This window comes from Thalia democratica, chromosome 6 (assembly GCF_965202585.1).
Source record: "Thalia democratica chromosome 6, ktThaDemo2.hap1.1, whole genome shotgun sequence".
In the NCBI taxonomy this organism is placed as follows: domain Eukaryota; kingdom Metazoa; phylum Chordata; class Thaliacea; order Salpida; family Salpidae; genus Thalia; species Thalia democratica.
Genome location: NC_139170.1, coordinates 4,981,173 through 5,035,119, shown reverse-complemented (window position 1 = coordinate 5,035,119; position 53,947 = coordinate 4,981,173). Strand labels below are relative to the sequence as shown.

At 26.3% G+C, this 53,947-nt stretch overlaps 2 protein-coding genes across 3 annotated transcripts; both read left to right on the top strand.

Annotated features, from left to right (window-relative positions):
• Positions 1 to 23,860: 23,860 nt before the first annotated feature.
• Positions 23,861 to 26,376, top strand: LOC145838238 (uncharacterized). Its single transcript, XM_082945799.1, has one exon. It carries the CDS (start codon positions 23,861 to 23,863, stop codon positions 26,237 to 26,239), a length of 2,379 nt encoding a protein of 792 aa, XP_082801925.1. The 3' UTR covers positions 26,240 to 26,376.
• Positions 26,377 to 26,831: 455 nt separating this feature from the next.
• On the top strand, positions 26,832 to 35,388 carry LOC145838319 (uncharacterized). Of its 2 annotated transcripts, XM_082945886.1 has the most exons (8): positions 26,832 to 26,904; positions 28,961 to 29,095; positions 29,625 to 29,663; positions 31,882 to 31,967; positions 33,396 to 33,479; positions 34,026 to 34,056; positions 34,515 to 34,581; positions 34,891 to 35,388. In XM_082945886.1, the coding sequence occupies exons 1-8, from the start codon at positions 26,853 to 26,855 to the stop codon at positions 34,913 to 34,915; spliced, it is 519 nt and encodes a 172-aa protein (XP_082802012.1). In that variant the 5' UTR covers positions 26,832 to 26,852; the 3' UTR covers positions 34,916 to 35,388. The 2 variants fall into 2 exon arrangements, with proteins under 2 accessions (XP_082802012.1, XP_082802013.1); XM_082945887.1 differs by lacking the exon at positions 29,625 to 29,663.
• Positions 35,389 to 53,947: the final 18,559 nt, after the last annotated feature.

Below are 53,947 nucleotides of genomic sequence, written 5' to 3'. Positions count from 1 at the left end.
ATACTAAACTTTAAAAAATATATTAGTTAATAATAAAATAAATTTTTCAATTACTTTCTTTTTTATTGATTTAATTTAAACTGCTCAAAAAATGTTATAAAATGTATAGTGTGACATGACAGAAAAGACTTTCTCCACACCAGTCCACTGAACATAGTTGTGACTGTGAGCAGTCACATTTTTCTTACTTTCTAAAAATAATTATAAGAACCCCTAGTTATTATTTCATTGGCTGCTAAGTTGTAGGTTTAATGAAGAAAGTATAAGAAAAGTAATAAGAAAATAAATAAAGTTTAGTGAAGAAAGAATGCTTAATATAATGCTTGAGATTTCCTTTACTAGTAAAATTCCCTCAGATACACAGTAACAAAAACTAATTAAATTTTATTTTAACCAGAGCGAAAAATAAACAGTACACATATAAAACAAGATAAATTAGAGAACTACTTTTTACGTAATAAATTATTATACGACAAATACTTTATTTTTAAAACTTTATTATGTCAAAAATCCAAAAAGACAAAATGCAAAACTAATATTGGTGGTAATATTTAACTAATAGTTTATACAAGTTGAAGTGAAGCAATTAGTCTTAAGTTAATTTATACAAAACAAAAAGGGATATGTCTTAAAATACTTTTTTTAATGACAGTAACTAATATATAATAAAAAAAAAAGTAATAATAATAAAATATAACACAAAATTGATGTTAGGTATTAAAACTTTAGCAAATTTTTTGGACATAAATAAGTGTTTTTAAAGTATAGCTGAGTAGAATATTTTATTTTATTTTAAACATTAATTTTCAAGTAAAATAATAAATCAAACTAAAAAAACACTTTTGTTAATAAGTTATTAAACTAGTGATGTACATTAAGAAACTTTATTTTTGAGTCCTATCAACAATATAATATCAATTAAAGGACAAAAATACGCACAAAATATCAATTATCGAGTTGCACACTACTTAGATACCTTCTAACGTCTTGTCTAACTCTATAATATACATTTATACTATATTGCTTATATTAATACATCTCTAAAAAAAATTATTTGAATTAAAAATCACAAACACTTACAAGTTATATACTACATGTTTTTAAGCTACAAAGATTATTGATTAATTTGTTAAACTTATTATGACGTAACATTTCTGCACAACTTAATTTAATTTTCATTTTAAAAAATTTGCCTATTCTAAGAACTTTTTTGAGGTTAGTATATACTTTTATTAAATTTGCAGGTTTTGTAGACAATTTCATATTTTTAAGTTTTTACTTCAAACTTTGTTTTTAAACCATAAAGTTCGTTTATAGTTACTACTCACATAAATACTATACATAATTATACATGCTTTTTTTTAATGCGTGTTAATTTTTTATAGACTCCGTAGATCTGTTCTTAAATTTATTTGAGAGCAGTGAAACGCCGTTAGTCAGAATAAAGTTTTGACACAAAAATATCTGTGGTATATATTCCGATAAGCTTAGCTTATCAGGATCTCCAGGATTTAACGCCTTTTAACGTTACATCTTATATATGTATATATATAATGCACCTAGACAAGACGTTAAAAGGTATCTGTAGTGTGCGACTCAACACCTTAAAGGTTTTTTGTGCACCAGGTCCTAGAACAAAATATTCTAAGCGTTAGTTTTTGTTGTTCCATAAACTATAATACATATACGTGCATATTTTTAAAGTTCTTAGGTTTACTAGATTTAAATAGTACTAAAAAAACATGATGTCAGTTGACTAGATTCAGAGTTTAATAAGTAATTCTAGAAAGAATTAGCAGACGTGTGTGAAAACATCCTATAAAACGTACTTTTTAGATTTTTTTAAGTTATTTTATTAGAAAAGAGTCTTCTTTTTTTTTATTGAAACTTTATACTTAGTATCTAGTTAACATCTATAACAGGGTTTCCCAGAGTGGGCCAAAGGGGAGGGGGTATGAGCTGTAAAGGGGCCACAGAGGTCATGATTTAAAGCGTACACTAAATACTCTGGAGTTGATGATGAAAAACATCAAAAAAAGGTTTTTAGGTGTTTTTAATGGTGGTTTTTGAGAAATCTTGTTCGAGAGGGGCATAGCGTTTTTTATTGCTGTATAGAAGGCCTTTAGAAAAAAAAGGGAAACCCTGATCTACAGGCTGTTCCAAAACTAAATTAATTAAAATATGAGTTTCATTTACCTTTTTTTATTTTAAAACAAAGATAAATATAAATTTTTAAATGAAAAGAGCAAAAACATTTAAAACAGCTACTAATTAAAGTCCAGTAACTTTAGTATTATGAGAATTTTTTCATTTAGTTTAAAGAATCAGTAAATACGACCTTTAACTACTTACAATTTAAATACTTGTACAGCAATTGATTTTTTAAGAAAATAAAAAAATTAAAGAAAACTCATTTCTAATACTCAGTTAAACGCGGTTTGGGCCCACTGTGTGTCAAAAATAAATAAGTAGTTTGAAAAATAAATGTAAAGAACTAAGGTAAAGTTTTTCCTAAGTAAACATTTAAAAGAATCAATTAATTTTAGTTATCAAAAGTAGGATAAAATTATTAATTATATAGAATCAAAAGTGTATTTCATAAAAGCTGTTTGTTTTAAACTTTTTATTTAAGTTAATAAAGCTTGTTAATATTTATTTATGTTGAAACTTTTATGGCAACACTACTTTTTAGTTTCAAATAATAATATATCATAAGCAAAAATATATCTTTAATAAACAAGTATTTGTTACTTAAGTGTCGTTTTATCACTTATAATTGAAAAAAAATATACAAGATACTCTTATCATTCTTAAGGCAACTCTACTTAAGTTTTAGTCAATCTATTTACAATCATTAAAATTTTAAAAAGATACAATATCAATTATATTATAAATAAGACAGTATTTCTAGGAATATCAAAAAGTATGCTTTATAAAAAGTACACACTAAATGTTTAAAAAAGAGTAGGATCAGTTGAAAAAAAAACATGATAAACTAATGAAGTTAAATGAACGAAAACACCATCAATGAATATAAAACACGTTTTTATTCTAATATTATAGTAATTCGAAAATTAATTTGTTAGATTTGTTTTTCATTTCAAATTAAGTAGATAGCAGTTATCATTAGGCCAAAAAGGGTTAAAAATTGTCTCAAAACAGCGGAGTACGTATATAACGTATTTAACTTTTGCCTCGGTTCGAGATTAGTACTTTCATTTGGAATTTTATACTCTAACAAAGGTTTTTGTGGTGTACGACTCGATAACTGAAAGGTTTTTTCTTACACCAGGTCCTTGGACCAAACTTTTTGAACGCTTTTTTTGTCGTTGAATAAACTGTTATACCTAATTAATGTCCCTAGTGTAGTTGAGAAAGAACTAATAAAAATTAATACTTAGACGAAAATTGTTACCACAGTTAAAGTTTTAAAGCTTATTTGTAAAACTACTTTATGTATCAAGCATTGCATTATTTTCACAATACTGCTACGTTTGACCTTCTAATGTATTATAGTTAGTTTTTATTAGTGAAACTGGTGTAATTAACTAGTTTTGTATATACTTTAAAACTTGTCAAAAGATCTTAATTTTTTTTGTACAGATTTAATATACTACATTAGTCGAAAAATTAAGCAATTGAAAGTTAATTAATAATTCGAAAACTAATCAAAATTATTTTTTTTAGAAGCTAACTAACTAGAATTTCAATAAAAAGTTGGATATATGTTTTCGATAGACTTTTATTTCAATAATTTTTTAAACTTTTCTGCAACAGGCAGATATATCAAAAACTTCTATAAAAACAAAAATTCTGTAAGTTAAAAAAATATCATTTCATAAATGATGCATTATTTTGATATTAATTTTTTTTTAGTAGTACTACTTTTTAGTATCTTGATAGACTTAAATTTGTTTTTTCAAATATTTTATCAACATAAACATCAGCGAAAGTCTGCAGAGCAGAAGCCTGGATTTTCGTTTGCCGTGAGACAAGCCCAAGTTTAACAAAAAGTTGATCATGTCAATTCGATCATCAGACCACAAGCTTTCGGTAGACTATGACCGGTTTCGTCTTTATTAGGACTCATCAGTCAGGCACAATCGAAAAATTTACAGTTTTCAATCTACAAACGGTTTATCATGCTTTCACATGAAACAACCATTTGCTGGTAATGATCAGTGGCGTCAGCATTGACTTTTGCCGTGCAACGTTTAAGACATTGCTCACTAGGCAAGACAGCTGGTACGCTTGTATTAAGTACAATCAACAAAAACATCGGCGAAAATCTGCAGAGCAGAAGCCTGGACTTGCGTTTGCCGTGTTACAAGCTTAAGTTTCGATAGACTGAGACCGGTTTTGCTCTTATTAGGACTCATCAGTCACGCAAAACCAAAAAACTTGCAGTCGTCAATCTACAAATGGTTTATTATGCTTTCATATGAAGCATTGGGTCTGATGATCGAACTGGCATGATAAACCATTTGTTAAAATTAAGCTTGTCTCACGGCAAAAAAAGTCCAGGTTTCTGCTCTGCAGATTTTCGCCGATGTTTTTGTTGATTGTACTTAATATAAGCGTACCAGCTGTCTTGCCTAGTGAGCAATGTCTTTAACGTTGCACGGCAAAAGACAATGCTGATGTTACTGATCGTTGCCATTAAATGGTTGCTTCATGTGAAAGCATGATAGACCGTTTGTAGATTAATGACTACAAACTTTTCGGTTGTGACTGAATGATAAGTCCTAATAAAGACGAAACCGGTTTCAGTCTACCGCAAGCTTGTGGTCTGATAATCGAATTGGCATGATCAACCCTTTGTTCAAATATTTTAGTTGCCATTCTTTAAGTTTTAACGCTTAGAAAATTTTGTAGTCCAACCTATATGTTATTTAAAACCTCTATAAAATTAAATTGAGTTAAATTAGCTTTTGACTTTAAAAACAATTATTTTTATATGAGATTAGCCAACAAAAATTACGTTAGTAAGATAATTTAAGCTCGTGTAACTACAAAACAGAAAGTTATAAATTTATCAAGTTTATTTATCTATACTTTATTAACATACGTTACAAAATTTACTTTAAAAAGGAACTATAGTGTTTTTTTGTAGACATACAATGAAAATGAAGCAATCGCGAAAGCTACAGAAAATGCAATGAAAACGTAAGATACAGTGTTGTCTATAGCTTTTTTAGGGTTATCATCATCATCATCATCACTATCATCATCATCATCATCACCATCATCATTTCCTCCGTTTCCACCATTTCCTCCATTTCCATTATTTCCTTCATCTCCATTATTTCCTTCATCTCCACTTTTTCCCTTATCTCCATTAGTTCCAATGTTTTTTTCGGTGTTGCTTTCGCTTGCTGTATCAAGTGTTTTGCTTGAATCTGCTGTTTTTTAATCAAAACATTGAAAATTATAACTGCATTTCAATTTATTAATTAAGGTAGGTGCAAAATGCAGCAATTTTTTTTGTTACTATCATCTTAATTAACCCAAAATTTAAACTAACACGCAAGCATTACATTTTAAAGTATAACTTAGTTAAACTTAATTTCTCTCAAAAAATGGCGACACGCGATAACGTCATAGAAGATCGGAGCGACGTAAACAACATTTAATAATGTTATCTCACACACTTATGTGATTTTACAATTATTAGTTTAACTGGATGATTTTAAACATAAGTCAATAAAAGTTTCCCCACGACGTCACCTCGCACGAACAATGACGTCACCTCGCACAAACAATGACGTCACCTCGCACAAACAAGCTGAACACAACTTAAACTTAAATTATTTCAAAATTTTAACTTAAATTGTTTCAAAATTTAAACTTAAAATGTTTCAAAAATTAAACTTAAATTGTTTCCCAAGTAAAACTTACATTGATTCACAACTTAAACATACATTGGTTCACAACTTCAACTTAGATTATTTCACAAATTAAACTTAGATTATTACACAAATTAAACTTGAATTATTTCACAAATTGAACTTACATTGGTTCACAACTTACACTTAAATTATTTCATAAATTAAACTTACCGTCTCCGCTGTTCGCAGGTTGATCCGTTCCGTTACCGTCTGCTTTTTTCTCACCTGGGTCTTCAGCTTTAAAAAAAAAAATTCTATAAATGGGTAAAAAGATACCAACAACATTTAAGTCAATGCTATGATAATACTATTTTTTTTATAATTTCTTAATTAATTGCTGCATCATTTTGTCAAGTGTTTAATTAGTTTACATGTCGCTTAGAATTCCGGTGATTCAAATCTTTAAAAAAATTCAAGTAGTCATATCTCAAAAAGTAATATATACTTGAAAAAAAAAACGTTTATTGATCTAATTAATAGGTTAGGATATTAAAAAAAAACTTGCAATAACAAATACTCAAATAGAATTTATTAATTTATTTACTTTTTAAACTGATTTCTGCAATATCCTAAGTTTTATTTTAATCTAGCAAAAAATAAAACGTCTGTGGTTAGCTAATAAGGTTAAAACCTTAACTATACATTTTTTCAAATATGTATGACTTTTTAAGATATGGCCTTTAAATATTATTTTTGATATTTGAATTGTCAGAATTTTAGTTTTTCGAATTTGAATAGTTTAATTAGCAGCAAACTCTAGAATTAATTTATAACTAACGAAGAAAAGACTGAGATGCCTTGAAATAATGTAGAACCTAGAACAGTTAGAAAGTTTGAATAGGTAGTAAAAAGTTAAGGCTGATACTTTAAAGGGCCGTTAAATTTTAAAGTCATGCAAAGTAATAACACTTTTTAAAAACGCAGAACAAATATCAAACTGATTTTATTGTTGTTTTCTACTCAAACAATGTTTTTACAAACTCACCATTTTCTTCCTTCGGTTCGCAAGTGAACCGTGGCACCACTATTTTTCCGTCGACTTGAAATGACTTTCTGACGCACTTCTGGCTGACAGCATCACACTTGTTTTCGCAGAGCATGTCTGTAATCATTACTACATTAAATTTCAAAGTTGAGGTTTGTTTGAAGTTTTTATTCAGTTCTCTTTTTTTTAAATCTTCTATACAGAAATTTATAAAGTTGACTGTTTTTGATTGAAATATAAGATTAGTTTTTGTGTGTACAGATGTTTGTATACTTCATGTATTCAAAATTGAAACACTTTTTTATTTACAGTAGAAAATTTAACAGCTTTAAATGTTTATGTTTACAATAAAAAAGTATATACAGGTCGGTAATACATTTAGAAACATAAAACTGACTTAAATATAAAAAAAAAGTTTCGTTTTTTTTTGTTTTATTTTAATGTAATTTTATTGTGTTTAGTGATATTATTAATAGCAAAATATTTTCAATAATATAGTAAAACTTTTTATCCGAAAAAAAAAATTATATAAAGGTTAGACCTGGGTAGTTAAGTGGACCTTTCGGGACCATTATAGAAGTTTAGGGGGCCATAAGCACTAAAAGGACTAAAGGGGGCCATGAGGTCATAGTTTTGAAACTTACACCAGATATTCTGGACTTGTTGATAAAAATCTAAAAAATTTCTCAGGTCTAATTAATGGTATTTTTTGAGAAATCTTGTTGGAGTGGGTCATAGCTTTTTAAATTTCTTTAAAGGAAAAAAAGGGTCTTTAAAAAATAATTAGGTAAACACTGGGTTAGAACATTCTTTTTTATGCTTGTGCTTGTGTTTCTTTTTAAAGCTTTTTTACAGTATAAACAACGTACAGCATTCTATCAATGTTACAAAAATAAAAAAACTATACTAATACACATTTATAAGTTGACTAAAGTTTCGTTAAATAAAATTTTCATAAATAAATGTAAACACCATAACAGCTATGCAAGCTAAGAGAATGTTTTATGTACGTTTCTTCAGACTTTGGTTTGATAGTTACTGTGGTCTATAGTCAAATATTACTCTTACAAAAATAGGTCCGAAGCGTAAGAACCAATCATCTTAAACTAAACTTAGTTTACTATGATTTCGTATTAAAGTTAAAAGCTGTTAAATCAACTTACAAACGGCAATATCATTTTTGACAGGGCTACACACAAAGTCATCAATTTTTTCATCAAACGCATTAGTGTATGTTAGCTTTATACACTGTTCGTTCTGTTGGCATGTCCTGCATTGTTGAAAAGTACCTGTTTAAAATATTTCAATTTATTAATTAAAAAAAGTTGTTTTCAGGTTAGCAATATACTTTATATTTTATAATATAACTTTTTTAAAGTCTTATGAATAATAATAGCTCTTTAACTATTTAAAAAGTTGAAATGGCAATTTAAATTTATTGAGTATATATTTATGAGTTCAAATAAATTTCTAGTTGACCGATCAAAACTGTTAACTTTACATTTTACTTACCTGTTGTATCAGAAACAGCGCAAGTTTTTTCGTTGGTGTCATCAAACCTGAGGCAAAACCTGTCGTAGCCACCGCAACCAGTACACGAGTCGGCGTCCAAATCTACATTTTGTTTTGGAGTGCTTTTAAAAAATGAACCACTTTTTCAAAGATTGTTTAGTTTTGTTATTTTGTTATATTAAGCATCGGTTTTTTCCAAACAATTTTTGTTATCAACTCATCGAAACTTTGTTCAGCAACATAACTGTTTACTAGTCTGACTATTTTTGCGAGCTAAGTAATATTTTAATTAAACATAAGATTTTTATGCCAAGATAAACAGTTATTTAACTTCAAAAAATTTCTTGAAGAGTGTTATATATCTAAATTTAAGTAATTTAAGTAGCTCTTCTTCACTTATAACTTCACTGCAGTTTCAAAACATGTGGCGTTGCTTTTTTTCTCATTTGTCAACGCAAAATTCAATTTATAAACACTACTTTACTGAAACATTTTGAAGCACAAATCTGTGTAACTAACCTACTGTGCAGTTTTGCCCACTGTATCCTGCTGGGCAAGCGCACGTTTTTTCTCCATTTCTGTAAACCGAGCAAGTCCCGCGGAGACAATGGTTTAGTTCACAAGCGCCTGTCGGGTTAAAAAAAACTCAACTAATTGTTTGAACAATGAGTTAGCATTAACAACTATGTAAATAAATTCATATACGTATTAAGCATTATTTGACGATAACAAAATATTTTAACCTTTTGTAATTTCAAGTTGAATTCAAGTTTTTGTTACATTGAATTATACAACTTTTTAAATGCGAAATAGTTTTGTACAATTGAAATAACAGCACTAAACATTTCAGAAGAATTTTAGAAGCTTTTCAAATTTTACTATATATTTGCAAAATACTTTAAATAAATAAAAAACTAAAATGTTTTTGAGTTTTTTTTATAAAACTGTTAAACTGCAAGCTTTTGAAATATAAAATCACAAGAAAACTGTTATTAAGCTCTGAAAAACAACTAAGCTTATTGCTAAATGCTTAAATTAAAAAAAAACATTTATATAGAATTGTTTTAAATAACAAAACGTTTTATTAAAATTTGGTCATTACTATCAAATCAATGTTTAGTTTGAAAGTATATGTAATCAGTTTAAAGTACTTACGAATTACTATTATATGCATATGTATTTGTATTTATTTATGTAATATGTTATCTATAGAATCTGCTAAAACATTAATAAAACCATAAAAAGAACATATAAAACAGTGTTTTTATTCAGTAAACCTAACTTATTGATTATATCTTATTCTTTAAATGTACAATAAACGATTACGATAAAAAACAATGACAGTTAAGTATGTTGTTAATGTCGACCAGACTTTGATACCTGGGTTCAGAGATGAAGAATAATGAAAAAATAAACCAAACTAACCTTTGACGGTTCCAGCGTGTGAGAACTGAATCACGGTAAGGAGTAGAAATAGGAAACAATAAAACTTCATGATATTTATGTACCTTGACTAAAAATGTTATACTGTTCAAAAACAACTGTTTAAATTTCTACTACACTGTTATAAATTTGTCTACTAGTATGCTACAAAACAAATAGAGCAAACAAATCTTTATGATATGAAAAACTTAAACTATTTAAACTAGGGCTAGGCAACGTACGGCCCGCGGGTCAGATCTGGCAGATTAGTGAAGATGACCGACTCGCCAATGTTTAAAAAACTTGAGCGGAATCCGACTCGCAAATAGTAAACTGCGGACTTTAGCTTGTGAAGAATCTGAAATCCCCGCTGAACAAAACTTTGAAACTTACACTAGACACCTAAAACTTGAAATTAAAAGAAAAAAGAAACTTTTAAAGTGCATTTTACGACAAATGATTTGAAGATACACTTAAAATAGCAAAAAAAAACAGCTAATATAGAGTTAGTATTTTGTGGAAACGAATTGAATAACATTGCAATTTTAGTGAATTAAAACATTTAAATAATTCTGGTTGCTAATCTAATTTTTTTCACTTCTAAATAACGTTTAAAAATTTTTAACCCTAACTTATACTGACAAACTAATTTATGGCAAAACTATGAAAACTTTAATTAAAAAAAGTTTTATTTCCAATTTTGGTCTAAGTTATCTAAAGACAAGGGTAAGCAGTACTTTATAAATCTGAAGCTAACTTTACTGGAAAAAATTACATAAAAAACCGTATTTTAATAGAATGCAATAAAATCATTAAAAATATAGCACTATTATTTACATTTAGTTATAGTAAGGTTTTTTTGTGCACCATGTCCTAGGACCAAATATACTGAGCGTATTTTTGTCGTTCAACAAACTATAGTAAGACATCAGTTATGTTGCAAACCTTGATATAAAATTTCAACTTTAAACTTTGTAGCGTTTATTTGAACTTAAGTATTAATTTAAATTCAGCAGTAGTAAATATCATTAAAATTTGATTGAAATATTTATATTAAAAATGAAGTGTTTTTTTTTAGTTAACGTTTTTATCGAAATACAGCGGCTTTTGAAATTATAATCCTTTTACTGTAAAAAATCTGATACCTGGTAAATTTTTTTTTAGATTCATATCTTGTGCATGAAAACTTAAATATAAATTGAATTGAGAAACTTTTGTCGTATAAGCTAGAAAACTAGTTTAAATTTCTTTTGAGTCTTTATTGAAAATTGTAAATATTTAAAACTCAAAACTAAACTCCAATTAGATATAGCTGAACAAAAAATACTGTAACATACTTTTATCCAACTATTAAAAATCTTTATAAAAGTTACTGAATTGTTAAAGCTGATACTCTCATAAACTGCGAAATGTGTAAAAACTAGATTTAAACATTTAGTGTCAAAAAACAACGTAAATTTTATGACATTATTTTAGCAGTACTGGTTTGTAAATAAATTTTCATAATAGAATAATTGTAAAATCATGAAAAACAAATTATAACCAATTATATTGTCATTTTAATGACTTACACTCTTTTGCAAACAACCTTTATTTAGATTACTGAATTAACTGTACGTAGTTTTTTTGAACTAGTATATTATGCAGTTGTAGTAAATTTAAATTTTATTTTAAATTACTAATTACTTAAGACGTCATTTGTATTTATAGTTATTACTATATTTACTTTTCTTTGCATATGTTTTTTATATAAAGCTGTTGGTATTTCTTTCCAAAAAATTTGATAAAAGATATAAAGATTCAACTTTAAACGCTTTGAAAATTGTGCTTGGCGGGTATATTTTTTTAAACCCTTGTTATGAACAGTTGTAACATATTCTACTAAGGTCTAGATTGCAGATTAAAAGATGTTGCCAATTACTGAGTTCAAAAACTTAAAGTAAATTTAGAGATACTACTGATCTAAGTTGAAAAGTGTAATACATACCAGTAGTAGGGGTAAATTAAAACTTTGAAGAAAATTATTTTATTAAAAAATTTTTAATGATATTTAAGCTTCATTAGTATTACATTTTTTAATTAAATAACTAATTTTATTTCAAAACAAATTAGTATTTTTACATCAAAAGTGATGAAAATTCTAATATCAGTTCCTTTTTTTCTAGTTCTCTGCAAAAACTTGATATAAATCAGTCAAAGAATGTTTATTTCAAATTTAGAATCTCTAACCGATTCAACTTTAGAAAAGAGAAATTTTCATAAAATAAAAACTTACAATAAAACTTACGGGGAATCCCTCTGAAATCTCCCTGAAAGTTATCCCTTCATGTTTTTTTATCATATCTTCATAGTTAATAAATTTTTTTTACAAACAAATTTTTTACAAAAGGTTTATCTTAAAGACGTTTCACTATTTCACTCATGGTTTTTTTTAAAACAGTTGCTAGCTTTTAAGGCCAGGGGCGTGTTAAGACTGGTTTCCAGAAGAAGTTAAAAAATAAAAAAAAAGAAAAAAAATCTTAGGTTGTTAACGTTGCTACAGAAAAAACTTTACTTAAATCAATAGATATACATGTGCTTTTTTAGTAAACTTCTAAAAAACTAATTTTGAGTTCACAAAATGAAACATTGAAACAAAACTTGGATAAATGTTTTATTAATTTTTAACTTATTTTAAAACTACAACATCTTTTGTTTAAATCTTTATTTAATTTCAATAAATTTCATCAACAAGGATTAAACTGTTACAATAGAATATTAATTATTTTAGCATTAAACTTTAGTATTTAACTCTAAGTATCTTTAAAAGTGAACGATATATAATAATTCTAACTTAATGAAATTCTAAACAAAATGCTGCAATGTCACTATTAATGTCGCGGTTGAGAAGTTAAATTGACATGGTCAGTTTAAGTAAACTATCTTAATGAAAACTCTAAAAATTAAAATTAAACAAAATATTAATATGAAAATATCTCATTAAAAGACGTGCAATAATCCGCTTTAGTATAAACCAGGCACGTGGCTTGGTACGTTTCTGCAAATCTACAGAAACGTATACTTATATGCGAAAAAACTTGCTTTTATTTCAGCTTAAAAAGACTCTACTTTCTTAGCTTTAAGTATTCATTTAAACTTAGTTATGCACTCCTGAGAGATAATTTCGACATGTATGTATTTTCTAACACTTTTAGTGTCGTAAAGATTAAACGAATTAAATACATCCAAATTGTAACATTTAGCGCGTTAAAGCTTTAATTTGTCAAAAAAATGCATTACAAAATTGATGCTAATGGAAGCTGTAGCTTCAAAAATCAAAATCATACAACTTTATGTTACAAAAATTTGCATAAACTGTTGTTACTATTGACTACGTTAAATGTATGATTTTAATTACAATATAAATGTTATTTGTTATGTAATGAGTTAAATTGTGATTTTCTTATACTTATTTTTATGAATGTTTTCTGGGTTTACACAAGTGGCATGACATAAAGAGTCATATGGGGTGTGGAGCAAAATAAATTGCCTTGTATACAGTTATCACTCATACTTCAACATTCCATTTTTGATGTATTAACATAACTGCATTTTTTCAGATTAAATTCAATAACATTAGAGGTAGTTTAAATTGCTGTGTTCCCGCTAGGATGTTATCACACGTTATTTAAGATGATTTGATTTTTGAAAATTCGTAACTTTTTTGAGTTAGCTACGTCCCTGGTATAAACCAACTTTCAAATGCTGTTTATGCAAAAAAATGCTTAACAAAATTAATCATTTAAAAGTAGCTGAAAGCAGTTAGACTAACATTAAAGTAGAACAGCAGTTTCTGGTTAAAAAGCAGTTTCATATATAAATCATGTCAACACAAAATTAAATTCTTAAAACAAAATTATAAAGCATTGATTGCTAGTACCGCACCAGATATTACAAAACTTAGATATTTATGATTTAGATTTGTGGAAACTAATAAGTATTGTTTCAAAAAAATATACAAACTGATAAATTTTGGTAATTGATGATTTAGACCAGGGTTATTAAACGTAGGCCATGACAAAATTTAAGGGGCCACAAGCGGGCCATGAGGTCATAATTTGAAATATACACTAGAATTTCAAGAGTTGATAATGAAGAAAAAAAAAATGGTCATAATGGTTTTTAATAATAGTTTTTTTTATTGAGTAATCTTGTTGGTGCGGGACATGGCTTTTTAATTTCTCTAAAATGGGCCTTTAAAAAAAAATTGGAAACTCCGATCAGGGTTGCCACTCGTTTTTTAAAAAATTTTTGCAGGTTTTTAAACGTAAACACTTTTGGGACTATTTTTAGTTTAAAGTTAAGTTTAAGGTAAAAAACGGTGTTGAATAATATAAAAACATTGAAATGATACTGTAATGCTGCTTAAAATATGTTTTTTAATAAATGAATTTGATGATGAGAAAACTTTTTTATTTATATGATGGATTTTTTGAGTCTTATCAAAGTTTTACTACTGAACATGTGAAAATTGTTAAAATTCTAGATTTTTCCAGATTTTTTCAAAATTTCTCAAATTCCAGGTTTTTTCAGGTTTTTTTTTTTTGCCTAAATTGTCAAATTCCGGGTTTTTCAAAGTTTTTCCAGGTAAAGTGGCAACCCTGTCTGATTTAGACTAATAGTTCAAAAAGTGTTTAACCTGTAGCTGAACCAAAGATATACTTTAAAAGATACTGTTATTGTAACCTATTTGTATAAATGTTGTGACTTGTGTCAAAAATTTTTAAAGATGTATAAAATATAGCATTTAAAACAGTTAAAAAAGAATGAAACTAAATATAGTAAATGTTTTACAATAATTTTTTTTAAATACTTAAATATTTATTCTTTAGAATATAGTGTTTTAAAACAAGGAAAACTTGTTTTTAAGTATATAATTGAATAAAATCGGAAAAAAATCTTCAGATAAAGTAAAGCCAAGATGATTTAACAAAAGCAAAATCTGATGTTTTGAAAGCAAAATCTGATTGACAGCTATTACAGGTGTTGCTGAAAATTTACATGTATAAATATTGACTGAATTTCATTACTAATTTTATTAACACATTGATTTACATCATTTAACTTTCTATTTATACTTTACTGAACTAATGTTTTAACACATTAGTAGGAACTGATTCCATTTTCTAAAATCTTTTGTTAAAAGTAACTGGATAGAATTGAATAAGCAAAATTTATACTATCCAACTTAGAATAACTTAGACACGCCCCTGTTTAAATCTACAGAAAAATAACTTCAAAACTGATTATTTGATTATGTGCTGTGATTTATATAAATTTTCAAAGAGGTTTAGTTACTTAACATATGTTCTTTAATAAAAAAATTATTTTGATAAACATTAAACTTGTGTGACATGTTAAATAATTCCTGGAGATTCTTAAAAAAAAAAATAAAATATATTTTGTTTCATTAAGTACTAACTAGAAAATAAATTAAATTTAGAAAAAAAAAACTAAAGCCTGTAGCATAACAATAGAATATTTAATATATAAAACTATTTCTGATATTTTTACTACCACAATTGTACTAAATATGAAGTTTAAAGTATCACATTATAAATTAGCTTAGAAATTAAACAAAAAGCTAAATTTGTTAACAAACTTGAAACACCTGCATATAAATATAAATAACTAATAACTATACTAGTTGTTGTGCAAAATGAACATAAATATATTTAAACTATTAAACATATGAAGTCAAATAATATTTTACTATTTTTATAAATACTTAATCTTTCTTTTTTATAACATATAAAATATTTTTAACTATTTGTAAAGTCTGTTTTCTTATATAAACCTGACTGGGCACAGACAAAAAAACATTTTCATCAAAGCTTCAATAAAATGATAAAAAAGCTTGTTTATAAATAAACCTTTTTAGATGCTGTAGAAAACTAAGGTTAAATACAAAATTACTATTTAAACTAGGGTTGTAAAACAAAATGAGTACTTAACCAAAAATTTTTTATCTTAAATTTTATGCCATACTCATATGATTTTTACAAAATTAAGTTAAAAAAGTTTTTATGTTTTTAACTTAATTAAAACAGTTTTTTCCCGTACGTAATAAATATAATAAAAAATACCAGACACTAAAAGTCATTAGATGCTAACGCTACGTTTTTAAACAAAACTTTACTTGCTTACTTGAGCACAGTCAACCAAAATTTCTATAAGATAATCGCCACACAACTACTCGAGCATGAATTTCAAAGCATCAAAAAAATTACTTAAAAATGTTTATATTAAAAACTTGAAATAATTACGAAACGAGACTTTTTTCGAAACAGTTAAAAAACCTCTTTTCTACATTATTTTCTGCTTTGTTCATGTTGTTTAGACTAAACTAAGTATTTTAATTTTATTTTTGTTATTTTATTTTTCTAGTTTCGACTTGTTTTTGTTGTTTCTTCCCGTGTTTTAATAAACTTGAGTAAAAGCTTTAATTTATTGTACAATATGTTCAAATATACTAACTCTTGGCGTTATTTTTTTATTATTTGGTGTGTTGGATAGAATAAATTAAGCTAAATGTCAAATATTATGCATTTTTTATTATCTTTGCAAGTATCGTTTTTTTTTAAGACTTAACGTTTGTAAAAAATAGTAGTACTTTGTTTAAAAAAAGTTTAGTTAAACTAACAAATTTGGCACTTTTTAAATTTTAAACAGTTTTATAAAACTCTGTTATAATAGAATTATTTTATTAGCTACAAAACTAAATTTTATTGTGCTAGAAAATAATTTAAATCTATTAAAAAACTTATTTTTTATACAAATTTTTGTTTTTTACATTTCTATGGTATTAACGTGGAAAAAATTTACCATAGAAATGTAAAACAAAACAAAATTTTGTTTAAAAGGTATTTTTTCTGATAGATTTAAATTGTTTTCTAGCACAATAAAAATGATTTTTGTAGCTAATAAAGTAATTCATAATTAATAGTTGTAAAAAATAAAATTCTGTGTGGCATTTATTCGCATATAAATATTAAAAAAATAATTTAATCTTTTTCTTTTTTTAATTCAAGCTTAGTAAAAATAGATAACAATACTCATATTTTGTACTATTTGGCCTTATTCCGGAACTAGGAATTCTAGAATAAGACCAAATAATACAAAATATTGACAGTTGGAAAAAAAAGTGTTGTACAGCATTTATTCACTAATATTATCTTTTTTTTATTAAATTCGAGCTTAGTAAAAATTAATAACAAAATTAATTTTTTCTAAGGGTCAACTAAAAGTCAAACCCCAATCCAATGGATTTTTTTTAAAATAAAGACAAAGATAATTAATTTAAATAAGTAATTTAAATTAAGGACCGTTATCTAAAATAAAGAAAAAAGTTTTTATCTAGCTATTAAGATAAGGAAAATAATTGGGTCTAAAGTTTGGACATTTTTTTAAAATTCTTGAAAAACGTTACCAAGTCAAGTTCACGCTCGTTTTGTTTCACTAGTACTGTCGTTTATTAAAACATTGTCAAGTGATACACGGCTGAAATTATATACTCACAATTAAAAGTAACAAATTTATCAAGTAAACAAAATTAAACTTTAAACTTAGACTTTTAGGCTATATAAATTTATAAAACATTTCCATAATAAAAAAACAATTCTTCATCATATAAATTTTAAAACTAAGATTTTACCAGCAAATCATAAACGCATACAAGTAAACAAGCTAAAACACAATGTAAAAAAGTGCTCTTATCCTAAAAATCGTAAAATACCAAGTTCTAAAATATTAAATTTTCATAAACTAGTTAATTTTTGCATTTAATCTTTTTATCCATAAACTTTCTTTGTAGTCTAAACTTTAAAATTCAAGCTGTTCTAAAACCACTATCTTATAGGCAATATCCATTCCTATATTTTTAATATCAGTATTATGATTCTCAAAGTAGTGTTTGACAGGTACATTCGTCTCCTTTACCAACCAAGTTAAAATTTCTTTGGAATTTTTTCTGGTTATTTCTATGTGCATTCCATCTTACATAAAAACTATTTTTACTCTGACCTACATAGATTTCTTTGCATATTGAACACCGAGCAGAATATATTCTATAACTTTTACAGTTTAATTTTTGTTTTATGTCTATTGTTCTAATTTCAACTGTTTTTATGTAACTATTCTCATCTACCATGTTTTTTATAATTACTGTATTTTCCGTATAATGCACAATATTTGCATTATTTGCTCTTTTAAATAGGTACGTTGCCTCCCTTTTTGGCTATACAACTAAATGTATTTAGCAATTGACTTATACTTCTTGTTTTAGCGTAAGATGTTTTTGCAAGTAGGAAAAGTTTCTTATCTTCATTCGTGAACTTTAATAAAGTTTTAAACTGAGATGACCAGTATATATTCTTAGAATTTTAGTTTATTTAAACTCTCACTGGAGTTAAGTTTACAACTTTTTCAAACTGGCTTTTGACTATTTTCGGATTGAAATTGGATCATATGCATTTCTTTTCAATTTTCAAATAAACAAATTTCTTTCCTTAAAATCATTTTCGTTTTCATTTAATCTTTTGAGGCGTTTGATTTCTCCTGTTATGATTCCTTTGGAAAGGAATTATTTTATTATCTTTAGATATTATACTGGATTTTATTTAGGATTATGTTTTTCAAATGTGTGTTCTAAAATTTTGATGATCTCATTGACAATTTCTTTGCTTTTTGAAATAAATACAATGTTTTCAATAAATCTATTGTTGAGAAAAACTTTATTTTTATTGTTTACTCTTAACATGATGAAATGCATTGCAATTTCGACTGAATTGTTGTCCCCTGTAATTAAACTTTTATTTTGTTTGAAGTAACATTCTTTAAACTGTATGAAGTTATTGTGTATCGCCATCTTACATTGTTTGACAATACATTTGGTCACACTAGTATTGTAACTAGTGCAAAGTGTTAGGGCTTCTTCTAAAGCATTTTCAATAAGGCTTACTTCAAGTGATGGATACAAACTGACTACATCAACAGTTTAAGTATGCAGCTTGTATCTTGTTTGACAAGTTCTAGGCTTTCAAGTATTTAAAGTAACTTTTAGATCCTTACAATATTCATTTAGTTTAAATTGGCATTATTTTCTAATAAAAGGACATAAAACTAAATTTAACATAGCAGTTATTCTGCTTTGGGAGGTGTTCCCAGCTGCTTATACTATTCTGACAGTAATATCATTGATTACATATTCTTTAGCTACTCTGGTGACGGCTTATGTGTTTTCCGAGCGGATAAATATAACCGCAGTTCGTGTTTGAAAAGAGCTTTGCTTTACTGTCTGTGGCTTTTCTAAGAATACTAAGTTTTATTCTTCTAATTCCTGTGGTTCCATATAGAATACTTTCATCAATGATGTTGTTTCTTCTTTATTCTTATTGATCATTTCACTAACTTTTGGTTCATTTGGTGGAAGTTTTATGTAGTCCTTGTCTAGAGCATCATTTATTATATTTATATTATCATTATAAACTATAATCGTTTTACCGTCTTTATCAGAATAGCTTTTTACTATATCTTTATTGTGTGATTTGAATTTTCTCCAGAGATATTAGTTGGTTTTTATTTAGGTTGTTTCTCCTTTTGTACCTTAGTATCGCATCGTTTTTAAAATTTTTAAATTTATTTTTAATCACATGTATTTAAGATTTAGATTTTCAGATACCTGGTTATTCTCAGGTCTGAAAAACTTTGGGACTAGAAAAACCTATATTTGTTATTATCGCCTTGCGGGAATTCTTTATGGTAGGAAAAAAAAGGTTAGATGACCAAAGTCCGCACTCAACAAACAAAAAAATTCTGCTGTTTTTTTTATTAAAGGTTTAAATAAAAATTCTTATCGAAACTAAAACTATTACTTGCTTAAACTTATATTCTATGTACTTATGTGTAATTTTAAAACCTTTGGTTAATCAAAAATTTAATCTTATAAAAAAATATTGATACTTGTCTTAAATATGTTAAGAATGTTTGGATTAAAGCTTAAATATTGTATTATATTAACATATTAAACTAATTATATGTTCTTTTTTAACTTACGTCTGAGAAAAGAATACTTCAAATTATAGTTGATAGATTTATATTGGTAAATCGGGACCCAATTACTCGAGCTTGGAATTATAAACTAAAATCAAGCAAACGCTTGTTTATGTTAGATAAATCTTATTTTTAAAGAATTCGAACTTGCTATTAAGAGCCTAATAATTTTTATACGCAAAAATACTTTTTATTTAACTTAGAATGATATTTATTTGCTTATAACTAAACGTAAAAAAATACCAAATAAAGTTAGCTTTGTTCAAAATTTACTAGCATACTCATTAGTCACTTCAGAAAAGCATAAGTTTATCGCGTTTATTACCAAAAAAAACTATGAACAAAATGTAATATTATAAGCATAGAAACTTAAAGTACTTTGAAATTTACTAAACTGGCTCTCATTACAAGTTATTTGTGAATAATAAACTTTTTTAGACACGTTATTGTATAACTGAAACTAAAATGCAGTTTGATTTCAATTTGCATAGTAATTTAACTCATAAACGTAAACAATATTAGTAAGAAGTGTTTATTCACAAAAATAAATTTGTACATTCTTAAAAACACTGCAAATTAAAAAAAAATGTTATACAGATATTAACAGATCTACATTTGTACTTATTAAGTGTAGAATGACTTGACTAAATAATAGAACACTTGATTTTTTTGTTAGAATTACAAAAGTACACTTTATACTAACTAAAGAAAACTGATAGAACTCAAGACACATTTTACCAAATTTAGATATTTTGAAAAAAAATTAAGATATATATTATTTTTAATGTCTAACAAAAATAATTAAGTAGATATGTATTCCCTTAATATTTATTTTCTATGTACTAAGGTGTTGATTAAAAAAATGCATGAAATTATTTTAAGTAATTATTTTTAAGTTTCTAAATTTAACAAAATTGCCGCACACTCAGACTAGCTTAAAGTTTTAAAAAACTCAGAATTGTCAAATTTTTTTGATAAATTTAATTTTTTTTGGGTATTCTATTAAATTTCATGCTAGTTTTTTAACTTGTAGTCATATTTTCTAAAAATAAATAACATTATTATTTATAATATCCTTTTGTTAGTAGTTTTGTATATTAAGGTATTTAAGATCTCAATATTCATTATTAGTACTTTTTTCCAGTTTTTTACTCATACATTTTTTTTTCTTATCAGTTAAGGCTGACTCAGGCTAACTTGATGTAACAATTATGCTGTAACTAGTTTTTGATCACCCAGATTAACTATTTTGCTTCAAACAGTGGCAACCCTTGTTTTAATTAAAAATAGAAAACATAAATTTTCTATAAACAACTCTAAAAACATCAAAAAACAGGTAAAAGTTAAAGGTAATAAAGCTTATTTCAGGGTTGCCAAAAAACCTAGAATCCTGGAAAGACCTTGAATTTGACAATTCAGGCTAAAAACCCTGGTAAAACCTGGAATTTGAGAAACTTTGAAAAATCCCAGAAATGCTGGAGTTTTGACCAATTTTTACATAGAAAGTAGTAGAATTTCAATTTTTCACAAAAAATTTATTAAAAAAAACTCAGTTAAAGTATCTTTTTAATGTTTTAATACTATTTAACACAATTTTTTACCTTAAACTTAACCCAAAAACCAGGAGAAAATTTGCTAATAACTATTGGCAACCCTGTTATTTGCTTGAACCTTTATAAAACATCACTTAGTGTAGAAGATAGCATAATACTTGAAAAAAAACGTTTAAACAATAAAATTATCCAATTGATTTTTAGCCTATTTTAAAACACACTTTTATTAGATTCAGATATTTGAACTTGTATTTGGAATACTCAGATGTTTGAATTTTTTAGAGTTTAAATAGACATTGCATTAGATTTCATTTTTATTATAACACAAATTTACTAAACACATATTGATGTTTTAGTTTAAAAATTTAACAATTAATTTGCTTCAAGCAGCATCAAAAATTTTCTAAGTAGAAAATAATTGGTTAATTCAGGGGACAATATAAAAGTTAATGATCTTTTAATGATATTTTTAACCAGTGTTGCCAAACACTTAGGCTACTGAGGATAAATTAGATTGTTTAAAACATAGCCTATATCTTATTTTAAAAAGAACAGGAACCTACACCAATTTAGGCTAGTTTGATATTTTTAAACTCATGCTAGTTTGACTTTTTTACTAAACTTATGACTAACTTAATTTTTTTCTAAAAATGTTTTTTTATAAATTTTTTTATTTTATTTAGACCTTTGTATGTATTAAAGCTTTTAAGTTTTTTTCCCTTGATAAATTTTGAAAATTTTTCATGAAACTCGGGCCAATTTACTTAAGTCTACTTGTTGTAACTCAGGCTAGTTTTTGGTCACTAAAGCTGGTTTTTTGCCACAAAGTTTGACAACCCTGTTAAATTTTCAGTTTTGTAAGTTTTTTACCAATTCTATTTTTAGGCTTTTACATGATAATATTTGGGCCTTAACGCTGGGCATTGTAAAATGCTTACCCGCGTAGGAAAAAATTAAGCTACATAAGTTTAATTTAAACAATTTTAGTATGTTTATTGTTTTATATACTTGAACTTTATTAAAATTTTATCAAAATAGTTATTGATTAAAGTTAATATAACTTTACAACCAAAGCATTTTTCTACTTACTTTTTTGCTTGCAAAGTCTTTTACTTAGCTGAAGTATATTCAAATTGTTAGAGAAAAAAGTCTTTGACATGTATGTAACAGCATTTCTCTTTCTGTCATTCTTTTATAAGTTTCTAATCAAGCTAGCCTATTTAAATGTAATATAATTTTCATCATAAAGTTTTTCAAGTAATTAATAAGTTTACCACACACTCAGGCTATTTAAGATAATTCAGGCTAGTTTGAAGTTTTTTTTTAAATTCTCATGCTATTTTTTCAAATTAACTTTTTTTAATGTGTTTTTATTCAATTTTTTTATAATTTTTGTACTTTTATGTATTTAAATTTTGTTAACATTTTTTTTTATAAGCTTTAGCTAATACTACTTTTTCCAATAATATCATTAACTCAGGGTAATTTAATGTACTAAAGTAGTTTTTTGTTACTTAGATTATTTTTTATCTCCAAACAGGACTGCCACTCTTTTAATCATAAAAGCCAGCCTGAGGTACATTAAGCTAGCATGAGTTCATAAGAAATTAAAAAAAGAAAAACTAAAATTCTAGCATAAATGCTTGAAAATACTAAAACGATAAGGTTACCACACACTCAAGAAATTCAAGGAAACTCAAGGAATTTTCAAGTTATAGAAAATCTCAGGGAAACTCAGGGATTTTTGATTCTTTTTTTTAACTCAGGGAAACTCAGGGCAGTTTTGGTTTTTTCTAAAAACTTTAGGGAAGTTTCAAGATTTTTTGAAAAATGTCAGGAAAATTTTTATCTAGAATGAGATTTAGTTAATCCAGTTTCAATATTTTATTCAAAAAAGTTAATTTTGTTTATTTTCAAAAGCTTACTTAGAAATTTTTTAGCCTTGCGGCTAGTTGTTTAATATTCTAATAATTAACATTGTAATTTTTTAAAAAATAATAAAATTTTTAAGGATTTGAAAAAAACTCAGGGAAGTTTAAGGTTACTCAAGTTTTGGGTCACTCAGGGAAGATTTTTTGACTCAAAGAGTGGCAACCCTGTAACAAAAGGAATCAAAAGAAACATAACTTATAATAAAAAATATTTTAATTCACAAAATATAGCCTAAGAGTATAGAAAAAAATCAGATCTAGCCTGAATCAAACTTTAGTTTAAAAAAAAATCAAACTAGCCTTGGCTAACCTGTGTAGTTTGAGTGTGTTGCAACCCTGTTATATTCAATTTTTTGATAAAAAAATTACCAAATTGAATACAAGTTAATAAAATTTAGCCTTTAAATTTGAAACATTTAAGTCTTGTAAAAAACATTTGTATTAGTCCAACAGGATTTTAATTTCAAATTTATAAGCTGTATGGCAAATGTTTTTTGTTTTGAAATAGCAGTTGAAAAAGTGGAAATCTACCAAAATGTAGAAGCAGAAAAAATCTTTGTTGGTTGCTCATTTTTAGACTACCCCACCATACTCATATATCCCGAAAAGGAGCCATTGTATGGACAAGGCAACCAGAAAATAGTTTACTTCCAACAAGGCAAATCATGCATTTTCAAAGTGGAAAAGCTGAGCTTTTTGAACCGACTGTCATCCAGCTGTTTTTATCTGATTCTTCTTGACAACTCTTCATCCAAACCCTCAATACTGGGGTCCTGCTCCATCGGTCTTTCTTCTGTGTCCGAAAAAATACTGCTGGACCTGAAAACCAACGGCTTCGATTCCACCTCGTGTCATGGCAGCTCGGGCGCTTCTAAAATAATCAACTCACTTCACAGTGCTGTGGGGCACATCCACGTGGCTTTCAGGCTGACCAGTTTTGGGAGTTCGGTGAACCCTCATCTGAAAAGTTTGAGCGCTTTGAAGGATGTTTATGACAAAAAGTCATTTAGGCTGGATACTGAGTTTGCAAAGAAATCCAGTGAAGTTGTTGAAGAGTTTGAATCAATAAATTCTCCACCCGGGTTGTATTACAGTAACAACAACTTCAGTGATAAAAAAGAATCAACTCAAAAAAATTTAGATGAGGCAAAAAATGAAGGCAATAAAGAAAATTTAGAAACTGATGGTGAAAACAAAAATTATGAAGCAGCAAATTTCCAAACTGAAAAAGCTTCAATGAATGCTGTTACAGAAACTAAAAAGTTCTTGAGTATCACGTCCTTACAAGACCATACAAATACAACAACTCAAACAGACTTCATTCAAAATAAGATGCATAATTTGCAAAACTTTCCTATCATCAATGGATTTATTGAGGAAATTTTACAACTTGGTTTAAAAGGTAACTCAGCTCAAACTCCTAACCTAAACCTATTTAAAAACAGTATTTCTGAAAACATAAACAATGTTTGTTTTGAAAAACCTATCAGCTTAGTAAAGAATGATAATAGTTCTAAAGCTGTCAACACTACTGAATTTAATGATAAAGCTGTTCAAGCTCAACAAGATGTTTTAGAAAGCTATGTAGAAAAGAAACCAACTAAAACTTTAATTGGTAAAAAAGTAAAAAAGCAACCTAAAAAACCAAAAAAGCTGGTGTTTGGAATGACTAGATCTCTGCGTCTTAGAATGGAGCAAGTTCAAAGGGAAAAGGAAAAAGATGAAATTTCAATTAGTAAAATTAATAATAAACAAAGGAAAAAAACTCCAAAAAAGACAAAAAGAGTCAAGTCATACTTTCCTCTGGAAGACAGCACCACATACTTTCAAACCAACAAGCAAACCCTGGACACTTCTTCCAACAAATCTGACACGAGCTTCAACAAACCAACCCTGTTTGCCAAAGACTTGCTCCCCCTGCCAAGCATGAACATGCCAAAAAGCAGCGAGGGAGACATGAGCAAAATAAATTCCCCCCAAGTGTCCCGGCAAAGTATTGAAATTCACATTCCAAGCGCTGCCAGCCTTGAGTTTGAAAAGCCTGCAGATTCTGAAACTACTGACAAATCAAGTTACAGTGGTAAGTCGTTGTCAGAGACCCTGTCACAGCATATTTCTGAACACCTGAGTAAGTCTGCCAGCATTGACACTCACTCCAAAAAGAACATAACTGAAAATCAAAGCACGGACAAGCAAGCTCACACCTCATCTTTGAAAAAATCAAATAACTCCGTATACATGAGTATGTCTAATGACAGCAGCAAAATGTTGGAAAAAGAAAAGAGTCAAGAAAAAAATACCCCAAGCTCTCAATCATCAAGCAAAACCTCTTCTGTGAGTGAAAACTTGTCGCAGTCAAACAAAGAAAAGTCCAAAGCTTCAGCCAAGTCCGAGGAGTCGTTGGATTTTTTCAGCAAATTGAATCAGCAGCTGGCTGAAGTTCAAGTGAAGTCACCGACGCTTATAGACTCACTGGACGTTGAAAAAGATGACGTGCTGAACAAGATGCAGCCCTTTCCAATGTCAAAACTCCCCCAGCCCACCCAATCGGACTCTCCCGTGATCAGGTCACTGGCGGAATCCCAAACCTCCCACAAGACTCCAAAGCCTCCGCAGACCCCGAAGAACAGGTCGAGGGAGTATGGTAAGAGGAGGAGCTACAGAAGGAGTGGGGAGAGCAGCTTCCAGATTAGCGACATCAGCAATGTGAACTCCTCAGATTTAGCAGATGTGAGAACCTCAGAGCTGATCAGCGACACGGAGATTTCAAACAATGAAATGTTCCTCAGTGGTGGCAAGAACAATTTGAAAAACAGAATGAACCTGTCCACTTTGACCAGCTTGAGTGAAGCAAGTTGATTAGCCCTGATTACCCTTATTATCTTTATCAGGGTTTTTATGATTTAAGACTTATAATTTTGTAGATTTTCAACACTGTGATTAAATAATTTGAATCAAAAATTATTTCCGACTAAGCATAGAGTTTTTTTACTACTAATGCCTCAAAAACTATGTTTGAAAATAGAAATCAAATACTTATAAACATTTCAATCTAAAATTTTAACGTTATCACCTAATAGCTATGCATTATCATTTACAAATTTAGTAACATTTTAAACTTTTGTTTAGTTATTCGCACAAAACTTTATTTAGTTAGTATATGAATTGTGCTTGTAAGTTCTACTTTTTGTTCAAAGCTTTTTTCAAACCAGCTGATAAATATTGTATTAACTGTTAGTTGTTCAATGTTGGTTATATAACCTTGTGAATTATTATTATTTGATATTTTTATTTTGTCTTAAAATTAAAAATTGCTATTTTTTTCTTTATTATCGTTGGTAAGTTAAGTAGTTCTACTTTTATTCTTTAAAATAAAGTTTTCTAGATTTTTTACAAATTTTCAATCTCAAAGAGATTATAAGGAGATAATTTTGTTATGTGATTGTTTTACAGATTTTATAATTAATTATACATGGTGGAATTCGAAAGTGACACGGGAATTATTCTGGGCACTTGGTATCTAGGTACATTTATCAGTGTTGTTTAAGTTAACCTACTATCACAGGATTCGTGCGCGTCAGGCTAAGTCAGGATAATCAGTTTTTTTGAAAAAAGTTGAAAAACGTCAGGCTAAATGAGTTTTTATGTTTAAAAATTTGAGAATCTCAGTTTTTGTCAGTTCAAATGCATGAAATTTTTTTAATTAAGAATAAATTGAGATGTGAATTTATTTCTATATAAAGATTTAGTTATTAAAGACAAAATCAGTCAGTATTTGTAAAAATAAGTGCTTAAAACCTTTTGTTGAATCTCTAAAATAATTTTAAGAATCTTCATTATTTTGTTTTTAGTAGATTATATACGTCATAATTATAAAAATTCATAAAAAAGTACAGTTTAAACATTACAGTTTAGTTCAACAACTTAGCTGTGTGTCTGAATTTGTTTACATGAGCTTTGTTTTTCAGAGCATAGTTGGTTAAACTGTTTTAATTTCTAATATAAAGGCTTTATACCAAATACTTTTTTAGCAGTTTGTTCATATATTTTATTTTCTGTTTATTAAAAGTTATTAGAGATATTCACAAGACTAAAACTTAGCTTAAAGATATAAGTTTCATAAGTAGTAGAATCATAAATTGAGATGTGAATTTATTTCTATATAAAGATTTAGTTATTAAAGACAAAATCAGTCAGTATTTGTAAAAATAAGTGCTTAAAACCTTTTGTTGAATCTCTAAAATAATTTTAAGAATCTTCATTATTTTGTTTTTAGTAGATTATATACGTCATAATTATAAAAATTCATAAAAAAGTACAGTTTAAACATTACAGTTTAGTTCAACAACTTAGCTGTGTGTCTGAATTTGTTTACATGAGCTTTGTTTTTCAGAGCATAGTTGGTTAAACTGTTTTAATTTCTAATATAAAGGCTTTATACCAAATACTTTTTTAGCAGTTTGTTCATATATTTTATTTTCTGTTCATTAAAAGTTATTAGAGATATTCACAAGACTAAAACTTAGCTTAAAGATATAAGTTTCATAAGTAGTAGAATCATATTTTGCAAGTTAATGAGTTGATAGTAACTTTTATTTTACTCTTTTTAAATGTTTCCGTTTATTATAACGCTTAGATAATTTTACTTAGCAAAATGAAGCTTATTTTAAAATTTAGTTTTTTTATTTAAAAAGTTCAAATTAAGTGATAAAAGCATGTATTTTAAAAACAGGTATATGATAAACTTATTGTTTTCAAAGTTATGTTGTTAATGAAAAGATAAGTTTTAGAGTCCAGATCATGTGTTTAATACTTATCTTTATGTATTCGTTTAAAAAGATTCTTTGAAATAACTTATGTAATATCATGATTAGCTTAATTAGTTAGTTTAAAAATTAAGATGCTTTAATGATAACATAAAGTTTTTGAGAGATGTGTTTAATTACATTTTGTTTTTCTTTTACAGACTTATTCACATTTCTGTTTTAATAAAAGCTTCTGGTCCAGTCATGTAACTTATAATTGACGAACTCAAGTACTAATTGACACGAACCTTGTATATGGGTGATAATAGGTGGATGTAACTAAGCCCCAAAATTTAATAAAGGTATGAATTCATTGAAGCAGAAATTACAATGACCAGTTAAAAATATTCAAGTTGCTGGGTAAGCGATAGATAGATGTTGAAAAATAATTCATTTATATTTTTATTTTCTTTAAAAGTAGTTTTGTGAATACTTTTATTGTGTTAATTTGCTAATTGAGACCCCCCGATACACAAAATGCCTTCTGAAGGTGATTTTTTCTACTTTGAAAAAATGTCAGGCTAAATTGGTCTCTGTCAGGCTAAATGAAAAGGAATTTCGCGCACGAACTCTGCTATCAGTTTATCAATATTTAATTAATAGAATATCTTAAAGTCTGTTGGTTTTATAATATGAACTTTGAGCAGACAAAATACTTCTAACTACTTCAAATAATTAGTACAAGTTTGTATATTTTTTTCGTCATTAGTAAATGTTAATAGATATCATCTAAATTACCACAAAATTGTCCTGACAGCCTCTTATTTGTTTACAGCCCTGAAATTCCTGTCCGATTGGGGATGGATCGTAATTGGATGTGCCCTGTTGCTGTTCGTGGTGTGGTCCTACCTCGAACCCATGTGGTACGACTTCATAAATGGGAATGGCAAAGACGTGTTGAATTCACTGAGTGAGTGCTGTTTTGGTTTTAAAACAAAGCTAGTTGTCTTAAGTTTTTTTTCCAATTAACTGTGCTTGGTTTTTTGAAAGATATGATTTTGAATGATAAATCCTTTTTGACTCGTTTAGTTTATTTATAAACACTTTACAAGTTTTTTGAAGTTCTATATGAAACATTGGTAAATAGTTTGGTATGTAAATTTTAAAGTTTGAACTTAAAAAAACAATTTTTTCACAACCTTGCTTTTGTAGGTTTTTATTACTTAAAATAATTTTATAAATACCATGTAAAAACTATTTTCAACTTTATAACAAACTAGTTAGTTTAAAAATTTAAAGCCTAATACATACATATATTCAAAAGGATTTTCAAACAATAAATTTTGAAACATAAATTTATACCAAGTTATTAAAACTTTAAAATTTATCCCTTTATTATAATAATATATTTTTAATTGTTTAAATTAGCTTTCTCCTAAAACTATTTTAAAATGCCAATAATTAATAGCAATGTATACAATTAACACCAATATACACAGAAAATTGCAGTTTAACTCAACTAAAATCCAGTTTAAGTGGTAAGAATGAATAGTTGTGGGTAGTAATGATATTGTAAATCATTATTTTAGCTAGGTGTTGTGTTTATCTTTATTTTACTGTATTTACTATGACTTCACAATTATCAATGTACTTTTTGTAGTACAGTAACCTCTCGCTTATTTACGCACATTGTGTCCACAGACAAAGTGCGTAAAGATATGAGAGATCGTAAAGAAACGAGAGGTACCAAATATACTCACTATAATGGCTGTTTTTTAATATTGCTTCTAGTTTAAAGCAGACTGGGCACTTTCCCACTTTTAACAATTTGTTTACTTTATTTATAAATATGAAAACAACAGATAAAACTATACATATATTAAAAAAAAGAATTTGAATTTCTATAAAATAATAATACGAGTAGAAATAATTTTACTATTTTAATAATAAGTAGAAATTATCTTTATCTTTATTTATATGTGACATTTATATTCTATTCTACTTAGCAAATCAATTTATAGTCAAGCATTTCTTTACAATTATAAAATGGTGTTTATTAATATATAATGCAAGACTGCTGTATTATTTCTTTGTGTTTTAAACTCTCATTATTTCATTATACTTTATTATTATTAATATTTTAATTATTAAAAACAGTCATGTTTATTTCAGAATTTTGATTTAATCTCTTATTGTTTACAAAATTTCTGATATACTGATGTATAACTAAATGTTTATCAATTAGTCAAGGAACATAAATTTACAAAGTCTAAAGATATAGAGAGGTGTGTTAGCATTCAAAAATATATTTTAATTTGAAAATATACATTAAACCTAATTTGTGCAATATTAAAAAAAAATTAAAAATTTTATTTTCTGAATTTTATAGAATTCTGAAATGCGTAACTAAACGAGAGTGCGTAACGTCACGAGTGCGTAAAGATCCGAGAGGTTACTGTACTGTTATTTTGTACATCTTTTTTAGAAAAATTCTGAACTTTGGCTTATAATATAAAGAGTTTTTATTTTAGTTGCGAAAAACTAATATTTGTCATTTGATAAAAATAAAAACCTTATATGTTCGTATTTTTAGTGAAGTACTTGTTTTTTTATTTTGTTTCTGAATGTATGTTCTGAATTTAAAAAATCCTTTTAGTATTACTATTTTTTCAAATAAATTTAAAAAAATTCTCAAATCAAAAATACTTGAACTTCAAAAACTTCAAAAAAAAAGGTAACATAAATATTTTAAGGCTAAACATAAACTAGTATCATTATATACTAGTATATTATATACTAGTATTACTAGTATATAATACTAGTATTTACTATTCCGTATCACACTTGTAAAAGTTTATTACACTTATTTTCTTAAAACTTAATATCTACATCATTAAAGTAAAGTTGATAATTTGGTGGTTATTAGTTTTCTATTTTGTCAAAGTTTTTAATCAAAATTATAATATTAAAACAAAATCATATAAGTTGAACTTTTTAATGTTTATAAAAGTTTGTCTTTTTTTTTAATTATCTATGTTTTATTTGCTTTTTTGTATTTTTATTTTTTTTATATTTGTTTTGTTGTATTTTTATTTTTTTATTTTCAATTAAAACGAATTTACTGAGCTTATCTTGAAATATAAACACTTGGTTTTTGTTTATGCTGCTAAAGGCTTTATATTAAGTAAAGCTTAATTTTTATTTCAAAAGTACTGTTTTGTTTATAAAAAAAAACATTCAATAAATATATATTTTTTAATGTTTATAAATTAAAATGCAATGTATAAAAAATAAGTTTTGGTTTTAGTTTTTTATTAATAGCTGTATTTATTTTCTACTTGTTTTTATAAGAGCTTTAATGTTTGTAAACAGTATTTTTTTGTTTTATTAAGTAATATAAACTTTGGTGATTCAGCAAAAGAAAATATGTGTTATTTTTTTATAGAACAAATTTATAATAAATGTTAATTTTAACATTGAATTAAAAGGAGATGTATACTTAACTTGTTTTTTACATCCTATTTTGCATTAGATCTTCGACTTCAAGTAAATTTTAATAACAAAATGTTTATAAAATAATAAACAAAACAAATGACAGTTTTTAAAAGTAAAAAAAAATTCTACTTCTCCATGTTATAAGAAAAAGCTTGTCCGATTTTAACTTTGTCTAGTTAAAACTGTCATAAGTTTTACGTGTATCTAGTCTGCACTTCATCTTTAATTAAAATATAACAATAAACGATATTTTCTTTCAAGGCAGGGACAAAGTTGAAAAGTTGATGAGCGATCATGATAAAGCTCGAGCCAAGATGCAAGAAGCTTATGACAAAAAGTTAAAAGAAGTTAGTTATACAATTTACACATAATTTACAAATACATTTTCTTGAATATTTCAGACATTAATAAATTAACTAAATGCGTTTGTTAAGTGCTTAGGTTTTTACAAACAAAAAAAGTAATTTTCTCGACAATAGGCAAAGACGCTTTTATTTTAAAAACACAGTGTTGTCTTGCTTACCTAATAAATTTTTACAAATAGTTTGATTGTTAAGATATATTTGTTAATGTTGATAGAGTTGTTTTAAAAACTTTCTGTTAATACTCAAGGTTACCACTCATTTATAGTTTTAGAACTAAAAAAAAAAGCTTATTTTTGTTAAAACTTAAATGAAATTGAGTTTATAAGTTTTCAATATTTTACAATGTTTTATTTTATTATTTAATTTTTTTAGGTTTTAGTGTTAATTTCAATTATAAGGTGAAATTTTCTGCCTTGCAACTAGCTCTATTTTAATATAGCGTTAAAAACTATTAATTGAGCTTAAAAGAAACCAAATTAAAAATAAACAATTTACTGAAAAATTAAATTTTGTCCTATAAAGATATTGGAGCTCATTATTCTAAATTCACTAATATTTCAGTCTGAAGCATTTGAAAAATATGTTCAGTAATTTTATCTACTTTGTTAAAGTTTTACGAAAATGTATGTATGTAATTCGAGTCATGTTCTTAATTTTCCTAATTTTAATGCAAAAATATAAGGGAAAAAAGTAAGTTTTGCTAGAGGCTTAGAATGTTTTTTTAATCAGGCTAGTTTTTGGTCACTTGCATAAGTTAATTAAACATTGTTTTAATATTTGTAACATTCAGTGAATTAAGATTAATTTGTTTAACTTTGCTAAAGTTTAATTAGAATAAAAAAATATTGTTGTAATCTATTAGTTTGAACTAGAAGTTTTATCTTTTGTTTTGATTGTGGAAGCTGATAGATTACATAAGTATCAAAAGATCGCAGATATGAGCAAAGCAATTTGTTATGTTTTAGTTATTTTAACAATTTAATACTTTGAAACATTTATAAATGTTTTTAGAATTTATCAATTTAAACCAAAATAAATTGTTTTATAAGAAGATAAACAATTAGAAGAATTTAGTATATGTTGTTTAAAATTTATGATTATTTATAGCTCAAATTTAAATTTAACTTTTTACTTCCATAATCAAGATTTTCATTATTTTATATTAAAGTTAAAATTAACTTATAAAATTGCGTATTTGTACTTTTAAAGTTAACAAAAAACTTACTCATGCTTTTCTTTTTTTAAAACATTTTTTATAAACCTTTAAAAATAAATTTTGATGTTATTGTTTTTAGATTTAGCATGATAAGCTGAATCCAGAATATAAAATACAAACTGGCGAAAATCAATTTATGTTTTTTAATATTTGTAAAATCATAGCTGATGTATAATGTATTAATATTTCAACAGAGCAAGGAGCAACAGCAAACCCAAGCGGAAAACCCATTCGCCCCTCTTGCTGGCAACAAAAACAACACGACACAACCTCAAAAGGTAATCAACTTTGTTTTGAGTAAAGATGAACATTTTTATATGACGTTTATTAAAAAGTTGTTAATAAATAAGCTAATTTTGAATCTTAATTTTTAACCCATTTTCTCCACCTGCTGATAATAAAAATAACACAACCTCAAAAGTTTATTAGTTTTAATAAAAAAGTATATAAACTTTCTTATGTGTGTATAACAGTGTAAACAGTCTTGTTTTAATTATTCACACTTTTTAACTTGCTGATAATAAAAATAACATACCTGCTCTTCAAAAGGTAGTTAATAAACACATAAATAAAAAAGTTACAGATAAATAGTTACCTTTTTAAATGAGCAAAAAAGTTAACTTTGAACTTGCCCCATATCCAATTTATAAAAATTTTATAATTTGTATTTTATTTTTAAATAAAATAGAAACAACTCCTTCAAAGGTTGTATACTTTTATTTAAATGTTGATAAACATAAACATTTTTAACTAATACTCAATGAATAAGCTAACTTTGAATTTGCACTTTTTATCAAAATTTAATAAAGTTTTATTTTCAACAGAAAACTGCGAAAAGGAAACCAACTGCTGCAGGTACTTATTTTTCATTTGAATTTTTTTTTATATAAATATTTAAATAATTTTAGAAAACTATTGTCTTTAAACAAGCACGCACAGAGTTACTTTAAAATGAGTTCACAGTTGTGTTTTGAAAAAATGAGATTTAATTTAAAATTCATTAATGCTGTTTTTACTGACATAGAGTTTAAAGCAATTTTGGTTTTGGGAAACGGGTTTTGTAATACTGTGCTTTTCAAAAACAGCATTAACTTTATCCATACAAGTTTTCTTTATCAAATAGTTTTAGGGTAGAAATTTATGACTAAAAATAATAAACTCAAAAAGGTATAATGAATTGAGTCCTGACTTAGATAAAATATATATTGAGTATTTTAAGTATGCAAATTTAAAATAATTTGAACAGAACTTACATGAATTAAATAGTGTTAATAAATAATTATTAAACAAAGACTTTTGTATTTATTATGCAGAAATAAGCGCTCTTCTTGGACAAAATTCCGGAATGAACACTCCCAGATACAGGCCTGGAGCTGACAGGTTGATTTTATAAACAATAGAAAATATTTATTACCAAAAATATATTTCAATTACATTTAAGTTTAAATAAGTATATTGAATATCATTAAATGTTAACTTTAAATCTGTAAACAAATAAAAATGTTTTGTTTAAGTTTAAAGCTAACCCATCGTAAAATATCATTAACTGTCGAATTTAGTTAGCTTTATGCTAAAGTAAAACGAGTTTCATATTTTACTTATTTGCTTAATTTATTCACAAAGTTAAATAAATTAACATCAAAATAAATTACTCAAAAAAAATAATAGACATTAATCATTTTTACTCAGGTACAGGGGAAGCAGGGGAGGATGAGGTTAAGAGCGAGGTTCGTCATCAGGAGACGAGCCAGCCTCGCACCCGGGACGAGGCAACATGGTGGTGACGTCATAATCGAACCATGAGTATGACATCACAGTCGAACCATGAGCATGACGCTTCTGCCACAAAAGGCTTGAATTTTCAGCTTCGGCAGTTGCTGAAGATTGTCTTCAGTCTCGGATGCTTTATATATCTAAACACTTGCCCTTTTTCTACACACATCATTCTATTTGTATACTACATTTTTATTTTTTGAGAAACAATATTTTTGCATAAAACTTGACTATAGTTAAATTCTAAAGTTTTTTTTCTTTGCTTAATAAAGTCTTAAAAAGTTGTTAAATATAAATAAATTCTTAGTTTAAGTCTACACCTTCTTTTAGAAGACTTTTCCTTAATATATTTTAAACTAAACATTTGTATAATACTTTCCTAATTTTTAGCAATAAACTCTTTTATTATTGAATCATCTAAACGTTTTTGTACTGAGTGTGACTTTTAAAGTTTTCTTAATTTTTATTTTGATAGAACTTGACAGTTTTCAAATTAACTATTGAATTTTATTTGTTTATAAGCTGAAATAAGGTTTTTGTTCCGTATGATAATGTTACAAAGTTCTTTATTATAGCTTTAATTTTTTTAAGAGGTTGTATAAAAATGTAATTAGTTAAAAATCTGTATTTATAGTTATACAAGGAATCCAAATATAGTTGTTATCGCTTTCTTAAGGGAGACTTCAGCTACTAGGATTAGTTTAATAGTCGGGGAGCCAAAAGATAATTGCGGTTTTTAAACAGTTAATTAATTTAATTCATGCGGAGTTGACGATTATAATAAGTTTAGAGTTTCTTAAGCTAAACCCTTTTATGAAAGAAGCAAACCAAAATTTTTATCAACAAGTTATATGTATTTTTTAAACTGACGTATTTATAGGTACAATATACAAAAAAAATTTGTTTTAAAATTTCTGACTCCCTCAGAAATTAAGAACTTTACGACCCTTGACCATTTTTATATTCGTAAAACACCCTTTAGTTTTGGAAAAATCAAAATATAGGGTTTTTAAATTAAGTTAGTCTATTTTCAGCATATCATAACCATATTTAAGAAACTCCTAAAAAATTTAGGTTAATAAATTTTTATGTAACTAGAGCTTTGTGTAATACAAAAACTTTTGTTTTAAGGCAATATAGAACCTATGCAACAGCTTAGGTAATTTTTATATAAAAATTGCTTATTATAAAAGGTTACCTAACTTCTAAAACACTTGTTGATCAAAAAAAATCAGCTTTGAAAATAGAAAGTTAAGTTTTATAAGCAAATAAACGGCGGATTTTGAAAAATTAAACTTGGATTTTGATACTAAAATTTGTAAACGTAATCTGATTTTGGCTTGAAACTGCTGCGTAGTTTATTTTTTATTCATTACAACTTTTTTGTTATATATTCTTAACTTGTAAGTAAAACTTTCTAAAAATATTAATATGGTTCTGAAAGTTTGTTGACTTTTACAGTGAATCTGACCAATAACAAAAAAAAGACCACTACCGTCTTTTGGTTTAGAACATTTTTAGAAATTTATTTTTATTAACCCTTGGGATTTTAGATATCTATTACAAATTCATTTAATGTATTGCTAACTACAAGTTATAAAACGATAGTGAAAGTTTTAGAGGCCGTGTAAGGTTTTAACAAAACGATCAGTTCATTTTCAAGCTACTTTTTTAGGAAACCAGCAGTTTAAATATAATATCAATTTTTAAAAATACTTTCTGTTTTCTAAGCAACATCATCAAAAGTTTTATTCAGCTACCTAAATTTGAAAATATTCAGAAATTATGCAAATTTAATTAGTTTTTTATAATTTAGACGTATATACACAATATTAAGCAATTAAAGTATAAAGTATTCTATTTTCTTACCTTTGGAAAATACTGCCGCTTTTATACAGACAATATAGCCATAACTTTACTATGAACTATTTTTATATAAACAGCACGATTTATGTAAAAACTAAATGCTGAAAATTATTATAACAATTCCATTAGTCTACAGGTGGTAAACTTATATCCAACAAAAACAAACGTTTCTGACTCACAACTTAATCATCTTGTGCAAATTAAATAAATTTTGGTTTTTTATAGAAAATTATGCAAACAAACTTTTAATACTATTATTAATATGCAGAAGTGTTGATTAAGTAATTTTTGAGTTGATATTTTACTTCTTATAAGTTTTTAAAGGTACAAGTTTAAAAAATTGAGCGTTTCACTGAGGCATTTAATATACGTGTTCGACCGACAAAAAATCTAGTAAATTTAGTTTGCATCCCAGAATAGCTGTTAATAGATAACATATTTCTTTAGAACTATTTGAGTCTTCTTCTTTTAAATAATAATTATAAACTTTTGTTTAATCGTTTATATAAAAATTAATCACAACTAATTCAATATTGTCCTGGGCATGACGTTAGACTGTTCTGGTGTATGACTAGATAACCGAAATGTTTTTTGTACACCAGGTCCTTGGACCAAACCTTTTGAGCGTATTTTTTGTCGTTAAAAAAATATACAAAAATATACAATACGATTTATTCTAAATCTTTCTAGTTCAGCTATTGATCAAAGACGATAATACAAAAAAAAATCAATTTTGGTATATTTTGAAATAAATAATTGAATAAATGAATAAAATAAATGAGTAAAATTGAGACATTTAAAATTAAAACAATATTGACTATGTTTGAATAATATTATTTAGATAGCTTAAAAATCGTTCATACTTCGTCTTTATCATCTAGAATTGTCTGGGAACCTATAGCAGATTGTACAAAAAATATTCATTAGTAAACAATGTTTGATGTAATTTTTTTACAATACCAAGTAATTAATTTGGTTACAGTTATAAATTACAACATATAATAATATTAAATACAAGTATAAATTACTTTATTCATACAGTTTTAAAAATGACACTAACTTAAATATATTAGTTATATATTCATATATAAAGTTTTATAAATTATTTGTTTTTAAGTGCTTTGATGCAATTTGTTGTTATATACTAGTTCATTTGTTTTCAAAATTATTCAAAGTTATTTGAACTGGTTACGACCGTTTAAGACTACGTCAAAACTAAAAAAAAAATTTACGTTCTTACTAAATCAGAAGTCGGCAAAAAATTTTTTTGGGATAAATAATTACAATGAGGGACTTAAGTAACCACTAATAAGCAGTACTTTAACATTTGTTATTTTATAAAAACTTTGGTTTTAAAAAGTATTTTTGTACTAATTGTAAAAAAAAAATCGATCTGTCATCAAAATTTTCTACAAAAATCGGCCTGCGAGTTTTATAAGGTTGCCAACCCCTGTATTAAGTGCTTATTGTTTTAAAAAGCTGCTAAAGCACAAAAACGATCGTAATCAATTCAAACTAAGTCGCCTTTCAGTTCTTTTATTAAAATAAAATATTTACTTATACATAAATAAATTATTAAAGCTTTCCTTACAAAATGTAAAAAACATCAATAGGTTAAAAAACAAGTATATTTTTTGCAAAACAGAAAACTAACCTATTTTATTTACCTACTCATATCAATTAGTTTTCAAAAAATTTGTTCAAATAAACTTTTACCTTTGACTTCTTTGCTCCACTCCTGCAGGTTTACACTCCAGTTTCGCAGTTTTGAGTTCGCTGTGACCTCATAGGCACGTCCACGTCACTTCCAGCATAATATTCTTTTCCTCTGTTTGTGTTAAAGTTTTTATATTACTATGTTAAATTGTTGTGTTTTGTGTTGGTGCGAGATGGGAACAGCACAGTTCCAACCCGCGTTCAATTCCCATCGATCGATTCCCATTCAAATCAAATTCATACCCGATCAAACCCCACTGATTCAAACCTATTGCCACCTAATCGATTCCCACCTAATCAATTTTGCAGGTCACTTCTACACATTGTCACTTTTGCACGGAGAGTAATTTTTGCATAGTGTCAGTTTTGTGTTGGAACCGCACAGTTCCAACCCGCGCACAATTCCCGACTGAATCAATTCCCACCAGATCGATTCCCGACTGAATCAATTCCCATCCAAATCAAATTCCCATCCAAATCAAACCCCATCCAAATCTATTCCCACCTAGTCAAACCCCACCCAAACCTATTACCACCTAATCAATTCCCACCGAATCAATTCCTGCCTAGTCAATTTCGCACATCACTTCTACACATTGTCACTTTTGCACGGAGAATAATTTTTGCATAGTGTCGGTTTTGCGTTGGTGTCACTTTTCCACGAATTATCACTTTGTTTTGACTGCACTTTGCACAAAGCGTTCTGTTTGCATAACGTCAATTTTTTGCTGGTGCCATGTTTAGTGACGTTAGTGTAAAACTAAACTTGAATTTCAATTAAAACAAGTCTGACATAAAATTAAAACAAAACTAAATATAACTAAAAGCTAATTTAAAAACTATTTTAAGTAGAGTAAAAATTTTATATCAAAATACATTTTTATAAATATCCGGACGATAAAGGGAACAAATTATTTTATTTAAGCTTTGTTTTTTTGGACTATATTTTTATATATTGCTTTTATATTCATTGTTTTTATTTTACAAAGTTCGAATACCCAAACTTAATTGTACGCTGTTCAATCAAAATCTTTTTAAAAAGAGAGTCTGATAACAATATAATTTTTCAAGACAAGTTAACTACTGACAATAAAAGCTATTTGTTTTTTTTTTTACTTGGAATTTAACCTACAAAATTTATACAACAATTTAATCAATTTAATATTTTTTTAATGTTTTATTATTTCAATTTAGTTTGAATTTAAGTTTTTAAGATTACTACTTGCCAAAGTAGTTCAAAAGACAAACATAAATAAGTTTAAATAGTTTTAGCTTGTTATCTTAAATGTACTTTTTTTAATTTGTTTTAGTATGGTTATTTAAAAAATTACGTCGACTTTCTTGTAAAAAAAATAATAGGAACACTAGAACAAGAATCATTACGTAAATTTTACAACAAATAACTTCTAAGTTGTACTGTAGATTGAGTTATTATATAAAGTTATTATAACAGTAATATATAACACTAACTACACACGAATCTTGGTTGAAATTATGTAACAAAATAGTTGTTTATTTTATCAGGGTTTCCATCGTTTTTCCAAAACATTTTCGACTTTTTCAAAATTTCTTCCAGGCTTTTAAAATTACACAATTTTGGGTCTATTTTTAGTTTAAAGTTAAATTTAAGGTGAAAAGCTGTGTTAAACAACTAAAAAACATAAAAAATATACTGTAAAACTACTTCAAATGTCATTTTTATTAAAAAAAATTTGATAATGACAAATTTTTATCTAAATGGTAGATTATTTGTGAGAAGTCAAAATTATTTTACTCAAAATGGAAGAATTGTTTAGAATTCCAGGTTTTTTAGTGATTTTTGTTCAAAGTTCCAGGTTTTTTTCAAAATTTCTCAAACTTGAGATTTTTCCCTTTTTTTTTTTGCATAAATTGTCAAATTCCAGGTTTTTCCAGGTAAAGGTCTCTGTTTTACTAATTGCTTAAATATGCAATTACATATTATACAGGGCAAACAGTTATACTTTAAGTTATCTTTTAGACTAATCTTTACTTTTATGTTCAAATACTAACGTGCACTAATAAACTTAATTTAAGTCTAAAAAAGTTTTAAAGTGCATTAACATACTATTTTAAGCAAATTTTTAAGCTGTTATTATAAGTTAAACATTTTATAAATTAAAGAGTACTACAACTACCATACTAACAAACTAATTAGAAATAAGTAAAACTATCAAACTAAAATAAAGGTTCAACTAGGAAAGTTTTTTAAAGACTCTTGATACTTTTAACCAAATCAAAGTCATCTTTAAATTGATTTGGATTAATAAATAAATTTCAATTAGCAATAAACATTTTTAAAGTTTAGTTTTAGGACAAGTTTATTTTGATTTTAATATATTTCATACTAAATAAATTAAAGTTTTTGTTTGATTGAAATTAATGTACAGTTTTAGACTTATAAGATTTTTTTTAAGATTTATGAAATCAAGTTCAACTGAAAATAACTTATTTTAAATGTAGTTATATATTGATACACTTTTAAACTGTGCAAAAATATTATGTGTCCAAAAGTGGCGACTTGTTCAAAAGTGACGTCATGCAAAAGTGGCACTTCGTGCAAAAACTAAACCTGTATGAAAATGACGCCGTGTAAAAAAAAGATCCTTGCAAAAGTGACGAACAGCTTTGGTGGGAATTGATTCGGGTGGGAAATGATTTGGATTGAAATTTATCGGGTGGAATTAATCGGGTGGAATTAATCGGGTGGGATTTGATCTGGATGGGAAATGAGTTGGATGGGAAATGTTAGTATACCGTGCAAGACAGAACGTTTCAAATAATTGAGCTTCAAGCATGGAACTTGCATTTTAAAAACAAGCTAACTTCAATTAGAGTTTTTTTGATTTACTTTTTATGAAAAGTTTAACTTACTCTGATTATTTAGTTTTGTTTGTAATTACACAGTATAATCATGCTGTTATAAGTGTTTCTTAATTGCACAAGCTTTGCCAACTTAAATTCATGTTTTCAATGCCTAAAGAAAATGTTTTTCAACAGCAAATAAGCTTTTGTTAAAATGTCACAAAGTGAACTTAATTGCTCAGTTTTTGAACCTTTATGGATTTTTGCTGAAAATAAATCTAATTTGGGTTGAAAACTAACAAAGACTAGAATTAAAAAACTCAACGTAAAACATTGCAAAGTTACAGGTAACAACAACAACTACTAACTCGTTTTTTCTTATGATCTTGACGTACACCAGCGCAATGAATGCGACGAAGACCAGCCCACAAACTCCTCCGACTGTGGCCCCGGTACTTGAAGTGGACGCAGCTTTAATGAAAATTCTGGTTTGTTTTGCGAACTAACAACTAGAAGTTAAGTGCATTTGATACCCTTGAGTGTTTTGATTGTAAATAATTTTAGTTAATTAAAATTAAAAATAAAACAATGATTAAAAAGAAATATTCTTGTAGGTATTTTAAAAGTTTGAATAAGTTTAATCTTTCCAGATATTACTTAATAGTTTTTAAGTAAAAATGTAAGCGTATTGTGACTAGGATGTAGGTTTGTAGTTTTTTACAAACTTGAGGTTATATTTAACCAACTTTCTTTATAAAAAACATCATAAAATTAATACACCTTAAACAAAGTGTCATATATTTGTATCACTCACGGTTAAGGTCCTTCTTTAAAGTACACGTAAACTTTGGAACTTGTTTGTCGTATATTTGATAAACTTTTCTTATGCAATCATGGGTTGCGGAATCACATTTATTTTCGTCAGGTTCACAAAATTTGTCTATATAAAGTTAAATTAATTACAAATATTGTTTTTATTGAACACGTTTTAATTTTTTTCATTGAAACTTAAAAAAATACTTAAGCTAACTTAAAAAGTAATGCCCACATTTTATGCAAATAAACAAGTTCAAATAATGTAAGAAGGTGCACAAATTTTATTTTTAGTGTTTATTGAAAGCTGCAAAGAAATTTGGTCTAAGGACCTGTTATACAAAAAAAAATCGGTTGTAGGGCACAAGACCTAAGTAGTTTAATTGTTTTCTTTTAAAAGATAACTGAATAAAAATTAATAATAATAAAAATAAGTATTAATAATTAGTTTTTTTAGTTGTACGCTAAATGTTTTTTTTCCTGACTTTCATCTAAATACAATTGAACGTTTTTGTCGTCTTTTACAATTTTTTTTTATCAGAAAAAACACTCTGTGTGTTTAACAGATTTTATGTTATGAAATCTTTAATTTCTTAGCATTGCATGTTATATTTTCTAATAAAATTTACATCAATATTTTAAATAAAACAAAATAGATATTTACTTTTTCAAAACCTTTTCTCTTTAGATTTTTCAAAATCGAAATAACTTTTTTGTATTCGAAAAAATCAATTTTTGTCTCAAAAACCAAAGTCATAGAAAAGCTTAAAAAAAAACTTTTGAAAACGTCTTGCTTGAGATGTACATTAATTTAAAACAGCTACGCAAGATTTAAGTTTATTTTCCACACTTCAAACTAGCATATATACTTTCTTATTCATTAAGTACAACTTGTTTGTTTAACTTACGGATGGCTAAATCTTGTTTCACTGGACTGCACATAAACTTATTTTCCACGTCTTTTCTAGCATTTTTCCACGTTGTCTTGATACACTCTTCATTTTGGCCACAGTTTTGACATTGATCGTAGTTTCCTGTGTTACAAATTTTTTAAATTTTCTAGTTACCTTTTAAAGTAGAAAAATGATGAAGAAAGGAAAGTCTAGTTAAAGTTCACTCTGGTTTGCATATTTGTTGAGTCAGCAATTAAAAAAAAAAAACCTTTGTTCCTAAACCACATTACCCTAACATATTAGAAATTTATCAAAAAAATAAAGTTTTAAAAAATAAACTAACAAAAAAACAGAAAAAAAGATTTTTTTTTGCTGTCAGCAAATCAGACTGACCTTTAATTTACTAGCTTGAAAAGAGCAAATAATTTATATATATTTATTTTCTTTCTAAGTTATATTTTGTATTAAACTAATACTTATACTAAAAACATATTCTTAGTAAACCTGTTTAACTTCCAAAATTCATACTTATTTCGACTTGCCTACAAAGTTTAACATGAGTAAAATTAAGAAAGCTGAGTTATAACTTAGTTAGTGACCTACCAGATCCATTAAATTAGGATTCTAAAGATTTTACATTACTTCTTATGTAAATAGAATACAAGCTCAGACAGAATAATTAAGTATTATCTTACACTAACTATTAAAAAAAGATTGAACAACAACTTAAATTATCTTTGTTTTAAGTTTTTTTAATATCATAATCTTACTAGATAAATGTATTTCTATATTCAAAAAGATCTAGCTATTTTTGTTTCTTAAACTACTTATTACTTTTTGTGACATAGTCTATTTAAAAAAAACATTCTTTTAAAGTTTGAATTTTCATGTAACTAACTTCAGTGATCTACCGGATCCGGATTAAAAAAAAATTTGCATAGCCCAATTTTTTTTCAAACTAGGTTCCGGCTGGATCTGGATCTAAAAAGCAATACCCGACCAGATCCGGTACTAGTTTCAATCCTGGATAGAAAGCAAAACAGAAACTCAGAGCAAACCGTTTTTAAGAATAAATCAAAAACTTTCAATTACCTTCCAAGTGAGTTGAGGTGCAGGTTTTGTGTATTGAACTACTATGGTGATAACAGAAGCTCGTATGACCTTGGCATCCTCCACACGAGTCAGAATCAGCGTCTAGAAAACAGTTTTAATTAATCAGAACCATCTTTTACTTGTAAATTTTCTTTATAAAGTTTATGTTTTTCGATTGAGTAAAAAAAGGAAGCAAGATGTTTTCTCAAAAAAAAAAGTGATGTTACTAAGTTATAAATAAGTATATCACTTTTAGTTACTTTATTTTGAAGGTCAGTAAGTGTAACATTTTTGGTACTTATAAAGTCGAAAATATCTGGATGACTGTAACATATATAGTTGTAATTATTTTTATATATTTATATGTAAACATAACTAATTATTGGACCTTACGTTGTTACAACATTTAAAGTAATTTATTTTGGCTGAGTTTTGAAAGCATTTTTATATTTTTAACTACAATAAAAGACAAACTAATATTAAACAAGCAAACAAAAAAAGTTTATTTTGAATTAAAAACTTGAGTTTTAAGAGTAGCATAGATGTAAAAAAGCAGCTGATACATTTTAAAATTTAAATGCTTATTTAGACTTTTTTTACTGCTAAGTTCTAAATGACTCTATTTAAAAACACCCGTGCCTTTTATTAATATATTGAAGTTGTTTTAACAATAAATTTTTTTTTTTAAAGAGCTTCACAATTAAGGAGCCTTTATACAATTATGACAAAAGTTAAATTGTTAAAAAGTTTATTACTTAACAATTGTTTCACGCTAGTGCGATGATCACAAGTAAAAGTAAACAAACTAAACTTAGTTTGTTTACTTTTGCTTGTGATCATCGCACTAGCGTGAAACAATTGTTAAGTAATAAACTTTTTAACAATTTAACTTTTGTCATAATTGTATAAAGGCCCCTTTTATTAACAAGCAAAAATGTTTATTTTGAAATTTAAACGTGTACAAAAACTAACGTGTTGTGCAAAGCAGTCCCTCGTAGCCGGTCGGGCACAAACACTCGGTGGCGTTGTTTCTTCCCACAACGCACTCTCCTAGTAGACAGGAGTTCAAATCGCAAGCTCCTGTTAACAAATGTTTTAATCATATACTTCTGTAACCACATAAGATAGTAACTATATAAGAGTTTTTGCAATTATGTTTACGATTAATAGTTTTCTTTTTCCTTAAGAAGAGTTTTCAGGTTTAAGTTGTTTATGTAAATTTCTATTATTCATAAATTCATTGAATGATAATAAAAACAAAAATTGTAGCTAATTGAAAATTTTTATTTGAAATAATTGCTTAATATTTTTTTTTCAGATGAAGTCAAAAATATTACCAAGCTTCTCAACATAGTCTCAACATATTTTTTGATTAGAAGAAAATATAATAATACCGATAAATATTCTAATATCTTTTTACGAAGTGTTTCGAATGACAATGACTTTTTATATGATAGGTCTACAATTGTACTTATTTCAACAAAAGCAAATTTAGTTAGTTTCTCAAGGTGAACGTTTAAAAGTATTTCAAGTACAAATTACTAATTTTAATAATATTAATATTTATAATTATTTTGAATTTATATCATTACAAAAAATAAATTATACAAAGGAAAACTGAAGTTTAACACCTTTAAAAACAGCAAAAAATGATTTTTCAGAGAGTAATAAAGTTTGTGTTTTAGTTTTAAAAATCGAACAAAAATTTACACAAAAACAGAAAAATGACATTAAAATTCATTTAACACAAAAAATTATATTAAAAAATATGGTATAATATGCTTAAGTAAATTTTTGCATAAATAAAAATTGAAAACATGGAATAAAACTTCATCGAAAACTATTTTTACGATTTATTTACGATTATACGATTAATTAGTTTTAAGTAAGAAAAAATACTAAAGAGCTTACTTTCAATTAATTAATAAAGTTGGGGACGGTAGGGTTGCCAACTGTTTTTGGCAAATTTTCTCCAAGTTTTTAAAAGTACACGTTTTTTGGTTTATTTTTAGTTAAAATTAAGTATAAAGTAAAATATATATTGAATAATATAAAATCATTAAAAAGATACTGTAAAGCTACTTTAAGTGTGTTTTCTATAAAAAAAAATTCGATGATGAAAGTAAATTTATACCTATGTGATAGATATTTTTTGTCAAATCAAAAATTCTCTACTTAACATGTAAAAAATATTTAAAATTCAGGTTTTCTTTTTTCAAATTTTCTCAAATTAAAGGTTTTTCCAGAATTCTAGAACTTTTGGTAACCCTAAGTTTTACATGATTAATTAGTTTCAAGTGTAATTAAAATACTTACAGAGATTGCTTCATCAGAATAAAGTCTTAAAATGGAGACAGGTCAAATATGCACGAAGTCATTTTTGCACGAAGAGTAACTTTTGCACATGGGGTCACTTTTGCACAAAGACACTTTGGCAGGAAGGGTCATTTTTGCAGTAAAGTAAAAAATATTAATAAAATAAAAAGAAAGTTAAAAATCATAAAAGAAGAAAAAAGTTAACGACCGAGGGTAAAGGTTAGGGGTAACAGTAATAGTCAAAATTAAAAATATTTAAATAATACATAAAAAAAACGAGCAAAAAAGGAATTTCAAAAACAAAGATTAGAAAAAAAATACTGACCGGTGGGTAAGCGGTAACAGTGTTACTTAAAAAAAAAGAAATAGATAATAATAATTAACAATAAAAAAAAGTAAATAAAAAAATTTTTAACCGGTGCAAAAGTTTCTTCGAGCAAAAGTTCCCTTCATGAATATATGATACCTATCCCATAAAAAAATATTTAAACCAACTTTTTCAAACAAAAATTCTTTTTAAATTCATTTCATCAATGAGCTTCTTAAGTTTTGAACCCACAGTTGCAGTAAAAAATATAACATAAAAAGTTAAAACAAATGAAAGTTTTTGCTTAAAGGATCCAAGCCTGTGTCGGCTGCAGTTGTAAGTTTTTGGAAATTTTTTTATTCACAACATTATGCAAATGAGATATATTGATAATACAGCATAATTTTGAGAACATTTATGACATTATCCCCAACCCACCTCACTTAAATACATAAAAACTAAACCGAAAAGTAAGATAAAATACTTATAACTTAAAATAAAAACAACTAAAATATTAGCCGATCATATGCAACAATAGAATTGCAACCGATGCTCCGATCCTTGATGGATGCCTGATTAAAAATAAACAGTACAATACAGTTTATACTACAATACAAAATTAAACAAGTATTGTTTTGCTAAACCAAGTCCAATACCCGGTTTCAAAGCTAAATAAAAAAAAATAAAAATATTATTTAACTATAACAGATATAAAAAAAAACAGTACCTGCATTAACGTTGACAGCGTTTGTCACTTGAAGAGAAATGGAGAGTATGCAGATGAAATAAAAAATCTTCATTTTATTTTAAGTTAATCTGAATGCATTTAACTTGGGTTGAAGAGATATTTTTTTTAAAGAAGCTCTCAACTATCAACAAGTAAACAAAAAATATACTTCAAAAATTTTTTGTCATTTTGCAGTAGTTGTTAAAAAACATTAAGAAAAATTTAGTATAAAACTTTAACAGCTTCAACTGAAAACTAAGTTAAAAAATTTTGAACATAAAATTTAACAATATTGTTAATTTTTAAAGATGTTAAAAAAAGTATTACCTAGCGTCCTAGCATGATGTCTCAACAATATCAAACTAAAATTATATAATATTTGATGTTTTTTAACCATAATTTTCGGCTAATATTTTTTTTAAGCTAATTTGTTTCGTCTAAAAAGATACATTGTTTTAAACAAGCAAGTGTATAATAAAATAAGTTAAACAGCTACAAAACTAAGTTTATTTTTGGTAAAACACTAAACCTTAGGTATTTACTCCCTTTTACTTTACAGGATCTTAATTTATATATTTTATTGATTTAATCCCTTTATACTTAAATAAATTAGACCAAATATTTAAGTTTTATCATTTTATGAAAATAAGTTCACCTCTATTTATGTATTTATAAAATTTTGGCCTCAAATTATGGTTAAAACAGTCACCGAATATAATCAAATTTCAGTTCGATATTAATGCGACACCATGCTAGGTTATAACCAAAATATTTAAATTAGAATTTATTAAGAATTAAAAAAAAATACTTACTTTGGCTTTACATCAAATGAATTTGAAAAAATATTGAATATATATTTTTTCAAAAAGTTCAAAATAGTGTTGAAATGCTTTAATTTGCTCTTAAAAAAATAAACTTTTAAAAGCTCATTAGCAAGTAAGTTTTAAGTTATAACCTGTTTCTTCTCATGTAAACTTATATAAATTAAATAAAATTAATTTTAAGTAAACAATAAAAATTAAATTATTTCAATTTTATAATAATTGATGTTATAAACAACATATGGCTTATGGCATGCAGGGACTGATGTAATATAATAAATATTATAAAACATTTTTTTAGTTGAATCAAACCAAAGGGTTGACACATATACAAAAATATCCATTTTAAGAAAAAATGATTTTTTTTCAATAATAATTTTAATTTATGTAATCATATTTCATATACATATATAAAGTGTTTTAAATTATTTATACCTGTTTCTCAAAGTTGTAATTCATTAAACTAGTGAAATTCAACTTTTTTTTAATTACTTTAATAAATTTTCAAGAAAATATACAGTGCACTATTTTCCACATATTTTTTGTTTTTAGAAATAAATTACAAAACTGAATACCTCTGTAAAGGTAGTTATAATTCTAAACTATAAAATTTCTACTATAATTCACATTTAAAGCTTCATTTTTTAAGACTACCACTAAATGAATAGAGTAATAATGCCCTGTGGCCTCAAAGCTCAATAATGCATAAATGCTTAGCTGCTATTCTGGGCTATAGTACTTTTTACTGTTATAATTTTTTTTAGCTTTTTAAAATAACTCAGTTACTTTACACTAGAAATTCTAATTGAAGTTATTTTGATACAAAAAACATAAGCATACGGCTATTTAGCTAAGTTTGAAATTGTTAAAATTCTAACTTTAATAAAGAAATTTCTTACTTTTAAAAAAGAATTCAAAATAAAAACAAGTATATCAAGTACTTTTTAAAAAACAAATTGCAAACAGACAAAGTTTTCAAAAGAGGGTAATAAAATTAATTCAAAATATAACAATACTTGTATATTGAATTCTAGGTTTAAACTAATAAAACTACAAAGTTTCTAAAACTAAAAAATAAATTGTACAACAAGGTTTTAAATAGGCAAATTAAAGGTATTTGAAATAAAAGTATAATTAGCTACTTATTTGTAGGTTTTTATAAAGTTTGACTAATTTGTTTTAATTTGAATACCAAACTGTACTTGCACAAACTAACTGTTCTTTAATACTTGTGTAATGTTTTTTTGCCTTTAATAATTATATTTTGTTCTACAATAGCTGCTTTCTGAGCTCTAGCTGGATATAAATGACCTAACTTTCATCGAAACTTTACATTCAATTAATTTTGAACTCTTCAAGTTAATTAGCTTAAAAGTAAAACAAAATTTTGGGGCTACAGAGCAGTAAAATAAAAAATTGAAAACTTCAATTTTGAACTTACTTAACAAATTATGTGAAACTGTCTTTCAAATAAAAAGTGGTTTGAAGCTGAAAATGCCAAACAAAGGTAGATTATAATTTGTTATGAAATTTTTTTTTTTTTAATATTTTTGATAGTAAATGTGTTAAAAAAAGTAACTACGCAGATTAATATTTTTTTAAGTTTAGCTGTATTTTTAATTAATTTATTTTTCATAAAAACTTGCTCAGGGACGAACTACCGCCAGTCGGACCTCCAGTTACGTGAACTAAAGATAATTTGAAGAAAAAATACATAAAGAGAAGAAAAAGACTAGTGATGATTTTAATATTGCTATGATTAGTTATGCTAAAAGTTTCATAACATTGTGATTCGAATTTTTATGTTGGAGAAAATGCATAACTAAATTCAATTAATCATTATTCAAAGCTTGTATCTAATTTAAATAAAAAAAAAGATTCTTTGTAAAATCTTTGTTAAGTTTCGTTAATCTTATAATGACAATACTATAAAAGTTTTAAAATAAGAATGATTACATTTCGAAATTTATCATTTATTTTGTTATAACCGGAAAGTATACTTAAAAGTCAGTCTGAGCTGATAAAAGCTGAGTCAGCAATTTTGTAAAACTTTTTTACTATTTCTTAATTAAAACCCTCACTCCCATTGCACCTTACCTAAACATAAAAAGAATTAATGAAAAAATAAAATAACTCAAAAAAAAATTAAAAAGAGCGTGAAAAAGAACTTTTTTTCATGCTCTTTTTTTTCAACTCAGACTGACCTCTAAGTATACTTGCAATGGAAACCAATTATTTCTTACTCGTGATTCACTAATCTAACTCGAGTCGTGATCATATAAAATATTAGTCTGCTCGATCCTTTTTAACTTGTTAATCTAAAACTCAATCGTTTAAAACTTTCTGTTTTCATACTTGAAGTTATCCATCCTTATCAGGCAAAATGTTAACAATAATTTTTTTGTTAACTTTTGTTTTATTATTTTATTTTTTTAACTAGAACATCTTGTGAAATCGCATAACAAGTTCCTAGCCATCTTTCGACAAGTAATGTTTAAAATTGGAGTTAATTACAAATACTTCAAACAAAATGCAAACTAAAACTACCCTTGAGTTTGAAAATAGTTTTTATAAGATAAAAGGTTTTAGATGAGTTTTACTATTTAAATATTTGTTCGTAAAATAAGCAAAAAAAAAAAAAGATTGTGTTACAGTACTAAAAACATAAAGCAAGTTTTAAGTAGCAACCAAATAACTAAATTTGTACTTATTGTATTATTTAAAAAGTTTGGTCCAAGGACCTGGTGTACAAAAAGACCTTTGGTTATTGACATCTAAAAACATTAATACATAAAACATTTCGTTTGTGGCCATTAAAACGAGTCTTAACAAGAAAGTAAAGGTTTTTATAGATTTTTGAAAAATATGTTTGTTTAAAAATTAAAAGCTAATTACAGTATGAATAAGATGCTAATCCTACTATATTAAGTACTAGTAAAGTATAATTGTTCAAACAAATATTTATAAATATTTCACTGGCACAAAAAACCAGCAGTTTTAGCTCATATATTTAAAAAAAACAATTCAATTTATTGTCTAGGTCAGGTTTCTAAATAATTTTATAAATATTTGGTAAAGTATTTTGCTGAACCTCAGTTTTTTTAAGCATTACTTTAAAATATAAAACCGATACTCACAAGAAAAAGTATGCGTTCAAATAAAATTAATACAGGTGGAACAGTATACTCACGAGCAATAAGAGAACGTTTTTGAGCTTTAAATAAATGTTAAACTTTTTTTCTTTATATTAAGTTTGTTTATAAAAGCACACCGAGACCAGAATTTTTCATTTAAACTGCATTACCTTACTCGTAGGCTTTTTAATAAATAGGCAGCAAAGTTTACTCACAAGTTTTAAGCTCAATTTTTTTTTACATCTTATTTGTTCGAATAAAAAGGATAGACATGTAGTAAAAATGCTGTGCGTGCTTTATATTTTTGTTGCATATTAACAAACATGATTGATTAAATATACTTAATAGCAGATTTTATTTATTATACTTCTTTTACTACTTAAAAAATATGTTTAAAAAAAAAAAAATTGGTGTGGTTTATTATGTTTTTATTCATTTAAATTTACTATGTAGTTTGAATTGTTTTAATGTATTATTTTTGATTGATATATATATTTTATTACAAGTTAAAAGAAATAGATTAAGAAACAACTTTTAAACATTTTTTTATAATCAAAAAAATCTGTAAAAACCAATGCTCCATTGATTTTTTGTATTGTTGTTTTTATTTTAAAATAAGTTAAGCTACTGCTAAAAAGACTAAAAGTACATTCTTAAAGTTTTTATCGAAACTCAGAAGTAAATAATTTAAAAAACGCTATTGTTCTTATAGTTATAAACTGTTCTGTAGTTTTCGATAAAAAGTAAGCTTCAATATGTTTTGGTACATAGATTATTTTTCAAACCAACTAAACACTCAATAGTTCTTAAATACAAATAAAATCAACAGAGGTTTTTGTACACTTAGTAATGATAAAACTGCCCTTAAAGTTCGATGTTAGTACAAGCAAATTGGCAATTGTTTTAGCTGTTTGTTATGGCATTAGTCGTTACATTTATAGTTTGAATAGTTCAGATGATAAACTTTAACTATTCTTATGGTTTTTATCGAAAAGAAGAACTCAAAATCGAAGGCATGTAACAGAAAAGATAATTGAAATCAGCAATAGATGTTTGGCATCAGCTTATGGAATAAAATTAAGAGTACCATTTCATTTAAAGTAAAAAAAAAACATATGCTTACAATAACAAATAAATTTCTACTTATAAGCTAACTTTAGTTAAAATAACTTTTCTACAAGTTTCATGAATTAAAACAATTATTAACTCTAACTTATCTAGCATTTTACTCTATGCCTGCCTGTTAAGAATAAACCAAGAAAAATATTAAGGCCTGGGTTTTCCTTATATTACGCCATAACTAAAAGTGTATCCAATTTTTTACACAAAAAAGTGAAAACATTTAATATGCTATCACTATTTATATATGCAGCATTTTCAAGAAACTAACAAAAAAAATTTAATTATAATTCAAATTTTAAGCTTTTTTATTTAACTTGAGGCTATATGTATTTTGTTAAGAAAACCTAAAATTTGTAACATAAAGACTTTGATTAGTTTTTCGTTATTCCTCAGTATTTTTGAAAAGCTCATCTTAAAAACTTAAAGCTAATATAAGGACTCAGCAAAAATGGTGACACAGTTTATTCACGAGATTTATAAATTTTGTTTGACTAACTAATTTACTAATGTATATCAAATGGATAGGTGTCAGAAATTCACGATGGGACACTTTTGCATGAAGGGTCACTTTTGCACGATGGGTCAATTTTGCACAAAGGGTCGTTGACACTTTTTCAAAACGTCAGTATAGCACAGGTTAAAACTTATTTTTTGTTTTGTTAATTTTTCTAATATAAATTTTAAACCATCACTGTTACCAATAACTCTTGGTCGTTAATTGTTACCTATTGCCGGCGTGGTGCTCTGTGTAATACTGGCATGACTAAATTCAATCATTAATTCGTGACTTTTAAGCTTGTAAATTGTTCAAAATTTTGAAATTATCTTTTTTTTTTAATTCACATTAAACCCTTATGTCTTGAGTTAACTATCGTTAATTCAAAATTTACAACTATTCTTTTACATACTTTCGTTTTGCTACTTTTAGAAACTTTAAAGAAACAACGTAGAACTAATTTTTTTTAAGTTTCTTAGGGCAGACTTGTTAAAATACTAAGAGTTACTATGGTAATTCAGCAATGAAGCGTGTAAACTTTGGTTTGTTTTAAATTAGTAATTTCATGCCCGAGTAAACAAAGTAGTGCTTTTTGTCTAAGAGAGTCTTGTTCAAAATTAGAAAAGTTTAGTTTAAAAGCATTGTTCAATTGTTCCGGCTTTATTTTTCATGGTGTTTTTTTGTAAGTAACATAAACATTTATTCAATCCTATTAATTAAATATGAAACAAACACCTTTTTTTTTAGTTCAAGGTTTTGTGTATAGTTTATTGAACGACAAAAATACGCTCAAAAAGATCTTTTATTTCTAATATAAGTAAACTACACACTCAAATTAATAAATTAA

What these genes read in the sequence shown, in the direction of transcription:
- LOC145838319 (XM_082945886.1), top strand. Translation starts at nt 26,853, where the DNA reads ATGGTGGAATTCGAAAGTGACACGGGAATTATTCTGGGCACTTGGTAT. An exon ending in AGACGTGTTGAATTCACTGA is followed by an intron (nt 29,096 to 29,624) that starts GTGAGTGCTGTT and finishes CAATATACACAG; the next exon opens with AAAATTGCAGTTTAACTCAA. An exon ending in TACAGGCCTGGAGCTGACAG is followed by an intron (nt 34,582 to 34,890) that starts GTTGATTTTATA and finishes ATTTTTACTCAG; the next exon opens with GTACAGGGGAAGCAGGGGAG.
- LOC145838238 (XM_082945799.1), top strand. Translation starts at nt 23,861, where the DNA reads ATGGCAAATGTTTTTTGTTTTGAAATAGCAGTTGAAAAAGTGGAAATC.